Below are 72,089 nucleotides of genomic sequence, written 5' to 3'. Positions count from 1 at the left end.
GCATTCTGGGTTGGAAGAACCTGTTTGTGGAATATGTTTTACTTGAACAAACATATAATCAAACGTCTTCTGGCAAAAGGATTGAGAGGAAGAAAAACAGTAAAAAAATTCTTACGGGTTTCCTTTCTAGCAGGAAGGACAAAGCCACAAACTCCCTCGCTGCTCTTTTCTGGCTGAGGTGTGAGGTCAATGTTAGCCAAGTTGTCAAGATATTCTTCTTTGGGGGAAAGAAGATGTGGTTTCCCATTGCTTACGGTCCCACCCATCCACTCATCTTGCCAATGGATGAGCCCAGAATCAGTGGTGGTATTCAACAGGTTCAGACCAGTTCGGGGAAATCGGTAGTGGTGATCACGGGTGGGCCTGCCCGTCCACCCGCCCAAGCGCTATGCCATCCTATTTATCCACCTTTTGGAGGCCCTGGGCATGAGCGGAAGGCACGCAAGCGAGCAAAGCACATACGTGGAAGGCCGGGCGCATGTGCACAAGGCGTGCATACACAAAGTGAGTGTGCGCAGAGAACCGGTGGTAACAATATGTGAAACCCACCTCTGTTCGACACTGTAGACCCCGGATAATTTTTGATTGGAGCAATCTCCAAGTGATGGGTAGGGTCAGGTGGTGCTACAGGCCTACTATGGTGGTCTACCTGGAAAGCAGAAAGTGGAGCATCTAACCTAGCAGTCACCAACCAGTGGTCCATGGACTGGTCTCTGGTGGTCCATGAGAAAATTTTGGTGGTCTACAGAAAAATGATTTGCCTTTTTTAATATTGAACTAAAGCAGGGGTCCTCAAACAGATATGTGCAATGAACGTTTGTGTTGCTGCAGAGAGTCTCCCCCTTCGGGGTCTTTTTGTGTGGGTCTGAGGGGGGCAGAAATTCCAACTTGGGGTCTGCTTCCGCCTCCTGGTCCAGGGCTTTGGGCGAAGGCTGGAGGGAAGTGCCGCTGGTGGCGAAGAGTGGGACTGCATCATGGCCTGGAACTGGCTGACCATCTCAGCCCACTGAGCCTCCAGGTGCTGGTACCTGGCCTTGCCCTCCTGCAGGTCTTCCCTCTGCTTGGAAAGCCTATGCACATGGTCCTCAGTGAGGTGCTTCTACTGAGCCTCCTTCTTGGTCAGATCCAATTTGAACAGAGCTGTTTTGCCAATTCTTTCTTGTGGTAGCTGCTTAGCTCCAAGAACTGCTTCCTGTTGGGACCCTAAGGAGCCTGGGCAGGGAGGTGAGGAATGGCCAGGAGGGAAGGGGCGAGTAGTGAGTGACATCGAGTTGGCCACACCCACCCAGTCACATGACCACCTAGCCACACCCACCCAGCTGGTTATTAAGCAGATCATATTAGTGGTCCGTGGGATTTAAAATTATGAATTTAGTGGTCCCTGAGGTCCGAAAGGTTGGTGACCCCTGGTCTAACCCATTGATTGTGCAGCATTGTGCCCAGAGGATCTGGCTGGAATCCAAAGGCATCCAGAAGCCTCCTCCTGAATCCTGAAGGAGCGTCTTTTTAATCCATTTTCTTTCCAGTTAGCAACACGGTGGCAACCTTGATATCACCAGAAAGGAGGAAACACACCACAGTGCCTTCTCATTATCAAGGAGGGCAAAGAACCACATAGGTTTGCGTAGCTTGCATAAATTTCTAGCAAAGTGAGATGGGGGATTGGAAGAGAGAGAGAGAGAGAGATGCTGTAATTTTTAAAAATATGTTTGTTTTTTTAATTGGGGAAGATTGTGGCCAGTAATTTATGTTCAGTATGCTGGGTAATTTTCTGCTTTCCATAGATGAGTCTTTTCAAGCTCATTTCATTTCTCTCCACTGCCCGTGCACAAATTTTTGTGGGGGAAGTTATGGTGGTTCAGGGTAGTTTGGGTACATCAGAAACCTCAGGGATAGTCTACAGCTTACAGATGTTCAAAACAATTGTAAGAAGAAGAAAAAAACTCAAAGGAAGATCCATAAAATGTCCAGTAAGGGCTGAACATGCTCAATCGTCGCAAAAAAACTCCACTGAGTTTATTATGGAGAAGGGGTGAAAACCTGATTACAAGGAAATGAATTGGATTTTGTAAAATATTGTTGCAAGTCCCGTGTCTTAATATAACCCTAGCTTTGCTGAGAATCTCAAGGTGAAAAAAGACAGGCTACCTTCTAACCAGTAGTGGAATTCAATTTTTTTTACTACCGGTTCTGTGCGTGGCTTGGTGGGCATGGCAGGGGAAGGATACTGCAAAATCCCCATTCCCACTCTACTCTGGGGCCAGCCAGAGGTGGTGTTTGCCGGTTCTCCGAACTTCTCCAAATTTCTGCTACCGGTTCTTCAGAACCTGTCAGAACCTGCTGAATTTCACCCCTGCTTCTAACTGTTCTACAAGTGATTACTTAGGTGCCATCAAGTTGTTTTTGACTCTTAGCAACTGCATAGATATTCTCCATGGCAATCTGTCCATAACCTGATCTTTCTATTTTTCCCCCATTGCTACTATAACTGAGTCCATCTTGCTCCTGGTTGTCCTCTTCTTCTCTTTATTGCATCTTTCCCAGCCTTAGAGTTTTCTCCAAAGGGTTAGGTCTTGACAAACAGTAATGTGTCTGAAAATAGAATAATTTGAACCTGATCCAAGCACCACTAAAGAAACCATGAAAAAGGGTACCACTAAAGAAACCATGGGTCACTGGGACCCTGCTACACAGATCCAAAATTAAAATACCAACATGGTTGAATGTTTAGCTTTATGCTAAAAAGACCAATTTCTTTTTCTTCTTCCTTGAACTTGGGAACATTTCCAATGACTATCTTTGAGTAGACCTGATGGAAAAAGAAAGGAGATTGTAGAACCACCAAAGTATAAAAGAATGATTGATGAGTTTGAGTTCTAATGGCAGAATTGCTGAATTTTCAGATGGGTGTCTTTTTTTTTGTTGTTGTTGAAATACAATAATCCTCCCTCTACATCTCTGGCAAATAGATTGGCTTTCTTCTACCCAACTGTGTGGGATCTATGGACTTTGAGGCATTTAATGTTCTATATGACTGCAAAAATTCTTTGTGACTGTCTAAACCCACATCCCTGGCTGGAATACCATCTTGTGCCAAAAATTAAAAAAAAACCAAACCCTTTGACTTCTGAGAAACCAAGGCAGTCTCAGCAGGCAAAGTTGCTTCTGAAACTCGATGAGCATGAGTGACTTTGCAGTTCCTTAAAATAGTGGTGCTGTAAAATAGACTGCCTGGGGAACAACAAAAGGAGATCCAAGAGACAACAGCCACACCTGAACACACTTCATCTCAAGGGGCGTCAGGCAGGATTTGAAACAAAGGCTAGGTCGTCTCTGCCAGCTAACTGAGAACTGAAAGTCATGGTAAGTTTAGTAGCTTGTAAGGGTGAGTCTTCCAATTGTTTACAAGCCTCCCTGCTCCTCCACCTTTAACCGTAGAAGTTTTCTCTACATCAGGATAAGAAACCTGGTGACCTTCTAGATGTTGCTAAACTACAGTACCCAACACTCCTCACCATGGGTTATTCTGTCCAGAACTGCTAATTACCAGTATATTTATCAGCATCTGGGTGATTCACCTCTGTTTTCAACTTGTGTAACAGAATCTGAAAAAAAACAAAAAAACCAGAGAAAAATAGGTCTTCCGAAACTGGTTGTAGATGAATAACCAGTTTCAGAAGGCCTATTTTTCTCTGAGTTTTTTTTTTAAAGATTCTGTGAGTTGAAGTCCACAAATCTTAAAGTTGCCAAGGTTGGTCAACCCTGATTTCTGGCATAATATTGTAGTATGCAAACCCAGACAATGAGTCAATTCATTGACCAAGTTAAGTGCTCTATTTAAACATAGCCATAATGTGAGCAGGATGACATGACACAATAACTGCTCATTCATATCTTGCCTAATTCAATAGAATAGAATAGAATAGAATAGAATAGAATAGAATAGAATAGAATAGAATAGAATAGAATAGAATAACAACTTTATTGCAAGGGTGAAATGCTCCTGGTTCGGACCGGATCGCGTGATCCGGTAGCGATGGCAGCAGGTTGTTTGGAGAACCGTAGCAAAAATCCCTGGGCCGCCATCCCCCCCATGCCCAGCTGAGCTGCACGATCATCAGAGGTGTTTTTTAAAAACTTTTAAAAGCATGTTTTCTACAACCTCTTCGGCTGACAAAATGCTTTTAAAAGTAAAAAAAAAAAGTTGGCCACGCCCACCCAGTCACATTATCCCCCCACCAAGCCACGCCCACAGAACCGGTAGTAATAAATTTTACATTTCACCACTGCTTTATTGTCACTTTGAATGTACACTAATCAGCATACATTAAAATGAAATTTCCTTGCATACAGCTCTCAAAGGGTCACCACCTCCAATATACATTACGTGAACAATATACACTACATGAATAGTTTAGAACGTAGGGCTCGAAGGGACCTCAGAGGTCTTGTAGTTCATTCTCCTGCACAATATCATCCCAGTCAAATGGTTGTCTACACTATTTTTGGAAACCTCCAGTGAAGTTTTCTTGAATAAACCGCAATTCCTTGGCTTGGCACAGCATGCTAAACTAAGCATTGTGGTTTCAAATTAAAGCATTTGAGTTCATATTATATAGTAAGACAAACATGTTCCACCAGAGCATAGTGCATATGTGAATTTAGATAGTTCTTTGAGGGTTAATGCTGGGAGGGAGCCTTTGGAAATATCCTAGAATAACCCAGTCAGTTCATAATCCAAGGGCATCTGCCAGAGGGGCAGTGGCAATGCAAAGGGTTTAAAACAAAAGTCACAATTGTAGCTGCAACCCTGAAATCAAAACTTGCTGTTTTTTGACATGTGTCACAATATAATCAGACGGTTGCGGCTACCTTCTTGACATTTTGAAGAACCCTTGCTGCAAAGGATACACAATATATTTAAGGTACTTATTGCATTTCCTTTGCAGCAGAATATATCGGACTGTAAAAGAATTTATGGCATAATTTCATTACTATATTCTAACTAATCTTCTCTTCCTGCCTCAGAATGTCCACATTTAAATGTAGTCAGTGGGAGTTGATGTTTCTGCATCAATAGCTGGTGTGTGTTTGTGTGTGTGTGTGTGTGTAACTTTGCGTGATGTCTTAAAGTCAAGAACGGACATACACAATGAGCAAGCCTGTAGGATTTATTTTTAGTTTTAATTTTTTAGCTTTAGAGAGCTTACTAAATATAAAATAAATAGCATTTTTAAAAAAATAAAAATTCCTGTTTGGAGAAATATTATAAACCAGATATTTTTGAAAGTACTGCTTTTATAAATTCTGTGGTAGGAAATAATTAGATTTGCCACCCAATCTTCTGAGAGCAAACTATCCCCAGATATTTTATTATTATTATATTTATATTGCATAGGGATCTGATCAGGAATGAAATTCAGCAGGTTCTGACAGATTCTGGAGAACTGGTAGCGGAAATTTTGAGTAGCTCGGAGAACCAGCAAATACCACCTCTGGCTGGCCTTCCCCTGCCACTCCCACCAAGCCAAACCATGCCCACCAAGCCACGCCCACAGAACCGGTAGTAAAAAAAATTTGAATTCCACCACTGGATCTGATGACAACAATTGCAACTCAGAAATGGGTGGAGTCTATGAGGGTCCCAAAAAGTCAGGATGGGTTCCAAAACTACAGCATTGACATTCTGCCCATTTATTGAACTGCAGATGAAGGGGGGGGGGGCTTTGATTGCGCGATTGTAACCATCACCCTGACTTTTCTAAGAACAACAGATCCCTTCCAACCCTGTTATTCTGTTAAACTACTACTAAGAAACCTATCGGATGTGCAGGCCTTCAGGAATCTTTGCTGGAAATGTGAATCACGTGAAGAGCCATGATAGCAGTGTTCCAATATCTCAGGGGCTGCCACAAAGAAGAGGGAGTCAAGCTATTCTCCAAAGCAACTGAGGGTAGAACAAGAAGCAATGGGTGGAAACTAATCAAGGAGAGAAGCAACTTAGAACTAAGGAGAAATTTCCTGACAGTTAGAACAATTAATAAGTGGAACGACTTGCCTGAAGAAGTTGTGAATGCTCCAACATTGGAAATTTTTAAGAAAATGTTGGATAACCATCTGACTGAGATGGTGTAGGGTTTCCTGCCTGGGCAGGGGGTTGGACTAGAAGGCCTCCAAGGTCCCTTCCAACTCTGTTGTTATATTATATTATATATTAATCAGTGGAACAACTTGCCTGCAGAAGTTGTGAATGCTCCAACACTGGAAAAATTTTAAGAAGATGTTGGATAACCATTTGTCTGAAATGGTGTAGGGTTTCCTGCTTGGGCAGGGGGTTGGACTAGAAGACCTCCAAGGTCCCTTCTATTATTATTATTATTATTATTATTATTATTATTATTATTATTATTATTATTATTATTATTATTATTATTATTATTATTATTATCATCATCATCATGTTTGGCAGGCATGTAAAACAGCTGAAAAAAAATTTGGATTCATCAATTCAGAAAACTTTAAAGGACAATCAGAACATGGACATTTTTCTTTGGGGATTGATGGAGAAACAGTTGGAAAAAAATACACGGAACTTTGTTTTTGTACATGGTAACTATTGCAGCAAAATTGTTGTTTTCAAAATGATGGGAAAATTCAGCACTATAATGGAGAAATGGTTGGGAAGATAATAGAACTTGCACAGATGGCTAAATTAACATCTTTGATTAAAAAAAAAAAGACAATATGGGTAGTCCTCAACTTATGACCACAATTGAGCCCAAGATTTCTGTTGCTAAATGAGACATTTGTTAAATGAATTTTGCCTCATTTTATGACCTTTCTTGCCACAGTTGTTAAGTGAATCACTGCTGTTGATATGTAGTCCCAGGGTTGTTAAGTGTCTGAATTTTGATCACATGACCATTGGGATGTCACAATGGTTTTAAGAGTGGAAAATGGTCATAAGTCACTTTTTTGAGTGCCATTGTAACTTCAAATCGTCAATAAATGAAGTGTTGTATGTCGAGGACTACCTGTATCTATATTTTAAGGCTGACTGGAAAACCCCTTATGGACATATTTCATGAAATGGAAAAAATGCATGTGAGATTTGTGATTTTGATTATTATTTTTAAAAAATGGATAATAGAAGAAAGTGAGCTTTTTTGTACTGTAATCATAAAGTTAGAGATAACTTTGTAATTGTTATGTATTAACAGTTGTACCTTTAAATATTTGAGCGGGAAATCAGCACGTTGCTGATTGGACGAAGCCTCCAGCAGAACTGTATAAAAGGAGAGGTTTTTCCCCCAGCCTGTTGCTGGGTTCACCCTATATTAAAGAGCTGTTGTCACTACCCTGGTCTCCAGCCTCGTTACTTCCAGAACTTAACATTGGCGACGAAGGTGGGATCTCGAGGCTGAGGAGAACCAGAACCGAGCTGAAGCACGATAGACCCGAACCCAGCAAATCCAGGGCAGAAAAGGCGAGATGGCCAGTTACACTCCACCCGCACTGCTTGACCCGGCTAAGGAGAAATGGGGAACGATATGACCCGTTTGAAAGTTTCCTAGAAGCCAACGAACTGCACGGAGTTCCAGACAACCGAAAAGGGCTTATTTCTTAAGCCACTGCGGTCCGGAGGTCATTGACATCGCGAAGCCCTGGCAGAGCCAACACCGTTGCAGTCGGTGTCGTGGCCAACCTTACAGACTTTGCTAAGGAACCACGCCCCAACACCGTACAAATATGTGCGGCGGTTTGAATTCGGGAGCGAAGACAGATGGAGGGCGAGTCTATCGGTGATTACATGGCCGCCCTGAGAAGAGCGCCCAAGGACTGCGGATACCGTGACTTGACGAGGTGCTCTCGAGCAACTCATCCGAGGGGTCAAGACATCCGCACGGCGACGCTGCTAGCAAAGAGCAACCTGACACTAGCCACGCTCTGGGCGAGCCAGAGCACATGAAATCATCTACAAGCGGCAGAGACCTGCAAAAGCCTCTTCCACAAAGGCGGCGAAGGCAACTCCAGTACACCAGGAGGAGTTCAGACCGAATCCGAAGGTGAAGACGAGGATGAGGAAGGGTCTGCCGGACCGAAAGCGACTGAGGACCGTGGCGAGTGCGGAAGCTGCGGAGGGCAACACCAGCGCCAACGCTGCAAATTTAAAGATGCGCATGTCGGTGTGGAAAGAAAGGGCACCTAGCTCAAGTTTGTCGAGCGGCCCAACCTTCCGCCCGAAAATTCAAATCGGCCAATCAGGCCGGAATCGGCAAGGCGACCCGCGATTGGCTCAAACAAAAAAGGCGCATTCAACCAAACAACTGTGGTCATAGGCGCGCCTCGACCAAAGTGGAGAAGAAGATCTTCACCAGCCAAAAATAGAGGAGTCGGTGCCGGCTTGAAGTAGACACGGGATCAGCGATCACCATCATGTCCTGGGACACTTTGGCGAAGTCGCTGCCGTCCGTCGCGCCACCTGCAAGCACAGCGACTACGAGTCCACGACTACCAGGAATCGCATCCCTGTTCGAGGACCACCTCCGTCCGAGTCGAGTCGGCCCTCACAAGAAGACCCTGCCCATCACGATCGTCGAAGGAACTCTGCCCAGTCTGTTGGGACTAGACTGGTTTCGTGCCCTGGGCATGGGGTGACTGGCATCTACAGAAGTGACTGCAACCTGAAAGACATTCTCTTTAACGAGTTCAAGATGTCTTCAAGGACTGCCTGGGCAAGTACAAGGGACCCCTATTTCCTTCAACTTAGACCCCAGGTAGCCCCATTAGGCTTAAGGCGAGGAGAGTCCTTTTGCCCTAAAACCAAAAATCGATAAGGAGCTGGACAAGCTCATAAATCAGGGATTTTGGTGCCAGTCGATCACGCAAAGTGGGACGCCAATCGTCACCCCCATCAAACCGGACGGGTCAATTAGAATTTGCGCTGACTACAAGGCGGCTTAACAAAGCCTTACAGAAAAGCGCTTACCCGGTTCCGTGGTGCAACACTTATTGCACTCTTTGGGGCAAGGCAAGTCTTTGCAAAGTTAGACTTGGCCCAAGCCTACCAACAACTGCCAGTAGCGCCCGCACAGCCGAAGCCCAAACGATTGGCAGACGCTGGGGGCCTTCAAGTGCACCGATTGCAATTTGGGGTTAGTGTGGCACCAGGGCTGTTCCAAAATCTGATGGAACGACTACTGCAAGGGCTCCCAGGGGTAGTTCCCTACTTCGATGATGTCCTAATTTCAGGGGAAAACATGGAGGAATTGGGGGAGCGGTTAAGAAAGGTCTTGAGCATTTTCCGGACAGCCGGGTTAAAAGTCAAGACAAATAAATGCCAGATAGGGGTCGAATCGGTCGATTTCTTGGGCTACCGGATAGACAAGAAAGGAATTCACCCTACTGAGAGCAAGGTTAAGGCAATTAGGAAGGCTCCAGCGCCCAAAAACAAAGCAGAGCTGCAGGCATTCCTGGGATTGGTTAATTTTACGGTCTTTTAAAGAACAAAGCAACCGTTGCGGAACCGCTGCATAGGCTCTTAGGGAAAAATACTGTTTGGTCTTGGGGAAAGTCAGAAAATAGGGCTTTTGAAGCAGTAAAGAACCTGCTCTCAAGTGATAGCCTGCTAATCCAATATCACGACTCACTACCACTAGTGCTGGTTTGCGATGCATCCCCTTATGGGGTGGGGGCTGTACTCAGCCATAGACTTCCAAACGGCACAGAAGCCCCTATAGCGTTCTACTCTAGAACGATGTCCTCCCCAGAGAGGAACTACAGCCAATTAGACAAAGAAGCACTAGCCATTGTATCAGGGTCAAAAAATTCCATGAGTATGTCTTTGGGCGGAATTTTGAAATCGTGACTGACCCCAGACCGCTACTAGGATTACTGGCTGGCGACCGCCCAACGCCTGTGGCACTTTCGCCACGCTTGACCCGATGGACTATATTTTTAGCCGCTTATTCGCAGCTGCAGCATCGACCGGAAAGGAAGTGGGGCATGCAGACGCTGAGCCGATGCCCACTGCCAGGGGCGACCGAAGACCCCTCGGGACACCCATCCTCCTTATTGACTCGTTGGACTCTGGCCCAGTCACATCAAGGAAGTGGCTCGGGCATCATACCGACATTGTGCTAAGGACTGTACTCGGTTGGGTACAGAGAGGGTGGCCCTGCGCGGGCACGGTTCAAAGAATTTGTTAAGAAACGAGATGAGCTCTCGGCTCAAGGGGGGTGCCTGTTATGGGGTGATCGTGTAATAATTCCTGTTAAGTTAAGGGGCAAGGTATTGGACCTCCTACACGAGGGTCACCCAGGCATCGTAAGGATGAAGGGGTTAGCTAGAAGCTATGTATGGTGGCCACACATGGACGCAGAGATTGCTGAGAGGGTAGGGAAATGCCAAGCTTGCCAAGAGTCCAGACCGCTACCCCCAACAGCCCCTGTCAGAGAATGGGAAAAGCCCCAAGGGCCTTGGTCAAGAATCCACATTGACTTTGCTGGCCTTTCACGCCAAACGTTCTTAGTGGTGGTGGACGCATTTTCCAAATGGTTGGAGATCATACTCATGAAGTCCACCACGGCCGAAGCAGTAATCGCAACCCTGCGCCACCTATTCGCAACTCACGGGTTGCCGGACACTCTGGTGTCCGACAATGGGCCCCAATTCACGGCAGCCCAGTTTGAAGAGTACCTGGCAGAGGAAGGCATCCGACATGCCCTCTCTGCGCCTTTCCACCCTGCGTCGAATGGCCTTGCAGAGCGTTCCGTCCGGAGCGCTAAGGAGGCATTGTCCAGGCTCAAGCCAGGTGACTGGCAAACAAAAATAGACTTTTTCCTAGCCGTCCAGCACAGAACCCCAAGCACAGCCACTGGGAAAAGCCCAGCCGAATTGCTAATGGGACGGAAACTCCGGTGCCCACTTGACGTTTGAACCCCATTACACACCAAGGTTACAAGGGGGAACTAGAAAAGACAAGGGAAATGAGCATAGGCGACCGGGTGTGGGCCCGAAACTATGGGGACGGCCCGAGTTGGGTCGCAGGACAAGTAACAAAGATAACAGGCCCAAAATCGTACGTGGTAGAGCTACCAGACAACCGAGTGGGGCGCCACATAGATCAGTTAAGGAAACGAATAACTGACCAAACCAAACCAATAGAGACAGGTAATGACCAATACCACTTTGAATCCACAGCTGACAATGACCCGGGGGAGGCGCAAGACTTAGCTGAGGTCCCAGAGTTCCAGCGACGCCATCAGGTCCCCGAGGAAGCAGCAGGAAAATTTCAAAATTAATCCAAGGCCGGATGGCCAAGAAAAGAGTCGGCCAATAATCCGGAGCCCGATGGCCCAGAGAAAGAGCTGGGAGGAGAAACAGCCCTCCGACCAGCTCAAAACACTCACCCAGAACTGAACCGCGCAGGTCAGAAAGAACTAGGAGACGCCCAGGTTATTTGCGTGACTACGTCGAAAAATAACATGTAAATAAATATGTAAATAGAGACAAAGTGTTTTCTGGGAGGGGAGGAGTGTTATGTATTAACAGTTGTACCTTTAAATATTTGAGCGGGAAATCAGCACGTTGCTGATTGGACGAAGCCTCCAGCAGAACTGTATAAAAGGAGAGGTTTTTCCCCCAGCCTGTTGCTGGGTTCACCCTATATTAAAGAGCTGTTGTCACTACCCTGGTCTCCAGCCTCGTTACTTCCAGAACTTAACAGTAATTATGCGTGTATTTGCTGCAAAGGAAATTGGAAGCTTTTTTTCTTTCTTCACTTTTGGGTTTTTTTTTTCCTTTCTCTCTCTCTCTTTGTTCTGCATTAATTTCTTTTTGTTGTTATGTTCTCTATATTTGAGCCATTCTCCAAGCCTCCAACTCCAGCAGCCAAACTATGACATAATTAGACTTTTTGTGCTAATTTATTTGGACAAGGCCTTTGACTGGCATATTGGGATACCCTTCAAATTCTGGGTAAGGTTAGGACAAAAACCAAAATAATAAAATGAAGTGTACCTAATATTAATATTTTCTGGCACTGCTCCCAAGGCTGTTTGTAGGAAATATACTATCTCAAGTCATGTAACATGAACAGTGTAGTTAATTTTACCTTCAGCGGAAGTATCGTAGATTTGTGTGTGTTGGGTGACTGCAACTTGTTTGGATCATTTAGGATCCAATGTATTGTGCAAGTCCAGGAAATGAATCTTTAAGCCTATAATGCAGTGGTAGTCAACCTGGTCCCTACCGCCCACTAGTGGGCGTTCCAGCTTTCATGGTGGGCGGTAGGGGTTTTGTCCGATACTGAAGCACTTTCCTTTTTTTTTAATTTAATTGACTTTTTTAAAAAAATTCATAGCATTATTTAAAAACATTTTCATTAGGTTTTCATAAAATTCCCCGTAACAATTTAAATTTCTGAAAATATACTATTGGTATCGCCCGCGCATAAGTTTAGTTCACATTACGTAAGTGAAACTAAATGGTGCTATAGTGCGACCGCAAAAAAAAGAGCCTCGTCCCAGAATAGCTCGCGCATCTCTCCCCACACCACCCAGCTGTAACAGACAAGCAGAGTTGGTAGCCGGCGCTCCCCCAAACCCAATCCACGATGCGCGAGAGGCAGTGATGGGATTCAGCCAGTTCGCACCACTTCGGGAGAACCGGTTGCTAATTTTGTGAACAATTTGGCAAACTGGTTGTTGGAAGAAATCTTTAGGGCAGAGAACCAGTTGTTAAATTACTTGAATCTTACCACTGGTGAGAGGCATGCGCAGACGACAATACATGGCGCATTACTGTGGAACTGGTGGGCGGTTAGAAAATTTTACTACTAACGGAGATACAAAAGTGGGCAGTAAGTATAAAAAGGTTGACTACCCCTGCTATAATGGAAGCCTTGCCACTAAATCACAAGCTGGTCAATTGTGTTTTAGCCTCATAGGTTGTATGAATCCAGAAAATTGATTTTTGGTAGGGCTCCATAGCTTGCATATAAGACATCTCTGTGTGTGTGCATGCGTGTGTGTGTCTGTGTGTATGTATGTATGTTGTGTAGGGATGCATTGCAAACTGGAAGCATCAAGCTGTGCATCCCTAGCATAGAAATGTTCATCCTTGTGAGCTCATGGTGAAAACCTTTTACTCTCCCCAAAACTAATGGGAAGGTGGATGTCCTCTGGTTACCTAGCAACCACCATGTGCATTTCTCTTCCCATTTTTCTTCCAGCCTGCAAGAAGGAACGGCAGAACTGGAAAGTGGGAAAGACGCCGGAGCAGTAGTAAAATGCTAGCTGTTTGCACCAGATTGGGAGAACCGGTAATGATAAAAACTACCAGTTCGAGCAAACAGGTAGTAAAAATAAGCTACCAGTTTCTCTGAACCGGTATTTCTGACAATCAGCTGTGCCACGTGATTTAAAATCGCTAGATTTAATCCTGCTTTCTATGAATCTAAATCATGTGGCACGGCTGATTCCCCCCCACACCCCACTGTTCTACTTACCTTCCCAAGCCTGTTTTTGGCACGTACTGTGCATGCACGTTTTGTTCACAGCATGCATGCATGGCCAGCGAACCAGTGACAAACTGATTCAGATTTTACCACTGCACTGGAGCAAGAGAAAGTGTAGAGCTGTAGAAAGAAAGGAGAGGCGGATGGGAGAAAACTGGCGAAATTCCTGGCTCTGTCAAAATAAGTGGATTGAGGAAATGAGAACAGGAGGGACAAAGAGATTCAAATATTCAGAAGTGCACTGGGCCAGGCATCTTGTAGGAGATGACCAGGCTGAGCCCAAGGGAGGGGTCAAACGTGTCATCGGCCTTGAGTCCCCTCATGCCCACAAGAGATCTAAGTCCAGCCCACTTTGAATTCCATTGATTCTTATCTACTGCCAATTGGCTTTCATTGTTAGTAGTTCAGATTCTTGTAGAGAGCTTAAGCTTGCAGCAAACCTTTATATTCATTTGACCTGCCTGGATTTCCTGATTTCGCATGCTTGACACATCTCAATATTTGACATATGAAAAGGGCTCCTATTATGTATTATATATATGTATATATAATTTTACGCGGGAGAAAACCCGAATAACCAAAGATCTACATACAAACACCCGCGAAAACCTCAGAAAACATATATATATATATATATATATATATATATATATATATATATATATATATATATATATATATATATATATATATATATATATATATATATATTTATTTATTTTAGGCTTCAACAGTTCTGAGCAATCTGTGATTGCAGCTGTTTCTTCCTTTAACTGCTATCTGAAGAAACAGCTGCAATCACACATTCTAGAAGCTAAGCTGAAGCCTAAAGATGACGAATGAGACTTCTAAACGTCACCAAGACACTTCCAATTTTACGCGAGAAAACCGAATAACCAAAGACCTACATACAAACACCCGCGAAACCTCAGAAAATATATATATATATATATATATATATATATATATATATATATATATATATATATATATATATATATATATATACCGTATATACCGAATATAAGCGATCCGAGTATAGCCGAGGTCCCCAATTTTACCCCAAAAACTGGGGTAAACTGGGGACCTGAGTATAAGCCGAGGTGGAAATGAGGCACCTACGGTTGGGGAAACCCTCCTCCTCAGCTGAGAAGGCTGGCTCCCCGCCCGCCCTCTCACTGCACCGGCAGGGCTTCCGTCTAAAATGTGAAAAAGAAAGAAAAAACTCAGTATAAGCCGTATATACTCGAGTATAAGCGAGGGCTTTAAAAAAAAAAAAAAAACTTGAGTATAAGCCGTATAGACCCGAGTATAAGCCGAGGGGAAGTTTTTCAGCACAAAAAACGTGCTGAAAAACTCGGCTTATACTCGAGTATATACCGTATATATATATATATATATATATATATATATATATATATATATATATATATATATATATATATATATATATATATATATATATATATATATATATATATATATATATATATATATATAAATATATTAAGTTAGTGATGGGTTTCAAAATTGTTTACTACAAGTTCTGTCGGTGTGGCTTGGTGGGCGTGGCAAGGGAAGGATACTGTAAAATCTCCATTCCCACCCCACTCCAGGGAAGGATACTGTAAAATCTCCATTCCCTCCCCACTCCAGGGGAAGAATGCTGCAAAATCCCCATTTCCTCCTGATCAGCTGGGACTCAGGAGGCAGAGAATAGATGGGGGTGGGGCCAGTCAGAGGTGGTATTTACCGGTTCTCTGAACTACTCAAAATTTCTGCTTCCGGTTCTCCAGAGCTGGTCAGAACCTGCTGAAACCCACCTCTGAATTAAGCCCTGCTAAAGTGAAACTAACCTTTAGATGACCCTAACTGTTAACTCCAACTGTTTTGGAGGGAAACTTAGAACATTTATATTTGGCGGGTTTTTTAAGTATTATGATTGGTTAAGACTTGTGGACCCAGAATATAAATTACAGGCATTTGCCTGCTGTCCCTCAGTTCCAGTTTTGAGTCAATAAACGTCATAGCTATGCTGACCTGCTTCTTGCCTACTGAAGCCCACTACACAATAGCTCCCCATCCCAGCAACACTATTTGTGGTATCCAGGCCCGTTTCTGTGTTTCCCCAGAGAAGGACCCATATCCTCAACCTCCTCCCTTATTTATTCTGCCATCAGCATTTTGTGAGCTTTTCATTAAATGCTAGGAATTAATCTTTTTAATCTTCTCTAATCAGATCTTTGGAGGGAGCATCGGCAGTGAAACAGGGCCACTGTGGAAGTGAAATTTCTGCAGAAGACAATATTCTGAGAAGCTTCCTATTCCCTGAGTGGCCATGGACTCCCTGCCTTCTGCTCGAGAACCAAAAGGCTCTTGGTAGAATTTTTACTTTGACACACACCAGTCGTTTTTGCTCCTATCTGCCTGTTTGTATATTCACAGAGTTACTGACAATGGCCATTAAAAGAAAGAAAGAAAGCCCCGCTATTTGTGGTGCAAACTCCAGAAAATCTTGAAAAAGACTATAAATTAGGTGCAGAGTTTGTAGGATTTGGCCAATCAAGCAAAATCAAGATGCTTTAATTTATTTTGCAGTAATTAGGTAAAGGTAAAGGTTCCCCCTCGCACATATGAGCTAGTCGTTCCTGACTCTAGGGGGTGGTGCTCATCTCCATTTCAAAGCCGAAGAGCCAGCGCTGTCCGAAGACGTCTCTGTGGTCTTGTGACCGGCATGACTCAATGCCAAAGGCGCACGGAACACTGTTACCTTCCCCCAAAAAATAATGGTCCCTATTTTTCTACTTGCATTTTTTACATGCTTTCGAACTGCTAGGTTGGCAGAAGCTGGGACAAGTAATGGGAGCTCACCCTGTTACATGGCACTAGGGATTCGAACCGCTGAACTGATGACCTTTTGATCGACAAGCTCAGCGTCTTAGCCACTGAGCCACCACGTCCCCTTTTGTAGTATTTCCTGCTAGGTAATATGCAAAATGTATTAATCGGTTTTCTAGGCAAACATACGTCCTTTTTGGATACTTGTTTGGGTGGGCACTCTAAAACATTTCTGTACAAGTACTGTTATTCAATGTGGATTATTAATGATTAATTTCACATGTATATATTCTCTGAGAGAAACTAGGGGACGGGAGGATTCCAGAGAATTTGAGAATTCTAAAACATGATAATTCAACCTGCTCAGAGGCCCAGGATTGTTTAGGAACGGTTTTGAGTGAAAGTAGAAAATGAGAAGACAGAGTTGGAGTGGAATATGCTTGAAAAGGGCACAAGCACTGCGCCCAGCAAATTTGAGGTTGGGGAGAAAGGTGTGTTCCAACAAGCATTTACTACGGCTGATCTAGATTTTTATTGAATTTATGCTGAAATCTTTTTTTTTTCCAGCAGTTACAAGATCTGTTGTAAAATGAAATCTTCTGAAGATTGTATGCATTGGACATTTTTCAAATTAAAGAAGCACTTATGAGTTCATGAACAGCCACTGTTCCAAAAACAGGGTAAGCGCTCTTGTAAAGTTACAAATGCATTTCCAGCAGATAGAGCTTTGCTGGCTGAGGGACTCTGGGAATTGAAGTCCACAAGTCTTAAAGGGACCAAAGTTGGAGACCTCTGAGATAGAGAATAGAGATAGAGCCACACTTTTGAAGACAGCAAAATCCCCATTTTGGACAGAGAGGACCGCTGGTTTGAAAGAGGGGTCAAAGAGGCCATCTATGTTAAAATTGAACAGCCTTCTCCCAACAGAGGGGGAGGGATGCAACATCCTCTATCTACTGTCTACAACACAGTCATTTCAGCAGTTCCAAGAAGGCTCCGCACTCATTGCGCTACTCAGTGACTCTGAGGATACAGGAAAAACTTCCAGGTAGCCTCAAAGACTCTCTAAAAGAATGCAAATGACCAGCTGTTTGCAAGGAATATAAATCCTTCCATTCCCCACCATCCAATCAGAGTTGAAGAAGCTTCTTGGATGAGAGGTCTTCAAAGAAAAACAGCCTCTTGAAAAAGCACCTTTGGGACAACCATGACCTGGATGATTGAGAATCTCCACAGGCAGGTAGAAGAGGATCTTCCATAGTTGAGATAGGGGTGAGGGTGGATGGTGGGAGTGAGACATTACAGAAATACAAGAACACCTTGGTTTTCTTCCAAGGTTATGTTAAAACTTTCCAGGGTTTGTACCACGGGTAAAATCTACTTACCTTCCTTACCGATTCGGAAGTGCATGCACCGCACACGGACGTCACATGCACACATGCACCCTCTGTGCATGCGCAAAACCTTTCTGCGCATGCACAGAGGGTACAAAACACATTACCTCCTGGTTAAAACCAGGAAGTAACGACAGCTAGACCGGTGGGCGGAGCCTCGCACCGCGATCGCTCCCGGTTCTCTGAACCACCAGCCAAGATCGCTACCGGATCGTGTGATCCGGTCCAAACCGGGAGCATTTCACCCCTGGTTTGTACTCGGTGAGGAGAGAAAGTTTGGAATTGAGAGTTCTTCTTTGAACCTGGAAACTGGAACAACCGGGAAGAGAATAGCAAGAGACAATCTGGAACATTCCGAGGTGCTCACGGGGGGGATGAATCGCCCTCGTCTCTTTTAATGGGCCCCCTCCTGCTCGGCTCGTCCCTATTTCGGACAGGCTGTAAATCCAGCCTGAAAACAACCACCAGCTCGGCTTCAGACCTTGTGAAATATTTATGCCTCCCTCCCTCTGCGCCTGCCCCAACCACCATTTCCTGCTAAGAGATGATGAAGCAGGAACTAATCGATGCTATTGATCCAGGCAAATCGAGCATCAAAGCTGATGTAGGGGGAATCTGCTGAATCCCAAGAGGGACAGGCTTTGTTCCCCTTCAGGCTACCCCCACCCCCACCCCTACCATCATGTCAATGCTGTCTTGCAGTTTGGCTGCTGTTCTCTCTCTCTCTCTCTCTCTTTTTCTGGAGTTAAATCCCATTCTGGGGCTTTTTGGTTTTATTACAAAGCAGATCGCTGGCTCCTTCGGCACTTTCCCATTTCTGGAAGATGCTTCTCCCACAGGCTTGTTAGCTGGTTAACTGGATCAGTTGCTTTCTGGATCAGGCAAAGCTCTGATCAAGGAAGGGTGACGGGAGGAGAGGACCAAAAAAAAAAAAGTTAAGGTATCAGCCACATTGTGCAAACTCTGCCCCCTTTTATATGCAAAGCCAGGTTTTGATTGGATGGCCTTGGCAACTACCTTCCATTTAGAACGAGTACATTCCTGTGGGTTTTTTTTTTTTAGGGCAGAGACTTTCTGATTTTCCTTCTCACAGCATTCGAGTGATCCAGTAAGAGGGCAGATTTTTTGTGTGTGTGATAAGGGAGATGCCTGCATCTGGCTCTTTACACAGCCATCTCCTGAAAATCTGTCAGTCTGAGAACCTACTATTACAGTCAGACAGGAGTTCTATTGCAAGGTAATGGAGCCCCTCTTCTTCCATCAAGCTCCAATTATAGAATCTCACCAAGACTGTATGTTGCAATAACCTTCACCATCTGCAATTTTCCAGAGCTCCCTTTTCCAATTTAGAAGTTGCTTCTTGGACTACGTGATCCACAGTCAACTAGAACTCTGGGTTAGGAATTGGAGCTGATAGGAGCTGTAGTTTCCTCTATCTCCCTCTGGGTCTCTGTCTGTCTGTCTGTCTGTCTGTCTCTCTCTCTCTCTCTCTCTGTGTGTCTCACTCTCTGTCTCTGTCTTGCTCTCTGTCTGTCTCTCTCTCTCTCTCTCTCTCATCTCTCTCTCTCTGTGTCTCTCTCTCTCTCTGTCTCTCTCTCTCTCTCTCTGTGTCTGTCTCTCTCTGTCTCTTTCTCTCTCTCTCTCTCTCTCTCTCTCTCTCTGTCTCTCTCTCTTTGTCTGTCTCTCTTGTCTATTTCTCTGTCTCTCTTTCTCTCTCTCTCTCTCTCTCTCTGTCTCTCTTTCTCTCTCTGTCTGTCTGTCTCTCTCTCTCATACACACACACACTAATGCATCTGGAGAAAACCATGCTTGGATTGGTTGTCCCAGGACAAGCTGCATTTAACTCATGATTGTATTAGTTGAAAGAACATCAGGAAGATATCCTAAAAAGAAAGGAATCCATCCATTCCATCTTTCTTAGAGATTGTCTTTCTCACTTTTGGCAACTTCAAGTAAAGTTTGGAATTCCATAATTCTGGGAGTTGAAGTCCACACGCCTTAAAGTTGCTCAGTTTGAAAAACACTCTTATAAGTGAAGCATATTTGAGAAGTTGGAAGATTTCCAATTTTACACATGGGTAGGATGCCATATTTCCAAAGGTGCTTTTTCAGGAGGCAACTGGACTTTCTTGGAGGCAAAGTCCAGTTGCCTCCTGAAAAAGCACCTTTGGGACAACCATGACCTGGATGACTGAGAAACTCTACAGACTTTTGATGCCATATTTCCTATCCTCCGATGATCAGTCCGTTTTGCTGACAGAAAGAGAGTGATAAATATTCATGTGGTGTCCAATCACAATAAAATCACAGTGCTTCATATGCAAAACAAAGGATTTTGATAGGACCAAAAGTGTCATATTCTATACCTTCTCCATAATAAAAGGCCAATAATAAAGATGTATTAAATAAAAGTGTATTTTGGCTGCTTTTCCTACATTATCTCTGTTGACTTTTTGCATCTTTCATCATTCTGGAGGAGGCAAGCCCAAAACTAATATTCGTCCAATGAGGAATGGCTAAGGGAACTATAGTACGTTAGCCTAACAAAGAGAAAACTTGGGGGAGACTTGATAATCTTCCAATACTTGAAGGGTTACCACAAGGAAGAGAAGGTTGATTTGTTCTCCAGAGAACCTGAGGCCAGGACAAGAAGCAATGGGTAGAAACTCATCAGAAGGAGATTCTACCTGGAAATAAGGGGGAATTTCCAGACAGTGAGAAAGATACTATTACTTCTGTGTCAGAAGCATCAGAGTGCTTCTATGGAGAAAGGATTTGCCGGTGGCATCACTGTTGCCCAGGTGGGGGATCCTTTCGCATCTCTGTGAAGTTGCCCCTGAAATGGTACCCATTTATCTACTTGCAGTCACTGTCAGTGTTCCAGAAAAAAAACAAAACCCAACTCCAAGTAAAAACTCTGAAGCAAGCATCTTTCAAAGTTCTATTTACTCGGATAGGTAAACTGGCACATCTGGGAAAACCCGAATCTGAAAGGTCCGGGTTTTCCCTCAGTAAATCAAAAACCCCAAAACCATCCTCTCACTCCTCAGTCGATCACATGCTCCAATCGCCAACCGTCCCATCTCAAGACAGCACTCCAACCACTCCTTCTCCAGATGCAGGATCAGCCTGACCTTGACCGACAGGAAGAATGCTATTATGTCTAAAGACAACCCCTCTACTAAATTCCCCCCCTCCTATTTTTCCCACACATAAGAAAGTGGCAGCACGGAAGCTTCCGGCCTAATATGGCTTCCAAAGCTGACAGTCACTTGCTTTCAAACTGCTGAGTCAGCGGGAGCTGGAGCATGTGATGGGAGCTCACTCGCCCCGCAGCAGCAATGGATCTCAAACACGAGGCCTCAAACGGATTCATCAGCCCAGTGTTGTAACTTTATGACCACTATACTCCTTTATTGAGAATGATTAAATGGATAAAGGTCCTATCAGAAGCTTACCACCCTAGCTTTTCCGTAATATTCTGAGAATAAGTCAGAATAATACAGGAAGTCTCTGACTATTTGAAGTTACAACAGCATTGAACAAAGACACTTACAACTGACCTTCACATTTAAGACTGTCAGAGCATTCCCCATAGACACATGATCAAAATCTGGACACTTGGAAACTGGCATGTATTTAGGACGGTTGCAGCTTTGCAGGGTCAATTGTTTACAACTTTCCCAGCCAGCTTTCAACAAGCAAAGTCAATGGGAAAAAGCTGGATTCACTTAACAGCCGCATGAATTACTTAACTGCAGCAATTTGCCTAACCATGTCAGAAAGGTAGTACATTGAGTGCAACTCCCTTAGCAAATGCTTTGCTTAGCAATGAAAATTATACAGGTAGTCCTCGATTTACAACAGTTCATTTAGTGGCCATTCAAAGTGACGGCATTAAAAAAAGTTTTTCACACCTACAACCATTGCAGCATCCCCATGGTTACACGATCAAAATTCAGATGCTTGCCAACTGGTTCATATTTATGACGATGGCAGTGTCCTGGGGTCAGGTGCTCACGTTTTATGACCTTGTGACAAGCAAAGTCAACGAGGGAGCCAGATTCACTTAGCAACCATGTTACTAAACTTAACAAAGGCAATGATTCACTTAACCACTGTGGTAAAAGAAAAGTCGTAAAATGGGGCAAAATCACTTAACAAATGTTTCACTTAGCAACATAAATCTTGGGCTCAATTGTGATCGTAACGTGAGGACTACCTGTAGCCGCAGTTTGGGGTCGTAAGTCGAGGACTTTCTGTATGTTCTCACTCCCAGCATCTGTGAAATGCACTGTCTTGCTTAGCAACATAAATGTTGGGCTCAATTGTGGTTATAAGTCAAGGACTACCTGTACGTTCTACTTCTGCTCTACCAGAGAAAGGGCTGCAATCTGGATGTAACATGGATCAGATTTCAGTCTCCTCTAGTTCTGAAATTACCTGAACAACCATAAAAATGAACAATGCCCTAATGTCGTGTCCCACTCCTCCGCTGACGGCCGGGTCAGGGAAATCCGAATCAGGCGTGCCTCTGCAGCTCTGCCAAAGTCCTAGCAAAGTTCTCAAGGCAGGCAGGAGACCAGAAAATGATTTCAGCAAGATAAGGTAGACTTTGCCTGACTCAGAGAATGTCAGAAAGCAGATCCTTTATATAGGCCATGGGGTGTGGCTCCATGACTCAGCACTTATCCAGGCCTGCCCCTCCCTTCCTTCTGTTGCCGCCGCCTATCAATTCTCCTGAAGCGAGGGTCACTCCAGTCTGCAGCTGTTGGTAATTGACCTTCCTCAGGCTCACATGCTGTGGGGGAGGGGGAGGGGTCTAGTTGCTCCGTTTGCCTGGGCATGAAGCCAGGGCTGGGGGCTGGAGGCGCTTCTTCTTCCTCAGCCTGTCTGGGCATGGAGCCAGGGTTGGGGCCGGGAGGCATACTAGGACATTCCTCAGCGTTCGGAAGCAGATAAGAAGGCCCCAGCTGCGGGGAAAGCGGACGAGGCACAACACCTAATCCCGTGATGGCAACCTATGGCATGCAGTACCCTCTCTGCGGGCACACAAGCCATCGCCCCAGTTCAGGTCTGCTGCACATACGTGCTCACCTCCCACTGGCCAGCTGGTCTTCAGGTCTCTGCCACGCATGCGCAGGTAGCGGAGTGCATGCCCAGGGGTGCATGTTCATGCGCAGGGGCATGCGGGGGGTCACGCATGCATGCACAGGGAGTGGACCGCATTCACGGGGGTGCATGTGCATTGCATTTTGGGGGTTCAGGCGGATGTGCACGCATTCGCATGTGCGCTTTGGGCACTCGGTCCAGAAAAGGTTAGCCATCACTGCCCTAATCATTAAAGTCCTGCCTGTGTGGCGGCAAATACATAATGCTGAATCACACCACTTTTTCAAGGGCCTTTATTTATTCAAAACAAAAACTGGTAAGAAAAAAAAATGACAATATGGAATACGAACACTGTATTATATAAAAGCACCTTTTAACATCCCCTTTCTGCGAAATGACATATACAGTATTACACGATTGGATGTTGAAACTTTTTTTTTTTAACTAAACACCTGCATTGAAACACTCTATATAATATTTGCCTCCTTTGCCTCCTTTCTACCACCCACCTTGTAAATCAGACTGCAGATCTGTCTTCCTTAAAAGTAGTCAAATTCTATTCAGCAATGACTTTGTTTAGGTCACTGAAAAGTAATTTAAGGCCTATGTACAATGGAAACATCGTTTATACGCAAACTGGCGCCTCGGTGGAATTGAATGACTCAGCCCTCTACCCACATTTAATTGTGAACCAGCCTCAGTACCCCAAAGGAAGTTCCTTTTGAAGAAAGAAAAAAACAATGAGAATGGTTCCAAGAGAAGAGAATGCAGCTCAGGATTGAACTGTGTGGTCCTCGGAGCCCTCTGAACGTGGTTGCTTGCTTGCAGGCGTTTCATTACTTAACTGTAAACAGGAAGTTTACAGGTGGTCCCTGACTTATGACTGTGATAGAAGTTGAACTTACAGTTTTTAATTCGTGCCTGTCATTAAGTGGGCCAAATTAAGTAAACATGGCAATCGTAAAGTGAATGCTGCCATCATTCAGCATACTCATCTGCAATAGGTGTTTTGGGTTGGAAATTGTTGGAATTTTTTTGTTTCCAACAAAAAAAAAAAAAGGAAATTGTGGTCAAGTGATCACAGGACACTGCAAATAGCCATAAATGTGGGCCAGTTGCTGAGTGCCCACAATGCAGTCATGTGATCACAGTCTTCCCCCACCCCCAGCATCAGAATTTTGAATCCGGGTCGTAAAGATCTCTCTCTCTCTTTTTTTTATCCATTGTAACTTTGAACAATTACTAAATGACCAGTCTTAAGTGGAGGACTAACTGTAACTTGCCCGGCCTGTTTTGCTGGGAGTGTTTTTTTTTTCTCCTTGGTAGTCTCTCAATTGAAGTATTGTTTTCTTCTTGATTGTTTGCCTTAATAGGAGTGATAGGTCTGACTTCATGTTTTTGTACAAAACGAGCTCAAAATCTTTTTTCAGCAGATCTAAGTCATGTAGCTGACAACTGTTTAGATCGGGGCCTCCAACCTTGGCAGCTTTAAGACTTGTGGACTTCAACTCCCAGAGTTCCTCAGCCAGTTTTGCTGGGAGTTGAAGTCCACAAGTCTTAAAGTTGCCAAGGTTGGAGACCCTTGGTTTAGATAATGAGATGGTTTGGGGCAAACCCCATACTCTGATATGACGTTGCTGCCTGGTTGGGGTAATGAAAAGTCTACAGGCAAACTACAAAGCTCAGAGAGCACCAAGGACTTCACGATGAGAACTGTATGGTTTGAGGGCTACTAAATCTGGTTTGCAAACAGTTGGATGACCACTAGATAGCAGCAAAAGAATAAGAGTTCCCTGTATTCCTTTGAGGCCCTCTAGTGGTCATCTGGCATTTTTGCAACCTAGATTGAATAGCTCCCCTGGACCAACAAACCCGGCCGCCAGAAACGCATGCCAGAAACCAGGCCACACAAACAAGCGAAGCCCCATCCATGGGATATAGGCAGCACATGAAACCACGCCTCCTCCGGTCCACAGAAAAACTTCTTTCCATGGAAGTGATGCCCAAAAGGTTGGGGACAGCTACTCTAGGGCACTTCAAGTTATCATTTTGCCTCCTGTGTTTCCCATAAGCTCTGTGTTGGCTATGCCCATGCCGGTTGGGAATTTGGAGAGATAAAGTCTAGTATAAGTGAAAGATACCAGATTTGGAGAAAGTTGCTTCAGTATTTACTGTTATAAAGATAAACAATCACCCTCTTTCTAAATAAAAGGAATAGGTCAGTAATAAATAAAAAGTAGCATCTCTATCACGTTGAGTTGGACTATTACTAACCAGACACATCATATCATTTTCTTGACAACCACACTAATGTGGCTTACAATTGCTTTCTTTGGGAATTGTTTTCCTTAAGGCTATTTTACAGTTCTGAAATGTCCAAATGGTTTTCTATGGAAACACTAACTTGGTTTAAGTTATAGCCATGTTGGCGCAGTGGTTAGAATGCAGTATCGCAGGCTAATTCAGCTCATTGCCAGCAGTTCGATCCTGACCGGCTCAAGGTTGACTCAGCCTTCCATCCTTCCGAGGTCAGTAAACTGAGGACCCAGATTGTTGGGGGGGAAATGGTGACTCAGTAAACCACTTAGATAGTGTTGTAAAGCACTATGAAGCAGTATATAAGTGCTATTGCTATTACCCATCCTTATTTTTTTCAAGCTTACTTAAAGGCAACTCGGTGTCGCCAGCTGTCATGATGATAATTATCATGACAAATATATTTGTTCAGCTAGTCCTCCTCATCCTGACAAAAATCCTACCCATAACCTCTGTTTTGAAGGCAATCTTCCTTTGGGACCATTGTAGTGAATTGTTTCAACTGTTAGAAAGGGGAGTTAGAAAAATCTAAGTGCAACACAAAATGCACTGAATCTCCAGATTCCCTAAATTCCAATTACCATCAGGCCTGCCTGGGTGGCTAAGAGTGAGGGATGCTGGGAGTTGTAGTTTAACAATACATGAAGGTGCAGGTAGTTCTCAACTTATAACAGTTCGTTTAGTGACCATTTGAAGTTACAATGGCACTGAAAAAAGTGATTTATGACCATTTTTTCACCTTTACAACCATAGCAACCTCCCTGTGGTCACGTGATCAAAATTGGGACATTCAGCAACCAGCTGACCATTGCAGTGTCCCAGGGTCATGTGATCCCCTTTTGCGACCTTCTGACAAGCAAAGTCAATGGGGAAGTCAGATTCACTTAACAACCACGTTATTAACAATAGTAGTGATTCACTTAATAACAGTGGCAAGAAAGGTCGTAAAAAGGGGCAAAGCCCATTTAACAAATGTCTCACTTAGCAACAGAAATTTTGGGCTCAATTGTGGTCAAGGACTACCTGTACATATGTTTACATATTCTCCAGTCCTGATAAAACCTTAACTTTTATCAGGTTCGCCTGATCCGCCAATTGCGTCCCTTCCTGGACCGGGATGCCCTATGCATGGTCACTCATGCTCTCGTTACTTCTCGCCTGGACTATTGCAATGCTCTCTACATGGGGCTCCCCTTGAAGAGCACCCGGAGACTCCAGCTAGTCCAGAATGCGGCTGCGCGGGTTATTGAGGGAGCCGTTCGGAGCTCCCATGTAACACCTATCCTGCGCAGACTGCACTGGCTACCTGTTGTTTTCCGGGTGCGCTTCAAGGTGTTGATTATATTCAAAATAAGTATCAGATTAAAAAATATCAATTAGTTTTTGAGTGAAGTTAGGAATTATTATGTATTAGTTTAAGAAAGAAGGGAATTGATAGTGTGATGGTGTGAAATGGAATATGTTTTATGTTATATTTTAGATTATGTTTGTTAGTTACAATACCCTGTATTCTGTTCTGGGAAGTCTCGGGGAAGGAGGCGGGGAAGGGGAAGACTATAAATTGATTGGTTGCCATTGTACAGGAATAATGGTAGAATTAAACAAGTTGGAATGGTGTAATGTCGGGACTGCTCGGCAAACACTCCCGAAGGGAAAGGGTAAGGAAAGAGGAGTAAAGAAGGAAGAAAGTAGGTAGGTAGGTGGGTAGGGAGGAAAGAAGGAGGAGAAGAAAGGATAGGAGGAGGAGAAGAAGGAGAAGATAGAGGGTTAGAAAGGATGGTAGTGAGAAGTGGGAAAGAGGAGGGGAAGTAGGAAAGCGAGGAGAAGGTGGTGGGGGAAGTTTAAGAAGGATGAGAAGGGAAGAAAGGACTAAAGGGGGGAGTGGCAGTCGAGCAGCCCTGACTGAGTATAATTTGAGTATAGGACTGATTGTTGGATAAGTGATTGTATTGTACACTGGTCAAATTGTGGGAATTATTATGGAAAAATAAAAAAATTTTGCAAAAAAAAAAAAAAAAGGTGTTGGTTACCATCTTTAAAGCGCTCCATGGCTTAAGACTGGGCTACTTACGGGACCGTCTACTGCCGGCCTCTATCTCCCAGCGTCCGGTGCGTTCCCACAGAGAGGGACTCCTCAGGGTGCCGTCAGCCAAACAATGTCGACTGGCGGCCCCCAGGGGGAGGGCCTTCTCTGTGGGGGCTCCTACCCTGTGGAATGAGCTTCCCCTCTGGCTTCGACAACTACCTGATCTTGGGACCTTTCGCCGCGAACTTAAAACCTATTTATTCCGTTTGGCTGGACTGGCCTGATTTTAAATTCTAAATTTTAAATTTTAATTGTGGGTTTTAAATTTCTGTAATTTTTATGGGGTGTAATGTTATTTTAAATTTTCTGGCAAATTTGAATCAGTTTTTTAAGGGTTGTTTTAATTATGGTGTATGTTTCTATTTGTATTTTATTTGCCTGTTCACCGCCCTGAGTCCTTCGGGAGAAGGGCGGTATACAAATTAAAACATTATTATTATTATTATTATTATTATTATTTTTGGGGGGATGGGGTGTTAAGATTTCATATATTCAAAGGTACAGGGGATTAAACCTGCAGGTACTTATTTATCAGTACACGTATAATTGCCTAAATTATTGTTTTAGTATAAATAGAAGAATACCTAAGTAACAAGTAGCCAAGTAACTTTGTCTCCACTAGCTCAGTGGTTTATTCAGAACTATTCAGGTTTCTCCCTTCTTATTTCTTCCTCCTGAAACCCAGTTAGGCTGGAGAACCCTTAAAATAAGGTAAAGGTAAAGGTTCCCCTCGCACATATGACTCCAGGGGGTGGTGCTCATCTCCGTTTCTAAGCCAAAGAGCCAGCGCTGTCCGAAGACATCTCCGTGGTCATGTGGCCGGCATGACTCAACGCCAAAGGCATACGGAACGCTGTTACCTTCCCACCAAATGTGGTCCCTATTTTGCTACTTGCATTTTTTACAATGCTTTCAAATTGCTAAATTGGCAGAAGCTGAGAAAAGTAATGGGAGCTCACCCCGTTTTGCGGCACTAGGGATTTGAAACACTGAACTGCCGATCTTTCGATTGACAAGCTCAGCGTCTTAGCCATTGAACCACCATGTCCCTTTTAACCTTAAAATGCAAGATGCTAAAAGGCAAATTCTATTCACCTTGGCTTAGCAACGTTTGGTAAGCCAGAAATTCCCTACCCTTGCAACGATTTTAGAGGGGAACTTTCACCCCAAAACTACATTCTTTCCACCTTTTATACGAATTGTTGAGTTGTTATCATTTTTTTGAAAAAAAGAAGAAAATAATACAAAGAAAACAACCTTAACCTGCCTTATTTCTGCTGATTGCACCGCTGGGCCGAAAAAGTCTATGCACTAGAATATTCCCTTGCAATCTGAGTTAGATCTTGAAGCAATGCCTATTTTGATTGATTGATTGGATTATGCAGCCTTAAGGTCTGTCTGATTACGCAGCATCAGACAGACCTTAACCAGGATGATCTGTCTCGGGCCTAGCCCTTTGGGCAGTGGTGAAATCTGAACCGGTTTACTACCAGTTCGGTGGCTGCGCATGCGCTCTGCACACAAAACGCGTGCTGCACAAGGTGCGCATGTGCACAAGTGCAATGCACACCAAAAGGAGGCATGGGAAGGAAGGTAAGTAGAACAGCACGCGTGGGGTGTGTGTGAACAGCTGTGGCGCGGGATCGTCGGAGCCTTTTTTTTTTACTTTTTTTAAAGCATTTTTTTACTACCTATTCGGGCAAATAGGTAGTAAAAATATGCTTTTAAAAAGTTTTTAAAAAAAGGTTCCGACGATCCCGCGCCACAGCTGTAATCGTCAGAGCCTTTTTTTTTTTTTAAACTTTTAAAAGCATTTTTATACAACCTATTCCTACCATTCGGGTGAGAAAAGCGAGCAAACCGGAAAGAAGCAGTAAGTGGGTGACCGGGCAACTTGGGGGGGTGGTATGGGGGGGGCAGGGATTTTTCTACCAGTTCTCCGAATCACCCGCTGCCATCAGTACCGGATCGACTAATCCGGTCTGAACCGGGAGCATTTCACTCCTGCCTTCAGGTCTCCCAATGATGCATCCATCCATAGCTGTAATCAAGTCCATCCGCCTTGTAGCTGGTTGTCCTCTTTGTCTTTTTCCTCCCCACCTTTCCCACCATTATGACTTCTCAAGGGAGCTGGGTCTTTGCATAATGGCATACGAATTTCATTAGACAGCTGGTGACAAAGGGGAGGGTGCCCTGGAGAGCCTTTTGTTTGTAAGGCATCACATTTTTATCTGGAGCCGAAACACAGCTCAGTAGCAACATGAGAAAGGCTCAAACTATAACTTTTTGCTCTCTTCCAACGTGAGTATAAAGCACACGCTCACTGTGACTCTGATTTTGATTTCTGGGTATATTGGGCTGCAGCCGTGCACTGTGTCTAAAAGTTTTTTAAAAAACTGTTTAACATTTTGGTACACATTTGATCCTTCATTCCTGCAAATCCAAAATGTCTTTTTAAAAATAATCTATTATGGCCACTTTTTCCTCCTCCACCTGGAAAGATAGGTGTTGAATATTTTGCTGTTCTACATGTCTGGTTTCACTCTTCCAGCTTCACCCAGTATCCCGTTCCAGGTATTCTGAGGCTATGCTGTTTTCCCAGCTCCAGCTACCAGTTTACTCTGACCCTTCCATCTATCCATGGAGCACAAACCATCCTTACTAAAAAAAAGTTAAACTTTGCACACCTGAAACTTATTTTTGTCCAGAAGAATGAAGAAGACACATTTGTCCTGAGGAGCCACCATAAAAACCAGTACATGCCAAAAGAAGAAACTCTACATTCAGGAAAAAAAACAAAAACCAATATCAAAATGACAAGACTAGAAAATACATCATATGCTGGGATAAAAGATTTCTGGAGATCTGTCCTGGATCTGTCCAAAGTGTCTTATGGGGGGACTTGCTCTGAAAAATACACCATTTCTGGTTCATAAACTAACTGTACACTGAGATGGTCATGCTTCAGATTTAACTTGAAAATGATGCTTGCAGGAATGAGAGCATAGCACTTGTCTGTGACCTTTTTAAAGCAGCTATATCTTTTTCCAAGGTCACATGGTAGGCACAAGGGGTAGCACAAGAGCTCCCAGGAAAAGATATGGGTGCTTTAAAGAGCTGCAGCAGGCAAATGCTACTATCTGTACTCCTGTATCCTCTGAAGCAACTTTTTGGAATTGAATTTGAAGCGCTGCGGAGCCCAGGTAGAGAGACGTATTTGCTGGCGATCACACGGACAAATTCACTGAGAAGACAACATTCTGCAGGAAGATTTTGGACATGCACCAGGGAAGTTCAGTTTCTTACAATTGGTGAGGACTCGGAAGCCTACGAATTTCATCTGGAAAACAAAACAAAATACAGCTCTAAGCAGCTTTGGTTGTGATATATCTACTGTAATACTAGAACAACTTAAGAAACTTTTTAAAAATATGGCTGCATTACTCATCCCATTAAGCCGTAAGCAGTTCTGACTTAGGAGGTTACATCTGTGGGTGTGCAAAGCGGATGCACTCCACCTCATGTTTGGGTTTTGCACCACAAAGATAACACACTCTGGGAAAAGTCAAGGTAAGCCCTTGATTGTGATGGTCTTTCTGCCTTAAAGAAAATGAGTTCATGAAGCACAGAAGCTTTGTTAGGTGAACTTTATCGTCACATCAGTAGCTCAGCTGGAAGGAGGGCACCCCGGCGTTGCACAGAGATGCTTTCAGGAGGGATGTGGGGAGGGGTGGGCTGCTGGGGGTTCACAGGGATTCGGGAGAACCTCTAGATAAGATTCTGTGCAGTTCGGAGAACCCCCAAATCCCATCCCTGGCTGACCCCGCCCAGCCCTCCTCTCCCCTCCCCGGAGTCCCCACATAGCCTGTTTTGTACACAGGTAAGTATGCAGAACTTATATTACATTCTGTATGCAGAAGCTCGGGGAAGGCATTTGGTAATTCAGGGACTACCGAAACTTCAGGAAGGCCAGAAATGGGCTCATTTCCGGCCTTCAGAGCCTGGGGAGGCCGTTTTTGCCATCCTGGAGGCTCGAGAAAAGCCTCCAGGTCTGGGGAGGGCAAAAGCAAACGCCCCGCCATGGTGCAGGAAGCTGACTAGGCCACGCCCACCATGGCCACACCCACCCAGCAACCGGGCAGAGAACCCCTTGCTAAAAATTTTGAAGCCCACCTCTGGATGTGGGCTTTAAGATTCATCCATGCAAAGCACCCCATGAAGTTTTGACTCCTCTTCGGTTTTAAAAGGAGGAGACTGATAGTGCCTTTGGCTGACTCCCCATATTACACTATGACAGGGGTCTCCAACCTTGGCAACTTTAAGCCTGGCGGACTTCAACTCCCAGAATTCCCCAGCCAGCAAAGCAAAGCAAAGCTGACTGGGGAATTCTGGGAGTTGAAGTCCTCCAGGCTTAAAGTTGCCAAGGTTGGAGACCCCTGCACTATGGCATAATGTTCTTTGCTTATGTCAATGGGCTGGGAAGTGGCTCACCAGGCTAATGCAGCCTGTTATTAACACACAGCTGCCTGCAATTACAATTACTGCAGGCTCGAGTCCCACCAGGCCCAAGGTTGACTCAGCCTTCCATCCTTTATAAGGTAGGTAAAATGAGGACCCAGATTGCTGGGGGGGCAATAAGTTGACTTTGTATATAAATATATAAATAGAATGAGACTATTGCCTTACACAATGTAAGCCGCCCTGAGTCTTCGGAGAAGGGCGGGATATAAATTCAAATTTTAAAAAAAATGTGATGCACCAGCCTCCACAGGAAAAGGAGAGGTAAAAATCGGGAAGAAGATGGGCAACATAAGCAGCCTCCAGATTTTGATCCCCTTGCAGACCCTTCCAGTCAAATTTAAACCTACTCATTATAGCTCAACAATAGGTCTGCACTTCTCACAATGGTTTATTCAACAAATTGTGGCTCAAAAGTTTGTTTTGGCTTGGGAATACTGTCTGAATCCAGCCACCCTGGTTAACAAAACTGTCGTTTCAGGTTTTGTATGATATGTGAAGCCAATCCGTTGAAGCTTAGAGAACAAAGCATGGCTTAATTTATTACGGGAACCCAGCCATGGACTCTGGTGGCTAACAATGTAAGGAAAGGATTGGAAATTCTCCATACTACGGTTGCATCTGCAGTAACTCAGTCATGGGTCATCTGAGCATTGTAATCATTTACTCTGTACATGGAAATATCATTGCTAATTATCATGGTTCCAGTTACCAAATGCCAAGAACAGGGCATGCTTCTTAAATTTGATGTTCTTCAAAATTATTTAGTGATTTATTAATTTTTTTTTAGATTGCCCATCTCCCCTATAAGGTGACTCTGGGTGGCATAAAAGATATTTGATGATTACTTCCAGAATCCCCCATCAAGCCTTATTTGGGATTATGAAAGTGGTAGTCCACCAAATGTTTAGGATTGCAGATTTGGGAAGATTATCCTACACAAACACAAGTAACCAGTATGAAGAAGAGGTGCTTTGCAGGTCAAACCAAAGGGTCCATTGAGTGATTGGCTGCATCCTTTTTTGGAAGCCCAATGTAAAATACAAAAACAATAATTTTTGCCCAAAATGGCCCCTAGCAATTAGTACTTGGAGACAGACACTTCTGAACAAACAAACAAAAATCCGTTTAGAGATCATGACTAAGAGAGACAGATTAAATTAATCTCCCCCATGAATGGCTCTAATCAACTTCAGAATATTTTATTCACCAGTTCTTTGACTTCACCAAGAATTCCCCATCAGTATATACAGATAGTCCTCGATTTACAACAGTTCATATAATTACCGTCTGTAGTTACAACAGCATTGAAAAAAGTGACATATGCAATGGTGGGCTGTTGCCAGTTCAGACCCGTTCTAACGAATTGGTAGTTCTGACCATTAGCTGACCCCGCCACCCGCTCCTGCCCTATCCTGTCCTATATTTCCATCTTTCTGGCTCAGCTAATTTCTACGCCTCTGCTGTTCTACTTACTGGGGCTGCCTTGGAAGGTAAGCAGCTGAGCTTCAAATTGCTGTATTTTGAACACTGAGTACAAGCGTGTTAGGCGTACACGCACAGCGCACACTCACAGAACCTGTTGTTAAACCGGTTGAAGCCCACCACTGGACGTATGACTGTTTTTCACACTTATGACCTTTGATTTACTTAACGACTGTGGCAAGAAAGGTCGTAAAATGGGGCAAAAGTCACTTAACAATGGTCCTGCTTAGCAACAGAAATTTTGGGCTCAATGGGAGTCATAATTTGAGACAACCTGTGTTCTCTTTTGTACTTGCTGCATGATAGAATGGCTTGAAACAAATCTTAAACAGTTAAAAAGGAAAACAGCCACTTTCTGTGCGGTTCATAAACCAACTTCCCATCCCTACCTTCAGCACAGCATCACAGCAGATGGCAGAGGGCACCAGCGTCTTCCGAGTGATCGCAGTTGTGCACATTCCAGCGGATATGAGAGCAACGCAGGAGAGACGCTTCGTCTCCTTTGCACTTGAGGTTGTCCAGGAAAATGTATCCTTTGCCCTGGCCGTACTGGGCTTCTCCGAAGGCTGCTAAGGCACCTCCACAGCCAAGCTGCCGACATACCACTTTCACATCCTTGAGATCCCACGCATCGTCACATACTGTCCCCCACTGAGACAGGTAAAACATTTCCACCCGGCCTTCACAGCGATGGCTGCCATTGACCAGTCGCAGAAAACCTAAACATTGGAATAGGAATAGGAGTCCTCTTTTTATTAAACTAGACATGCCGAGTTCCTGCAACCGTTCTTCATATGTTTTAGCCTCCAGTCCCCTAATCATCTTTGTTGCTCTTCTCTGCACTCTTTCTAGAGTCTCAGCATCTTTTTTACATCGCGGCGACCAAAACTGAATGCAATATTCCAAGTGTGGCCTTACCAAGGCATTATAAAGTGGCACTAACACTTTACATGATCTTGATTCTATCCCTCTGTTTATGCAGCCCAGAACTGTGTTGGCTTTTTTAGCAGCTGCTGCACACTGCTGGCTCATATCTAAATGGTTGTCCACTAGGACTCCGAGATCCCTCTCACGAGTACTACTGGATTACTGGAGATAATCCAATGCAGCTCCACATATGGCCATCAGAACCTAGCAACCCATATCCACATGGTGTGTTTGGATAAGTTACAACTTTGTAACAGTGATGGCGAACCTTTTTGGCACTGAGTACCCAAGCAGGAACATGCACGTGCCAGAGCCCTGGGCACTCAAAGACCACACAGAGGTGGCATACAGAGCCCTCTCTGTGGGAACGTGCACGCACATGGGCGCCAGCCAGCTGGTCTGCTGGAGCACCGGAAACCCAAAGACCAGGTGGCCGGCAGGCATGTACACACTGGAGACCAGAAGAGTAGCTGGCGATGATGCGCATGCCCACAGAGAGGGCTCTGCGTACCACCTCTGGCACATGTGCCATAGGTTCGCCATCAAGAGCTTAGCATGTTGTATGAGCATAACCCATTAGATCAGTTTGTGATTGTAGGAGATGACCAGGCTGAGCCCGAAGGAGGGGTCATTACACTCACACAAGAGACCTAAGTCCACCCCCCACCCACCCGTGAACTCTGTTGATTCTTACTTAGGACCAATTTGCCTTGACATTTAGTACTTCAGATTCTTATGTATTTTATTTTATTTATTTATTTTTATACTTTTATACCGCACCATCTCCCGTAGGACTCAGGGCGGTTCACAGGCATATTAAAATACAACAATAATAAATAAGCAATTTAAAACCCAATTAAAACAAAATATTTCAATCGCCAAATAACTAAAACGGTAAAAACCGGTTAAAACCCATTAAAATTAACTAAAATATTTTATTCTTAGGCTAGTCCAGCTCGTTGAAATAATAAAGTCTTCAGTTCACGTCTGAAGGTCTGGAGGTCTGGGAGTTGCCGTAATCCTGGAGGAAGCTCGTTCCACAGGGCCGGTGCTGCCACAGAGAAGGCCCTCCCCCTGGGGGTCGCCAACCTGCATTGCTTGGTCGACGGCACCTGGAGGAGGCCCGCTCTGTGGGAGCGCACCGGTCGTTGGGAGGCTATCGGCGGCAGGAGGCGGTCTCGTAGGTACCCCGTATAGGTAGCATGAAACAAACTAATAGTACTTTTAAACTCCATCCTAGTTTCTTGTGCCTAATAGTGGTCCAGCATATTAGAAGAACTCCCCAAATAGCTTAATTCACCAACCAAATTATACCTATTGCGTATACCTTTTCACTGGCAGAGGCACCGCAGGCCCGTCCTTTGCTGTTTGCAGGGCGGCCCTGCGGGCCAGATCTAAGCATCAGGGAGGCCGAGTCTGGCCCGCGGGCAGTGGTGAAATTCAATTTTTTTTTACTACCGGTTCTGTGGGGTTGGCTTGGTGGGTGTGGCAGGGGAAGGATACTGCAAAATCCCCATTCCCTCCCCATTCCTGGGGGAAGGATATTGCAAAATCTTCATTTCCCACTCTGGGGCCAGCCAGAGGTGGTATTTGCTGGTTCTCCAAATTACTCAAAATTTCCGCTACCGGTTCTCCAGAACCTGCTGAATTTCACCCCTGCCCGTGGGCCTTGAGTTTGACATCCCTGCTCAAAGGCAAGAACAACATCAGATGCTAAGAGCAGCCGGGGGTTTACGTACCATCTTTGGGACGAGTGGTGGTTGAAGTTGTGGTAGCAAAAGTATCTTCTTGCAAGGAAGCCCCTAATTCTTCTGCACCTGCAATCCAGGGGGGAAAAAAGGTACAGACTAGCAAAGAGGAACACAACAGATGCACGATCAATTAGTCAATCTTTTTTTTTTTTTTTTTTTATTCAAAAAGTTTTACAAAATTTTTTCCCCTTTCCCCCTCCTCCCCCTCCTCGCAACCCCTCCCCGACTTCCCGGAGCGAGCACAAGGTATAGTTAAAATAAAACAAACATATGCTAAAAAGTTTTCGTCCCAACTTAATTATACTCCTACAATCATCAATTCCTAACTTCCCCCAAAAGCAATCAAAAATAATACATCATAATCATTCAAAAACAGTCTGATAACTCTTAGTCTGATATCTACGTTGAATATAGTCAATCCATTTTTTCCATTCCTTTAAGTATCTTTCTTGCGTATTGTCTTTCAAAAGGCTGATATCTTCGCCATCTCAGCCAAATTGGCAACTTTCAATATCCATTCTTCTATTGTAGGTACTTCTTTTTTCTTCCAGTATTGTCCTATTAGTAATCTTGCTGCAGTTATTAGATTTAAAATCAATTTAGTCTCAATTACTGTACAATCCGTAATAATTCCCAACAAAAAAAATTGCGGCAGGAACTTTATCTTCTTTTTCAAAACATTTTGTAAGATCCACCAAATTTTTATCCAAAAGGCCTTTATATCCTTACAAGTCCACCAAATGTGAAAATATGTAGCGTCATCACAATTACATCTCCAACATTTTGCTTGCATATCTGGATACATACACGATAATTTTTTAGGATCTAAATGCCATCTATAAAACATTTTATAAAAATTTTCCCTCAAATTCTGTGCCTGCGTGAATTTAACATTTCTAACCCAAATTTTTTCCCAAGTTTCCAATAATATTGGCTCCTGAATTCTGTTTATCACTTTTGAGAGCAAGAATGAGTGCTTTTTATGGAAGAGGCAGAGATGCCTACTAAAAAACAAACAAACCAAGAAGACCTGAGGGGGGAAAAAAACCTATTATTGAGGCGAAACTATTATGCAATGTTTCAATTTTCTCCACTGCCATGGTTGACTTTTTCTAATAAGAAAAAGAAACCAAACCAAAAAAAAAAGGCCAGTAGCAGTGAATTGATCATCTGAACTCTCTCATCCTGTGGTATAAAATTCCACGAACAAGGCAGAAAATTGCAATGGCTATTGAGTGCCTGTAGTAAAAAGTTATTACAGCTATCAGATACCACTGATTAGTCAATCTTGAGATACAGTTCTTTGTTTTTAAGAGCATGTTTTAGCCTAGTCTTAATTAGGACTGGTGTCCAATGCATCTGTAGATATCTCTTCTGGGTCCTCTCACACTCCCACCTTGCCTTCCATTGAGGACCTGTATACTGCATGAATCAAAAAGAGGGCTGTGAAAACACTTACAGATCCCTCGTATCCTGGACATAAACTGTTTCAACTCCTACCCTCAAAACGACGCTACAGAGCACTGCACACCAAAACAACTAGACACAAGAACAGTTTTTTCCTGAACGCCATCACTCTGCTAAACAAATAATTCCTTCAACACTGTCAAACTAGTTACTAAATCTGCACTACTATTAATCTTCTCATCGTTCCCATCACCCATCTCCTTCCACTTATGACTGTAACTTTGTTGTGTGTATCCTTACAATATATCCTGTAATTGATTGTTTCCTGATTGTTGAATTGCAGCCTATGACTATCATTAAGTGTTGTACCTTGATGAAGGTATCTTTTATGTACACCGAGAGCATATGCACCAAGACAAATTCCTTGTGTGTCCAATCACACTTGGCTAATAAAGAATTCTATTCTATTCTATTCTATTTCTTTTTTTAGAGAGAGAGAAAAAATCTTTTTAATTCAAAAGTAACAATATTGGAAGCAGGTCAAGCAAATCTATAAACTCCAGCACCACGCTGGTTTGCAAATTTACCTCTGGTCTCTGCCCAAGCACCCTAATCTTTCCCTAGGGAACAGGGAACGGCTGCAGCTGAGTGCTTTCTTCTATAGCCCACCGGCCCAGAAAAAAATAATCAAAGGTAAAAATGAAGCAACAGGAAATACTCTCAAGAAGAGGAACTGCTTGGAGCAACTTAGCAGTTTTGCTTTGGTAAGTGACTGTTTTTGTAACTGGCCATAGCGCTCAAGAAAATGCTTTGGGAATCAGCCAAATGGAGTACTCATAATATGATCTGAATATTTCACATACGTTAGAAGAGGTTGTCTACCTGTGAACTGAGCATTTACATTTTTCTGAACAGCAAATTAAAGGCAGAACATGCCTTATTTCTTCAGTGAGAAAGCTGAAATGGGGTTTGTGATCCACTTCATACATACACACACACTCACAAACACACCCATTTTGTTGGGAGTTGTAAAGGTAAAGGTTCCCCTTGCATGTATGTGCTAGTTGTTCCTGACTCTAGGAGGCAGTGCTCATCTCCGTTTCAAAGCCGAAGAGCCAGCGCTGTCCGAAGACGTCTCCGTGGTCATGTGGCCGGCATGACTAAACGCCAAAGGTGCACGGAATGCTGCTCTCTTCCCACCAAAGGTGGTCCTTATTTTTCTACTTGCATTTTTTACCTGCTTTCGAACTGCTAGGTTGGCAGAAGCTGGGACAAGGTGTGGGAGCTCATCCCATTATGTGACACTAGGGATTCGAACCTCTGAACTGCTGACCTTTTCGATCGACAAGCTCAGCGTCTTAGCCACTGAGCCACGTGTCCCTGTATACACGCTGCAATTTCACTCCTGAAGCAGCGAATAGGAGGGGGTCAATCATGATGAACCTTGACACTACCATCTCTCACCTCTGCAGAGGACGCCAGCATCTTCGTGATGCCCACAGTTATGTTGTCCCCATCCCAGGTTAAAACAGTTGGTCAGCTCAGTCTCTGTGCCAATGCAATCCACGTTGTCCAGAAGGATGGGCCCACTGCCGTAGCCGAAGTAGCCCAGCACGGTAGCCCCAATGGCTGCACCGCAGCCCAGTTGGCGGCATACTACCTGTGCATTGGGGTAATCCCAGTCGTCGTCACAAACCGTCCCCCAGAGGTCCCCATAAAGGACTTCCACTCGACCTTGACAGCTGTTGTTCCCGTTCGCCAGGCGTATGCCGCCACCTGCTGGTCAGAGTGGGAGAAAAAAAGAGACTGAACTGAACTGACATCCATAATGACAAATCTTCAGTGAGGCAATTAATTTGGAAGGAAGGGAGGGAGGGAGGGAGGAAAGAAGGAAGGAAGGAAGGAAACATTCTGAATTCACTCAGGCTGAAGCTATCTTTAGAGAGTTTTTTCGCTCACTTGAGGCTGCAGAAATATTTTGGTGGACACAAATTTTAATTTTGTGTAGATCTCCATGTGGAAGAGCAGACTCCCTTGGACAAAATTGCAGGCATCTGAGCTACCTTCTCTCCCCCCACCCCTCCCCAGTAGTGGCCAAAATTGTGGAAACCTTTTGGGAACAGTGTATTTTTGAGTTTGTTGGCTAATAACACCACCTTTTGGGAGAGTTTCAAGATAATCATATTCCATTGCTGGAATGGCCTGGGAATAGCCCTGACCTTCACCCAATTGAAAATCTATGGAGTCGACTAAAGAAACTTGTTAGTCAGAAGCGACCCAGCAATAAAACCCAGTTAATAGAAGCAATCGTTCAATCTTGGTTTCACATTATAACAGCTGCAGAATTAAAAGACTTGGTTCAATCCATGGGAAGACGTTGTTAGGCCGTAATTGATGCTAAAGGTTACCCAACTAAGTATTAACTGACCTGATCATTTTTGTATATCTCATTTTTTCTATGTGTTTCACTTTTCTTCTTTATACTGTAACTGCTATTCTAATAGCAAATTCTTCATAAAGGTTATTGCAGTACATTCTTGATAAAATTATCTTTCCATTGATATATAATTTTATGGTACTACTCCCCCCAAAAAAGTGGTGTTATTAGCTAGTTTTAGAAAATACACTTTTCCCAAAAGGTTTCTACAATTTTGACCACTACTGTATTTGAGTCTTTCCCCCAGCATCAGCAGAGTTAAATAAACAAAGCTGTAACCTTGACACAGCTGGGAGCAGAGACAGAGTTTTGAAGCTCTATAGACCAGGTGTCTCCAACCTTGACAACTTTAAGACTTGTGGACTTTAACTCCCAGAATCCCTCAGTCAGCAAAGATCTTGGAGGTCTTTAAGTCCAACCCTCTGCCCAAAGGAGGAGTCCTTGTATTATAGCAATAGTACTTAAACTTATATGCCACTTCCCAGTGCTTTACAGCCCTCTCTAAGCGGTTTACAAAGTCAGCATATTGCCCCCAGCAATTTGGGTCCTCATTTTACCAACCTCATAGGGATGGAAAGCTGAGTCAACTTTGAGCCGGTGAGAATCTAAACTGCTAAACTGAGTCAGCTGGCAGTCAGCAGAATTAGCCTACAGTACTGCATTCTAATGACTGCGCCACCACAGCTATCTTGGACAAATCATTATCCAATCTTTTCTTGAAAACCTCCAGTGATGGACCATCCACAATTCTATGAGATGTTCCACTGATTAAAAGTTCTCATTGTCAGGAATTCCCTCCTTATTTCCAAGTTGGATCTCCCTCTGACAAGCTTCCACTCATTACTTCTGTCTTACCCTATCTTGTCTCCTGTTCTTGTTCTACCTGTCTTGATTTTGTTAACCGTTCTTTCCCCATAGATACCCCAGCTGGGTTCCCTTGCTTTAATTCAGTCATCATGAGTAAATTCTTCCCCGTGGCTTGAAAAAAATAAAAATAGTATTGGAGAACTTTTACTTTTCCAGGATGAATCACACATACCCTTTTTTTTGTTTTTGTCCAGAAATGTGAAAATTAAAAGGGCCGCTTATGTCTGATCAATACTCAATTTCTTCTTGGTACAAAGAATATAAAACCTTACTTTTTTCCAACAGAAGAAGGGCTGAAGTCATCACCATCTCAGTTTCAGAGGTAGGCTGGATTTTATCCTCAGTGACTGTAAAGACATGCAATTGTGAGAGAATTCCCATCCTGATATCTATATAAAATGAATGTTAGAAAGATGGACTATTCTCTGTTGTTTAAACCCAGTTGACGGAATCACAGAATTGGAAGAAAAAGACTTCTTCTCCTCTCATGAAGAAAATCCACAACTACAGTAGCCTTTTAGCCTCTGTTTAAAAACTTACACTGAAGAGGTTAAGCAAGGCAACTGGATCCATGATCAAATACAAGGATATTATTAAAATCCCAATTTCCTTGAGTTTAATCCCTTTCTTTGAGTTTAAATTGTTGGGCTCCTGCCTACTGACATCATATACATTATATGATTATTGAGTCCATTGAGTATTACCTAAACCAGGGGTATCCAAAGTTGGCAACTTTAAGACTTGTGGACTTCAACTCCCAGAATTCCTCAGCCAGCAAAGCAAAGCTGGCTGAGGAATTCTGGGAGTTGAAATCCACAAGTCTTAAAGTTGCCAAGTTTGGACATCCCTGACCTAAACAGATGAATACAATAAAATACGTATCTCCTCTTAATGGTTGCTTCTCCAGACCCAGCATTGCCCAATTCCTTCAGTCTTGCCCCCTTTGAAACTTGAGTTTCAAATCTCCTACCAGTTCAAGCCATCCAGTCTAAGCCCTTTCCACTTTTCAATATTCTTCTGAAATTATGATGCCCAGAACTGATAATGATCTTCAAAGATTAAATCACTAGGTTCTGAATAGGCCGCTGGGGTTTTGTCTCAATCTTTAGGGAAGAGCATCTGAGTTTTGCCACTCCTTGATCAAGCTCTTCATAAGCCCTCCCTGAAGTAGTAATAATAATCCTGATGTGGGCATATCTCCAACGCAAAAGAGACGACAAAAACAACAAACCCTCTAACCCCGGGCACTGAAGCCAGAGAGCTCCTACACTCACCCAGAACTTGGGGGAGGGCCCACAGTTCCTTCCAAAGTGCCACCAAATTGTAATTATTAATCCTTCCAAGGGCTAAAAATAAAATTAATTTAAACAATGAAGATAAAATTTAGATTTGCTCTGCATTCTACCTAATTCTTTAACTATCAAGGCACCTGTAAGGATGTTGGAGGGATGATGGATAAAAAAAATAAATATTAAGATCTATTTTCAAAGCTACCAACTTTTTAAAACCATCTCTACGGAAACCTCCGGTTCCTTTTCCTTCTTGGAATGTAACCCTTGGCAGTCTGCTCAGAGATCAAATGGGGCCCTGGGTCCAAGAGTTAGCCTTCCTGTATCAATCAGCTTGTTCCCTTTTGTCAATACATCACTGGTAGCATTTGGCCTACTTTTGGTAGCCTTCCTCAGTCGGGTGCCCAGGTATATTGCTCGAGTTTCTTCTTCTCCCACCATGGGAAGACACAAGAGCCAGTTGGAAAAGTTTGATTTGGCTCACATTCCCTCCCCTCAAATTTTGTGATATATGGAGAATGAAATTATAGACATGGCCCCTCTTACCTGTGGCTGCATCGGTGAATGATTCTTTGTAGTCCTCTACCACTAATGTAGTGATTGGCATAATGGTGGTCGTTGTCCCTAGCCCTGTTGAGACACAATAATAAAAAAAGGGTTGGCCATGCCAAGTCAATGTGCCAGCAACAGATTTCCAACTTGTTGTTCTGCTAAGGCAAGGGTCTGCAAACTTGGCTCTTTTAAGACTTGTGGACTTCAACTCCCAGAGTTCCTCAGCCAGCTTTGCTGGCTGAGGAACTCAGGGAGTTGAAGTCCACAAGTCTTAAAAGAGCCAAGTTTGCAGACCCCTGTGCTAAAGAGTTAACTCCATCAATCCATTTCCGGTCAACTATATTTTGCTCATTAAAATATTAAATGAAAAGCAATTGATGGGTTACTTCAATTATTTCTAAGAATTCTGTGAGATGTAAGACCCAAATATTTTAATCCTTCACTATTCATAAACCAGTCTGGTTCACAAAATCAAAGGTTCATTGGAGATAAAATGAAGAAAAATAAAAAGCAGTTGCAAGCGCGGCCTCTTAGACCAGTGATGGGTTTCAAATTTTTTTACTACCAGTTCTGTGGGTGTGGCATGGCTTGGTGGGCATGGCAGGGGAAGGATACTGTAAAATCTCCATTCCCTCCCCAATCCAGGGGAAGGTTACTGCAAAATCTCCATTTCCTCCTGATCAGCTAGGACTTGGGAGGCAGAGAATAGATGGGGGTGGGGCCAGTCAGAATTTTTACTACCGGTTCTCCGAACTACTCAAAATTTCCGCTACCGGTTCTCCAAAACTGGTCAGAACCTGCTGAAACCCACCTGTGTCTTAGACCCTTCCCAAATAGATTGAGTTCAAAGAGCACAAGAAGCAGTTTTCAAGCTACACATTTTATACTCCTACACAATGCACACCATGCCTAAGAAACTCCCCCCTAACCCTCTTATTCTATTAAGTCATTTCTTTAAGTCATTTCATCTTCTAAAGGGTCATCATGACAATTTCTCTGGAGGAACAGATATCTTATCTTGTTTACTAGTAGCTTCGTCCTGGGTGGATGTTCCTAGCTAACTGAATTGTGATCTTGCCTTGGACGTATGTTCCTGTCTTCCAAGAAAGATTTTTAGCAAGTCATCAGTACTGTTTCACTAAATACAATCTGTGGTCATTTTACGACAGTAAGAACAACATAGCTTTTTAATACATTACACTTTATAAAAGAGTAACTTATTATTCATTTCCGTCAACTCTAAAAATAAGGGAAAAGGCAAAGGTTGGTTTCCTTCAACCTAGCCTCTGGAAATCTTATAATAGATCTCTCTGCATGCCGAACAAAATTACACAAATTAATTAACTACATCTTATCCAGCAAGTTGGGTGAATCCAGTTGTGTGATCAATGCCTGGCTCAATATGGCATGTGACTCCAGAAAACTGGGTTAATTACCTTTGCTAATTATAGAAAACACTGCGGTGAGAACATATATTAACATATGATGTTAAACTATTTAACACTACCAACAATACGGTCACCCTTCAAAAATACCTTGACTATGTATCGGAATGGTCAAAAATTTGGCAACTCCAAATCTCAACCAGCAAATGCTCTGTCTTACACATTGGTAAAAAGAATCAGAACACTAAATACAAACTCGATGGACATTACCTTGTAGATGACCCTTACCCGTTAAAGACCTTGGAGCTTTCATATCAAACAATCTAAGTACCAAAGCCCACTGCAACTACATCACCAAAACGGCTTTAAGAGTTGTAAACTTAATCTTGCGTAGCTTCTTCTCCAGAAAGATTACACTACTAACCAAAGCATACAAAACATTTGCTAGACCAATTCTTGAATACAGCTCGCCTGTCTGGAACCCATACCTCATTTTGGACATTAATGCAATTGAGTGCGTCCAGAAATATTTTACAAGAAGAGTTCTCCACTCCTCTGATCACAACAAAATACCTTATGCCACCAGACTTGAAATCCTGGGTTTAGAAAATTTAGAACTCCGCCACCTTCGGCACTACCTGAGTTTAACTCATAGAATCATCTGCTACAATGTCCTTCCTATTGAAAACTATTTCAGCTTCAACCGCAACAATACACGAGCACACAATAGATTTAAATTTAAAGTGAACCGCTCCAATCTTGATTGCAGAAAATATGACTTCAGTAACAGAGTTGTTAATGCCTGGAATGCACTACCTGACTCTGTGGTCTCTTCTCAAAATCCCCCAAGTTTTAACCAAAAACTATCTACTATTGACCTCACCCCATTCCTAAGAGGTCTGTAAGGGGCATGCATAAGAGCACCAGCATGCCTACCGTCCCTGTCCTAGTGTTCCCTTTGACTATATCAAATTCGTATAGTTATTTCATGCTTATGCTTATATATACTGTTGTGACAAATAAATAAATAAAATAAAATAAAATAAAATATCCAGAGTCATTTCTATGCCTAGTTCAAGACGCACAGTTTTTTGACTCACAAACCTCTGCTTTGACATGACTTGAGATCTTGACAGTTCAAGGGCTGCAATTGTCTATGAATGACTGCCATGGAAGACTTACTTTCTTACCAGTAAAAGAAGGTAGGAACCAAACACGAGTTCATTTCTACCATTGTATTCCATCTTGAGAATCTTCTTTCTTCATGGATACCCTGTTCTAGGCAAGTTCTGTGTTTTCATTTTGATCATATGTTAAAACCTTTCCATTTTGACAGAGAAGTATTCTGCAAATAGGTACCCTCCAAATGAATTGGGATTGTCATTCCCAGAATTCCCAAACTGGCAAAGCCAAATTTAGTTTTTGTTTAGATATTTATTTATTTCAACTCATTCTCTGGATCGATCCGGAACTCTGTTATTGACAGCAGAGGCCTTCAGGAAAGCCTGGCCGGCTGCAGAAGAAGTTCCTGAAGGCCTCTGACAGCAAAAAGGAGGCCGGGGGCAACATGCCAGAGGTGGGTTTCAGCAGGTTCTGACCAGTTCTGGAGAACCGGTAGCGGAAATTTTGAGCAGTTCAGAGAACCGGTAGTAAAAATTCTGACTGGCCCCGCCCCCATCTATTCTCTGCCTCCCAATTCCCAGCTGATTGGGAGGAAATAGGGATTTTGCAGTATCCTTCCCTTGGAGTGGGGAGGGAATGGAGATTTTACAGTATCCTTCCCATGCCACACCCACCAAGCCATGCCACGCCCACCAAGCAATACCCCCAGAACCGGTAGTACAAATTTTTGAAATCCACCACTGCAACACGCGCAAGTGAGGTGAGTCAGTGGATGACACCCTCACCCCCAAAAATAAGCCCTAATGTGTCTTTCGGAGCCCCCAAAAATATAAGACAGGGTCTTATTTTCAGGGAAACATGGGTAGTTCAAAATCCCTCTGGGAGCTGCCTGCCTTGTCTAGGTGGTTGAGGTGTCTTTTCCAATTTGCTCACCAGAGCAGACGACCCCAGCATCTTCATGGTGACCACAGTTATGGATGCCCCAACCAAGGCTGAAACAGGCTGAGAGTTGTGGCTCGTTTCCATCGCAATTCACATTATCTAGGAGGATGCGCCCAGTGCCGTAGCCAAAGTAGGCGTTGGTCCTGTAGGCCACCGCACGACCACAGTCCATCTGCTTGCACACCACATTGGCATCATGTAGCTCCCATTCATCATCGCACACAGTGCCCCAGTTTCCTTTGTAGAATATCTCCACTCGGCCTTGGCAGGGGTTCGCCCCGTTCACCAACCGGATTCTCCCATCACCTGAAAGAGACCAGAGGATCACCCAACCATCTGCCTTGCTCTGTTTATCACTTTTTTTTTTTATTCAAAAAGTTTTACAAAAATTTTTCCCTTCCCCCTCTCCCCTCCTTCACAACCCCCGACTTCCCGGAACGAACACAAGGTATAGTTAAAATAAAACAAACATATGCTAAAAATTTTCATCCCAACTTAATTATACCCTACAATCATCAATTCCTAACTTCCCCAAAACAATCAAAATAATACATCATAATCATTCAAAACAGTCTGATAACTCTTAGTCTGATATCTACGTTGAATATAGTCAATCCATTTTTCCATTCCTTTAAGTATCTTTCTTGTATTGTCTTTCAAAAGGCTGATATCTTCGCCATCTCAGCCAAATTGGCAACCTTCAATATCCATTCTTCTATTGTAGGTACTTCTTTTTTCTTCCAATATTGTCCTATTAGTAATCTTGCTGCTGTTATTAGATTTAAAATCAATTTAGTCTCAATTACTGTACAATCCGTAATAATTCCCAACAAAAAAAATTGCGGCAGGAACTTTATCTTCTTTTTCAAAACATTTTGTAAGATCCACCAAATTTTTATCCAAAAGGCCTTTATATCCTTACAAGTCCACCAAATGTGAAAATATGTAGCGTCATCACAATTACATCTCCAACATTTTGCTTGCATATCTGGATACATACACGATAATTTTTTAGGATCTAAATGCCATCTATAAAACATTTTATAAAAATTTTCCCTCAAATTCTGTGCCTGCGTGAATTTAACATTTCTAACCCAAATTTTTTCCCAAGTTTCCAATAATATTGGCTCCTGAATTCTGTTTATCACTTTTGAGAGCAAGAATGAGTGCTTTTTATGGAAGAGGCAGAGATGCCTACTAAAAAACAAACAAACCAAGAAGACCTGAGGGGGGGAAAAAACCTATTATTGAGGCGAAACTATTATGCAATGTTTCAATTTTCTCCACTGCCATGGTTGACTTTTTCTAATAAGAAAAAGAAACCAAACCAAAAAAAAAAGGCCAGTAGCAGTGAATTGATCATCTGAACTCTCTCATCCTGTGGTATAAAATTCCACGAACAAGGCAGAAAATTGCAATGGCTATTGAGTGCCTGTAGTAAAAAGTTATTACAGCTATCAGATACCACTCTATCCAAGCCTAAGTAAATACATCTGAAATAAATGAGTACTTTTCCCTAGCTTCTACCGGTATTTTTCTCCTTTTCGGATGTCGGCTGGCGGCCCCCAGAGGGAGGGCCTTCTCTGTGGGGGCTCCTACCCTGTGGAATGAGCTTCCCCCTGGACTCCGACAATTGTCTGACCTTAGGACCTTTTGCCGCGAACTTAAAACCTATTTGTTCCGTCTCGCTGGACTGGCTTGATTTTTTAAAAATTTTTTAATTTGATTAATTGGGGTTTTAAATTTTTAATAATTTATAGGGTGTAATTGTGTTTTAGTTTTGGCCAATTGAATGAGTTTTTTAAGGGTTGTTTTTTAATATTGTCTGTTTTCCTGTATTTTAACTGGCTGTTCACCGCCCTGAGTCCCTCGGGAGAAGGGCGGTCTATAAATTAAAATATTATTATTATTATTATTATTATTATTATTATTATTATTATTATTATTATTATTATTATTATTATTATTATTATTATTATTATTATTATGCTGTCCACCATATGCTACTTGTTAGATTATAAGGCCCCAGAGACAAATATCCTTTCCTTCCTTTTCCAGACATACACTTGCAAAAATAAATAAGCAAGCCAGTTAAAGATGATTTCTTAAGTAAATCTAGAAAGCGCTTACTTTTCTTATCTTTTAATGGAGCTGTGGTTGTTTTGCTGGCAGGATCTTTTGCCGATTGTGTGGGGAGCAGTTCTACAAAGACAGAAAAAACAGATGCATGAAGATCAAGAAAACTATAGAATAATTATACCAACACCATGGCTGTGTTGCCACGCCCCCATCTCTTCTGTACATGCAAAGCCCTATAACTTCTATTCTATTTGCTAGCACTGATGGTGATACCTGGCTTGGTAATGAAATGTCTGCAAGAAAACCACCAAACACAGAGAGCACCATAACGATCCTACAACTTCTATTTTAAATTACAGTTGGTTTTTGTTTTTTTTTTGTTTACATTTATACCCCGCCCTTCTCCGAAGACTCAGGGCGGCTTACAATGTATAAGGCAATAGTCTCATTCTATTTGTATATTTTTTACAAAGTCAACTTGACGTGATGGATTTACTCAACCTTCCCAAACTTGTGCCCTTCAAATATATTTCAAGAACCTCAAGTTTTACTCCATCTGAAAGACACCAATTGGAGAAGATTGATGTAAAAAAAAAAAAAACTAAAAAAAGAAGAAGCTCAGCTCTATGCTCCCCTTAGAAATAGTATTCAATCCATAGGCCATGTTACTATTATTATTTATTCTGGTGACATCTAGGCTTTTAACTGACATATCTGGTATTTCAGGGGTAGATAATGTGACATATCACATATGCCTAGAAATACATCTCAAGGTGCCACAATGAAAGCGAGTTTGACACCCCTGCTCTAGACTGATGCCTTCAACCACTACACCAAACTGGCGCTCCTTAGCATCAAAACCAACCTTACCGTTACGTTTCATTCACACATGCACCAGCCTCAAGAATATTTTCTGACAAAAGTTATACTCACAACGTCAGTCTCTATATGCAGTCAGCCCAACACATTGGGCCCCGTGCCCTCAAAAGTTGCCTGCCCCATCCTGTGCCAGCTGTCCTGCTCATTTTAGTTCGTTCTGATCTCCTTTTGCACTACAACTGTTCCTGATCTACTCAAAGCAGCTGTTTAAAAATGCTCTGAACGTAGAATTCTCCTTTGCTTCTAAAGCTACTATTACTCAGCCGCTCTTTTAATGAAGGCTTCATCCTTTTTATCTATCAATTGATGAAAGCCCAGACTGAACCAGCTGCACTTTCTTTAATGAGAACATTGTAGCAGAAGAGGGGAGGGAAAAAAAAGGAGACGGATAGCATCTTTTTCTGACTAACACATTTTATTAAAAGGCATAAACTTTCCTGAGCTGCACCATATAGCTCTGAATGATATTTTATACTTGGAAAATATGCTACCAAACTCTTCCTGATTCCTTAATGAGAATGGAAGTCCTAGTTCGAGCGTTCTCTTTTAAGAGATGCTTAGGAAAATACAGCATTTGGAACTGGTAGAGGGTCAAACGTTTCTTGACTGAAACTGCAAAATTGGTGAAATCACCAACACTTCAGTGGCAAAAGAGCCCAACGCTGATAGCAGATGCTCTGAACTCTCTGCCACTTCCAGCCTTGAAATGAACAGAGGATTATCCGTTGAAGATCTGGTTTAAAGAGAAAGACCAGATTCATCTAATGCACTAAGCCAAAATGAAACCCACATTATGGCATAGTGCAGGGGTCTGGTTCTTTTAAGACTTGTGGACTTCAACTCCCAGAGTTCCTCAGTCAGCAAAGCTTAGAAATAATTGAAGTAACCCACCGATTGCTTTTCATTTAATATTTTAATGAGCAAAATATAGTTGACCGGAAATGGATTGATGGAGTTAACTCCTTAGCACAGGGGGTCTGCAAACTGGCTGAGGAACTCTGGGAGTTGAAGTCCACAAGTCTTAAAAGAGCCAAGTTTGCAGACCCCTGGCATAGTGCATTGTATGATGTTTCTGGTAGTGACTGGGGCACAGGCTGTCCTCAATTTACAACCATTGTTTAGCGACTCTTTGAAGTAACTATGGCATTGAAAAAAGTGACTTATGACTAACAGATTAACAGAATTGGAAGGGACCTTGTAGGTCATCTAGTCCAGGGGTCTCCAACCTTGGCAACTTTAAGACTTCTGGGAGTTGAAGTCCACAAATCTTAAAGTTACCAAGGTTGAAGACCCCTGGTCTAGTCTAAACCCCTGCCCAAGCAGGAGACCCTACACCGTTTCTGACAGATGGCAATCCAGTCTCTTCTTGAAAGCCTCCAGTGATGAAGCTCCCACAACTTCTGAAGGCAACTTCTGTTCCATTGGTTGATTGCTCTCACTGTCAGAAAATTTCTCATTATTCAGTTCTTGAATGTACAACTGTTGCAGCCTTCCCAGTCACGTGATCAAAATTTGGGTGCTTGGCAATTGGCATGTATTTCAAAGGTTGCAGTGTCCTGGGGACATGTGATTGCCATTTGCAACCTTCCCAGCCTGCTTCCGCTAAACAAAGTCAATGGAAGAAGCTGGATTTGCTTAACTGTGTGATACTTTTTTTTATTTGCATTTATATCCCGCCCTTCTCCGAAGACTCAGGGTGGCTTACACTATGTCAAGCAATAGTCTTCATCCATTTGTATATTATATACAAAGTCAAATTATTGCCCCCAACAATCTGGGTCCTCATTTTACCTACCTTATAAAGGATGGAAGGCTGAGTCAACCTTGGGCCTGGTGGGGCTTGAACCTGCAGTAATTGCAAGCAGCTGTTTAAAATGCTCTGAACGTAGAATTCTCCTTTGCTTCTAAAGCTACTATTACTCAGCCACTCTTTTAATGAAGGCTTCATCCTTTTTATCTATTAATTGATGAAAGCCCAGACTGAACCAGCTGCACTTTCTTTAATGAGAACATTGTAGCAGAAGAGGGGAGGAAAAAAAAGGAGACGGATAGCATCTTTTTCTGACTAACACATTTTATTAAAAGGCATAAACTTTCCTGAGCTGCACCATATATAGCTCTGAATGACATTTTATACTTGGAAAATATGCTACCAAACTCTTCCTGATTCCTTAATGAGAATGGAAGTCCTAGTTCGAGCGTTCTCTTTTAAGAGATGCTTAGGAAAATACAGCATTTGGAACTGGTGGAGGGTCAAACGTTTCTTGACTGAAACTGCAAAATTGGTGAAATCACCAACACTTCACTGGCAAAAGAGCCCAACGCTGATAGCAGATGCTCTGAACTCTCTGCCGCTTCCAGCCTTGAAATGAACAGAGGATTATCCGTTGAAGATCTGGTTTAAAGAGAAAGACCAGATTCATCTAATACACTAAGCCAAAATGAAACCCACATTATGGCATAGTGCAGGGGTCTGGTTCTTTTAAGACTGGTGGACTTCAACTCCCAGAGTTCCTCAGTCAGCAAAGCTTAGAAATAATTGAAGTAACCCACCGATTGCTTTTCATTTAATATTTTAATGAGCAAAATATAGTTGACCGGAAATGGATTGATGGAGTTAACTCCTTAGCACAGGGGGTCTGCAAACTGGCTGAGGAACTCTGGGAGTTGAAGTCCACAAGTCTTAAAAGAGCCAAGTTTGCAGACCCCTGGCATAGTGCATTGTATGATGTTTCTGGTAGTGACTGGGGCACAGGCTGTCCTCAATTTATAACCATTGTTTAGCGACTCTTTGAAGTAACTATGGCATTGAAAAAAGTGACTTATGACTAACAGATTAACAGAATTGGAAGGGACCTTGTAGGTCATCTAGTCCAGGGGTCTCCAACCTTGGCAACTTTAAGACTTCTGGGAGTTGAAGTCCACAAATCTTAAAGTTACCAAGGTTGAAGACCCCTGGTCTAGTCCAAACCCCTGCCCAAGCAGGAGACCCTACACCGTTTCTGACAGATGGCAATCCAGTCTCTTCTTGAAAGCCTCCAGTGATGAAGCTCCCACAACTTCTGAAGGCAACTTCTGTTCCATTGGTTGATTGCTCTCACTGTCAGAAAATTTCTCATTATTCAGTTCTTGAATGTACAACTGTTGCAGCCTTCCCAGTCACGTGATCAAAATTTGGGTGCTTGGCAATTGGCATGTATTTCAAAGGTTGCAGTGTCCTGGGGACATGTGATTGCCATTTGCAACCTTCCCAGCCTGCTTCCGCTAAACAAAGTCAATGGAAGAAGCTGGATTTGCTTAACTGTGTGATACTTTTTTTTATTTGCATTTATATCCCGCCCTTCTCCGAAGACTCAGGGCGGCTCACACTATGTCAAGCAATAGTCTTCATCCATTTGTATATTATATACAAAGTCAACTTATTGCCCCCAACAATCTGGGTCCTCATTTTACCTACCTTATAAAGAATGGGCCTGGTGGGGCTTGAACCTGCAGTAATTGCAAGCAGCTGCTGTTAATAATAGACTGTCTTAGCAGTCTGCGCCACTCAAAGACCCCTAACCATTCACTTAACCACCGTGGCAACAAAGGTTGTAAAGTCAGGGTGACTCACTTAATAACCACCTTGCTCACTTACAGAAATTTTGGTTCCAATGTCGTAGGTCAAGGATCAGCTGTATTCCCTTTCAAGAGATATATTAAAACCTATACCTCAGTGGTAAAATGTAAAATTTGTTACTACCAGTTCTGTGGGCGTGGCTTGGTGGTGGTGGGTGTAATGTGACTGGGTGGGCGTGGCCAACTTTTTTTTTTTACTTTTAAAAGCATTTTTTTCAGCCAAAGAAAAAATGCTTTTAAAAGTTTTTTTTAAAAAACTGATGATTGCGCAGCTCAGCTGGGCATGGGGGGGAGGGCAGGGATTTTTGCTACCGGTTCTCCAAAATACCCGCCCCATCGCTACCGGATCAGGCGATCCGGTCTGAACCGGGAGCATTTCACCCCTGCTATACCTGTTCTGACTTTCAAATACGACTTCAATAATCTGTAATTTCTGGATTTATATTTTTTAAAAATTATTGATCTATTTCTAATAGATTACATCCAATGGGGAGGGGCTTTAGGACCACCAAACGAAAGTTGATGGGCTGCATGTGACCTCCAACTACACATGTTGCAACTCTTTTTGCAGAAGACACACACACACACACAAAAGAAGATTCAAATCTCATTCAGCTATAGAGTTTGCCTGGATAACTTTGGTCTAAGGATTATTCTGTGGGATTTTTTTAAAAGAAGGTGTGTGTGTGGGGGGGAAAGACTCTATACAGATAGTCCTCGACTTACGACCACAACGGAGCCCAACATTTCTTTTGCCAACCAAGACAGCTGTTAAGTGAATTTTGCCCCATTTTATGATCTTTCATGCCACAGTTGTTAAGTGAATCACTGCAATTGTTACATTAGTAGTAAAACAGTTGTTAAGTGAACCTGGCTTCCCCACTGACTTTGCTTGTAGGAAGGTCGCGATCATGTAACCCCTGCAACAGTTGTAAATATGAACCAGTTGCTAAGCATCTGAATTTTGATCACATGACCACGGGGGGGGGCTGCAATGGTCCTAAGGGTGAAAAAAAAGCCATAAGTCAGTTTTTTCCAGTGCCGTAGTAACTTTTAATAAATTTAATAAATGAACTGTTGCAAGTCAAGGACTACCTGCATTCAGCACCACAATCTCCTGAAGGAAAGACACTTGAAACCTACCACAAATGTTGAATCAATAAACAAATGAATCGGGTTGGAGGGTCCGCTTTGACACCAATCCCTTCCCCACCACCACTGCAATCCATCAGGCCCAAACCTTTGTACCATTACACATGACGGCCACATCTTCATAGTGGTAGCAGTTGTGGATGCCCCATCCATGGCTGCTGCACTCACTGAGGGCTGCCTCTCTTCCTTTGCAGTCCACATTGTCTAGAAAAATGGGTCCTTGCCCTCTGCCAAAAGAAAGGGCAGGTGGCATGCCGATGGCATGGCTACAACCGAGTTGGCGGCACACCACGTTGGCATCCACAATGTCCCAGTCGTCATCACACACTGTGCCCCAGGTATTGTTGTAGAAGATCTCCACCCGTCCCTGGCACCGGGTGCGTCCATTGACCAGCCGTACCTCTGGAAGGAAGAGGGCAGAGCTACTGTCATGAAGAACTCAAGAAGAAGGACTTTAGCCGGGGAGGAACAGTTGCATCATGGCTTGTGAGCAACTAAGGTAGGGTCAGGCAAATCATCCAGAGATAATTTTACATAGTGGAATCAGTGGTGGGTTTTTTTACTACCGGTTCTGTGGGTGTGGTTTGGTGGGCGTGGCATGGCATGGCTTGGTGGGCATGGCATGGCTTGGTGAGCGTGGCAGGGGAAGGTTACTGCAAAATCCCCATTTCCTCCCAATCAGCTAGGACTTGGGAGGCAGAGAATAGATGGGGGCGGGGCCAGTCAGAATTTTTACTACCGGTTCTCTGAACTACTCAAAACTTCCACTACCGGTTCTCCAAAACTGGTCAGAACCTGCTGAAACCCACCTCTGATTGGAGTTCAAAATCCAAACGGTGCACTGGATTGGCACCAAAAAGTTAAAGCAGGGCCACGACAAAAATTGTACTTAATTTAGATAAACAACAATAATAATTAAAGCACAGGAACAAAATTCTACCCTGGAACTTTCCAATCTCAAAATGGGCCACTCTGAGTCTTCTGAAAGTAGCTGGACACAAAAACAAATGTCAGGGTTGGAATATTCTGTGACAGGATATTTTGCATATCCTGTTTATGAAATGCAGTTGATATAATTATTCTCTGCATGCTGAAGATTTCTCCCTTCTGAGTCCATTCAACTAATAGTTCTACCAGGAGCAGCTTGTAGTTTTTGAAGCATCCATTCAAATCTTTCGGGGTGGTCATTCAAGAACATTAAGGGTTATATTGCACCCTGAGGCATTATTGGGCTAAGAGAAAGTAGATCTGCTAAAATGAAAAGTTATCTAGAACAGGGGTCTCCAACCTTGGCAACTTTAAGACTTGTGGACTTCAACTCCCAGAATTCTTCAGCCAGCAAAGCAAAGCTGGCTGAGGAATTTTGGGAATTGGAGTCCACAAGTCTTAAAGTTGCCAAGGTTGGAGACCTCTGATCTAGAATATAGATACAGCCCATTAAAAGTTCAAATTCTTCTTGGACTGAACCCACCAAGGGAAAGAATTATGGTGGCTGCTAGGTTTAGAGCCCCAAACTTTGTGGATCATATTTCTTCAGGCGAACTATCAGACTTCCACAGACAGAGCGTCTATGGAGATTCTCAATCATCCAGGTCATGGTTGCCCCAAAGGTGCTCTTTTCAAAAGCCAATGGATTTTTGTGTGGTTTTTTTTTTCTTGAAGACATTTTGCTACTCAATCCAAGAAGCTTCTTCAATTCTGGCTGAATGGTGGAGAATGGAATCCTTCCATTCTCCACCATTCAGTCAAAACTGGAAAAGCTTTTTGGATGAGAAGCAAAACGTCTTGAAGGGAAAAACACCCAAAAAGTTCAGTTGCCTTTGGAAAAAAGCACCTTTGGGACTACAGATGGAGTATTTCAATAAATGATGGTTTCTCTGGCTTGGTCTAACTGTCCAGACTGCACAACATCTGTTATCAATTACAACCTGCTGTGTTATAATTCTCAGGCATGCTTTCTGGCTCTCATCTTGCAACTCTGATTTCTTAGTCTCACATATAATGTCTAGTTTCAACTTGATGATTTTCTACATTCAACCTGTCTCTCGAAGCATTCTCTCAGCTGGCCTTGGGTCTGGGCCTCTACAATTGCCCAACCTCAAGGCATGGCAACCATCAATTGGGAGGAAAATACCCAGCATGTTCTGGTGCCCAACCACAGCTTAAAGTACACATTCTTGAAAGGGAATTTTTGGGATATGCAATTGAGCATCATTGGTTCCTGTTTTTATGTCCACCTGTTAGCAATAGCACTAAGACTTATATACAGCTTCATAGTGATTTACAGCTCTTTCTAAGTAGTTTACAGAGTCAGCACATTGCCCTCAACAATCTGGGTCCTCATTTTATTGACCTTCGGAGGATGGAAGGCTGAGTCAACCTTGAGCTGGTCAGAACTGAACTCCCGGCTGTGGGCAGAGTTAAGCAGGAATACTGCATTCTAACCACACTGTGCCATCACAACTGTTACAGCTGTTACTACTGGCACCGCTAAGATGCCTAGGGACAGCTGCTAACTTTATGCCCATTATGAATCAGTTGGGCTCACAGATGCAATGAACCATCACTTTCTTGCTAAGGGTCAATTCTCACTGAAGTAATCAAGTTGAATGTTACCGCAAATTGTTTTCCATTAGAAGAACTTTCTATTCTAAGGCCAGTTTCAAGATAACGAAGAAGGCTATTTTAACACCTGGTTATCAGGCTGAGCTTTAACCGTACAAGTCAAGCATTTACTTTGGTGAAATATATTTCACTTTGAATTACTGTAACTATTTCCTAATTGGCATCAGTATAGATAAACTAGCTTTTATTCATTTGATCAAACTTCCTGAGCTTCCAACGAAACCTGTACAGTACAATTGCCAGGTTAGAAATTTGACAAAATGTAATTGATTGATTATGCAACTTCAGGTTGTGCTGAATTTTAGCCATTACATTGGTAGATTGGCAGAAGGACTTAACATGGAATTTACTGATAAAAGTTGCCTGTGAAGAGGTAGAGGGGAAATAGCATTTCTTACAGTTCTAAGAAATAGCAAATGGCACATTCACAAACACACACCCAGCAAAACTAGGGAGTCCAAAGTTGCAAATATTAAAATAGAAAGTTTTCTGTTTTAGTTGCCCTTCAGAAAAGCAGGAAGAAAAATCATCTATTGAAAGAATGACATTGTAGGAAACAGAGCTGGAAGGGGATGGGTATTGATGCTCAATCAGCACAGAGGCCAGATATGGAAGAGACTTTAAAATTCTATATGCATCTCCATATAACAAAGTCTCACCTGGAATGGTCATCGGTGCAGCCCCAGTGCTGCCAGCTGCAACAACAAAATAATAATAATAATATAAGTTCATGCAAATTCAATTATATCCCAATTTCAGGGCATTGAACCTGGACATCCTTCTCTATCTGCTAACTTTCAGGTGTGCTGAGACTTGCAACAGGCTGTATAACCATTTGTCTAAAATTCTTCAGCAAATCCTCCACCAAACAGTCTTACAAGCTCGGAGTTCCCTTCCAACTCAAGGATTCTAATGAATCACATTCCAGAATCCCCATCCTGTAGGATGACAGGGAATTCAGGGACCTGTTAATCCCAACACAAGGGTAAGCAACAAGATTGGGTTGGACTTCTGGGTGCTGAAATCCACACATCTATGTATGTGTGTGTGTGTGTGTGTGTGTGTGTGTGTGTGTAGGTCTTTGGTTATTCGGGTTTTCTCCCGCGTAAAATTGGAAGTGTCTTTTTTTTTTCCATAAAAAAGTTTTATTTTTACAATCATGTCAAACAACTCATTCAATGTACAGTTATATACAATTAGTCGGGCCTGCCCAGTCACCACCACCCTTTTTAACACTCTTCCCTCTTCTACCTTCTTCTACTTTCCAGACCTTCCTCTCCTTCTCTTATCTACATCCTCTCCTCCCTCCACCCTACACTCCTTCTCCCTCTTCTACCCCTCTTCCTTCCTCTTCTCCTCTTTCCTACCTCCTACTCTCTCCTCTTTTCTCCCTCCCCACCGTTCTGGGATGGGTTTGGGTTTGAATCTGGTGAGGATGATTGGTGGTGGCGTTGTGTGTTATCCTGGGTCCGGTGTCAATTTTCGTGGCTGGGACTCGTTTGTTGACTAAGGCTAGTTTCCAGATGTCTGGTAGGTGGGAGGTGTCATCCCGTTTGTTCATGTTGTGGGGGTGTTTCTCTATTTTGATGGTTTCCATAATTATTCTCTTGTTATAGTGTTCAGTTTTGGAGATTAATTAAGCAAAGGATGGAAACTAATTAAGGAAAGATCCAACCTAGAACTAAGGAGGAAATTCCTGGAAGTTAGAACAATTAATCATTGGAATAGCTTGCCTTCAGAAGTTGTGAATGCTCCAGCAATGGAAGTTTTTAAGAAGAGATTGGACAACCGTTTGCCTGAAATGGTATAGGGTTTCCTGGTGAGCATGGGGTTGAGCTAGAATCCATCCAAGGTCCCCTCCAACTCTGTTATTCTGTTATTCCTAGAAAAGTCAGGATGGTGGTTGCCATCATAAAATTGAAACCCCTTCCTTTTATCTGCAGATTCAATAAATGAGCAGAGTTTCGATGAGGTGGTTGTGAAGCCCATCTTGACTTTTTGACCCCCATAGACTCTTCCCCCCCCCCCACATTTCTAAGATGCAATTGTTGTCATCAGGTCTAGAAGGCCTAGAAGGTCTAGAAGTAGGGTTTCCTGCTTGAGCAGTTGAACTAGAAGGCCTCCAAGGTCAAGCACTGGGCTTATTGTTGGGGGAGGGGCAGTGGTGGTATTAAAACATTTTTTACTATCGGTTCTGTGGGCATGGCTTGGTGGGCGTAGCAGGGGAAGGATACTGCAAAATCCCTATTCCCTCCCCAATCCAGGGGAAGGTTACTGCAAAATCCCCATTCTTCCTGATCAGCTGGGACTTGGGAGGCAGAGACTAGATGGGGGGGGCGGGGCCAGTCAGACTTTTTACTACCGGTTCTCCGAACTACTCAAAATTTCTGCTACCGGTTCTCCAGAATTGGTTAGAACCTTCTGAATACCACCTCTGGCAGTGGGGGGGAGGCATAAAAGCCAGAAAATGTGTGAGGCTATGTTTTTCAAAGATATACTAGGGTATTTTTTTCCATTTCTAACTGTGATATTTTTACTTTGGGGCTTATACTATCTTTTTCATGTTTCTGATCTCAGTGTGGTAGGAAATTATGCTGTCATTGATTGCAATGATGGTTAGAGGAGGCTCTGTGGGCTGCAAAAAGGGGATTTAGGCAAATATTGATCGCCTCTGGCCTCATGCCAAGACTGAGCAAAATATTTTCCAACAATGCATTTATTTTATTAATTTTTTTAATCCTGCCTTTTATTGCTTTTTTAAGTATCTCAAGACAACAAACACGATGATATTCTTTTGCCCACAACAACACCTCTGTGAGCTGAGTTGGGCTCAGACAGAATCACTGGACCAAAGTCACCCAATCAGCTTTCATGACTGAGGCAAGACTAGAACTCACAGTCTTTTGGTTGTGCTAAGCCCAAGAAAAACTGCACGCCACTGAATATGGTTGGAGAACAGCAGATGCGGTCTAATTCAAGGCCGCATACACACTTACTTTCTCAGTTTCTAAAACTTCTTGCTATTACCGTGTTTCCCTGAAAATAAGACCTCCCTGGATAATAAGCCCTCCCTCAAAAATAAGTCCTCCCCGAAAATAAGCGCTCCCTGAAAAGATGTAAACGCATGCGCAGCTGGTCCCCGCCAGTTCCTCTGCTTAGGGTTAGGGAGACAGAGATGGAAATCAGGTAAGACGTGCCCCAAAATAATAAGACCTCCCCAAAAATAAGGCCCAGCGCTTATTTCGGGGTTCAAAAAATATAAGACAAGGTCTTATTTTGGGGAAAACTTGGTATTTATTTATTTATTTATTTATTTATTTATCATATTTTTATACTGCCCTTCTCCGAAGACTCAGGGCGGTGTACAGCAAATAAAACATAGATATCAAAAAATTTTAAAATACAATATTCAATTAAAAATCTAATTCAATATGCTGAATATTAAAATTACTGAATAAAAGTTACTAAATAAATTAAAACCCTTAAAAACCCCACTAAAAGCCCTCAAATTAAAAATTTATCATTAGGCCAGCCCTGCTTGGTGAAAGAAGAAGGTTTTGAGCTCGCGCTTAAAGGTCCGAAGATCAGGGAGAAGACGTAGTCCCACAGGTAGATCATTCCACAGGGCCGGAGCCCCTACAGAGAACGCTCTTTCCCTGGGGGCCGCCAGCCAACATTGGTTGGCCGACGGCACCCTAAGGAGGCACTCCCTGTGAGAGCGCACTGGTCGATGGGAGGTAACTGGCGGCAGCCAATTACATAGGATGAGAGCAGCATTTTCTCCTTTATTTTAACCAGGAAAGACTGCTCTCCCCCAATCTTCCAAACAGCTTTTTGGTGGGTGGGAAGCAATAACATCTACACGGAGAAGAACCAGATACTGGCATACAGTTGCATTTGATTCCCCTTTGACTGGAATTTGGGGAACCAAAGTCTATCATAGCTACAAAGCAGTAGGAAGAAAAGGCTCCTGCACATCATCTGACATTCATCCTCTTTCTAAATCCTCATGCCCAGTTCCACCTTCAAGCCCAAAACATTTCAGTTCTACTTTCTCTGCGGGAGAGAATCAGTTTTTACGATTCTGTGCCTATTCAAGATCATGAAACACAGATTAGATGCTTGAGATTTGCATACACATTTTGCATGGTAGCTAACTTGCCCCAGTTCTAAATTTAGACGTTGCATTTGGGAATTTCATATAAAAGTGGAAATGGAAATCTGTTTTCTAATCTTGAACGCAACAAGAAAAGCAAAGGGACGAGAGGGCAACCAACAATTTGAATTTGATTTCTTTTGGATGATCAGGTAGAACAAAGGCACTGCTGTTGTTTACAAAAATTGTTTAGAAGGGGGGCTTAAATGAAGGAAGACAATCTAAGGCTTCAAAAAGATCGTCCCAAAGGTGCTGGACTTCCTTGGACTTCCACTCAGACCAATTGTCAGCAGCATCAACTCGGTCACCTACAACATTGCAAAACATCTAACCACCTTATTGGCTCCTCTGATTGGCAATACCACCCACGATCCATCACATCAACAATTCATAGGATTTCACCAGCAAGGTTTGGAAAAGCTGGACCCGGATGAGACTATGTGACTTCACTTCCCTCTTCACATGCATTCCAGCAACTGAAGCTGTCATGGTAGTGAAGAAACAATTGCTACAAGATACCACCTTAGGTGACAGGACCAATCTCAGCCCAGACCAGTGATGAAATGTAAAATTTGCTACTAACGGTTCTGTGGGCGTGGCTTGGTGGTGGGGGGTAATGTGACTGGGTGGGTGTGGCCAACTTTTTTTTTTTACTTTTAAAAGCATTTTTTCTACAACCTCTTCGGCTGAAGAGGTTGTAGAAAAAATGATTTTAAAGGGTTCTGACTATCCCAGCTGAGCCGCGCGATCATCAGAGGCTTTTTTTTTACTTTTAAAAGCATTTTTTTGGCCGAAGAAAAAATGCTTTTAAAAGTTTTAAAAAAAAACTTTGGATGATTGCGCAGCTCAGCTGGGCAGGGGGGGGGCAGGGATTTTTGCTACCAGTTCTCCGAACCACCCACCACCATCGCTAGTGGATCAGGTGATCTGGTCTGAACCGGGAGCTTTTCACCCCTGGCCCAGACCACATATGTGCCATGCTAGACCTCTGCCTGACTACTACCTATTTTAAATACAATGAATGTTACAAGAAGGTCCAGTTGCCTCTTGAAAACAGCACCTTTGGGATAACCATGACTGGATGACTGAGAATCTCAAAAGACATTTGCTTCAAAAAGATTATTATCATGTGGGACAGAGGAGAAAAAAGGATATGGATTAAAGGACATGGAGGCAAGGAAGGACTTTTGCATCTGCATTGCTAGGAGTGTTCACCTAACTGTACTGATTTGCTTACCATGACAAAAATCAGGCACAATTCATTTAACAACTACCTTGCTTAGCAATGAACAGAATAACAGAGTTGGAAGGGACCTTGGAGGTCTTCTAGTCAAACCCCCTGCTTAGACAGGAAACCCGATTACCATTTCAGACAAATGGTTGCCCAATCTCTTCTTAAAAACCTCCAGTGTTGGAGTATCCACAACCTCTGGAGGCAAGTGTATCACTGATTAATTATTCTGACTTTCAGGAAATTTCTCCTTAGTTCTAGGTTGCTTCTCTCCTTGATTAGTTTCCATCCATTGCTTCTTGTCTTGTTTTCAGGTGCTTTGGAGAATAGGTTGACCCCTTCTCCTTTATGACAGCCCCTGAGATATTGGAACACTGCTATCACGTCAGCCCTAGTCCTTCTTTTCATTAAACTAGACATATCCAATTCCTGCAACTGTTCTTTATATATTTTAGCCTCCACTCCCCTAATCATCTTTGTTCCTCTTCTCTATATTCCTTCTAGAGTCTCAACATCATTTTTATATAGTGGCAACCAAAAATGGGTGCAATGTTCTGGAAATTCTGGTCCCAATCATGGTAATAAATCAAGGACTGCTTGCATTTGTCTATTTATCATCATTTGTATGCTGTCTAATTTCATAACTATGGATGGCATAATAAGAAGCAGCGAAGAAGGACAAGGAGGGGATTACTCACCTGTTAGTAAAAGGAAGAAGAATGGAGCCAGTGTTGGCACGGTCAGTAAGGCAGGTGGTACCCAGAGTCCTGGCTTTTGAACTTTCTTCCTGTAATCTGGCCAAGGTCCAAAGTTCATTTCTGCTTCTTGCAGGATTAAGTGGAAGATTTTCGATTTTCTCCCAAGGGACGTCTGCCAAGCCAGACCAGGAAGAGGGAAAAACAGTGCCGGGGCACCCTTCTCTCATCATGTAAAAGACATGAAACTTGGCATGGTAGAGAAATGTATGAAGGTTGTATTTTAATGCAAATTAGCCCAGATTAATTTCCTTATACCCAGCCTTCCCCAACCTGGAATTCCCCCCCTCCCCCGGTCTTTTGTCAGTTTTTGAGAATCGCAGGTGGTATGGCGGTGATGGGATGTGACATCACTGCATGTGGGACTCAATGCGCCAATTTTACTCAATAAAAATAACCTCTCTCTGCAATTCCACAGTTCAAAAAACTTATGGAGCAGTCTCTGGGATCATTAAAAAACTGCTGGGAAGGTTGTCCCAAAGATGCTTTTTCAGGAAGCAACTGGACTTGTTTTTTTCTTTGAAGACATTCTATTTCTCATCCAAGAAGCTTCTTCAGCTCTGACAGGATAGTGGGGAATGGCAGGATTTATATTCCTTCAAGACAGCTGGCCATTTCCATCTTTTTAGAGGGTCTTTGAAGCTTTTGCAGGTTTATCTGTGTCCTCAGGGTCACCTGAGTAGTGCCCCTAGATAAAGGATAAACCTCCAAGTGCTTCAACGACCCTCTAAAACAGGGCTGTCAAACCCCCAGCCTGCAGGCCGGATGTGTCACACGCTGGCCACACCGAAGCCCTGTTGAGTGAAGGGAGAAAAAGTCCTGATACATCACATGACACTGTCGTGACGAGTTTGACACACCTGCTCTAAAAGAATGCAAATGACCAGCTGTTTGAAAGGAATATAAATCGTGCTATTCCCCACTATCCTGTCAGAGCTGAAGAAGCCTCTTGGATGATAAGCGAAACATCTTCAAAGAAAAAAAACAAGAAAGTCCTTGCCTCCTGAAAAAGCACCTTTGGGACAACCATGACCTGGATAATTGAGAATCTCTACAGGTGTTTACACACTGCCATAGTTGCTGTTTCACAACAATTTTCAAGGGTAATTCCATACACATCACTTCAAAACCCTGCCTTAAGATTCAGTCCACATATCTATGTTTTCACTAAAATTACTAAAATGTAGGAAGCTTCCAGTTGATAAAACACGGGGAGAGAACATTGGGCTAAACAGGTATTTCATTGGCTGTAGAATCTCTACAGATTTTTGCTGGGAAGGTAGCTCTCACCCAGTGTTTCTCCATCTTGGCTACTTTTAAGCTTTAAACTTTTAAGATGCATGAAGTTCAGCTCCCAGAATCCCTTTGTCAGCATGCTGGGTGAGGAATTCTGGAGTCAAAATCCATACATCTTTAAATGGCTAAGGTTGGGAAAAAACTGCTCTAATCCTAAAGCTGCCCACCTCCTCTTACTCTCTTAACCTCCATTAATCCAGCCTCACAGGTACTATCTGAGATAGTGTGAAAGCAAGAAATCTCCCCCCCCCCCGGCCCACCTACACATTCTCTCTCACACACACTTTCTCCATTCTTGAATTCTGCATACTGGCAGACAAATGGCATCTGAGAATGAAAAATAATCTACCTAATCAGTGTGTGTGTGTTTGAATGCTCTATTCATCCCTCACGCGGGCGGACTCTCCTTTGCAAATAATGTCGACTTTTGTCCTGCGGGGCCCTTACCTGCCTTTCCCTCTCCTGCTGGCCACTGAGAAAGACTGAGCGATGGCAGATGAGTTGGCCTCAAGCCAGCGGCGTGAACCTATCCTGGCTTAAGGAAAGTGTGTGGCTTGGCCTCAGGTTTTCCTTCACCCGCCTCCCTTGCAGAGAATTGCAACAGGAGAAGATGCATCTCCACCTTGCCAATTGCAAGGGAATGGACTGCATGCATATTTTAACAGTTTTCAAAGGGAGCGATTTTGGAATTGTTCAATGTGTACGTACTGTATATAGGCATCTCTTTTAAGGTACAGGTAATCCTTGCCCTAACAACTTAATAAAAGTTTACTCTTGTTGGAACTTATAATGGCACTAAAAAAATGTGACTTTCGACTGGGCCTCACATTAATGACTGTCGCCGCATTACATGATCAACATTCAGGTGCTTGGCAACCAGCATGTATTTATGATAATGGCAGTGTCCCAGGGTCACATGATAGCCGTTTGCGACCTTCCCAGCTGGCTTCTGATGGACAAAGTCAATAAGGGAAGCCAGGTTTATTTAACAACTGCATAATTCACTTACAGACTTCAGCGATTTGCTTAAGCATGGCGAAAAGGTCTAAAATTGGGTGTGATTATTTTAACAATCGCCTTGCTTAGCATTCTTATCCCAATTGTGGTTATAAGTCAAGGACTATCTATGTACATTCTGCATTTTACTTTCATACATTTCTTGCAATGGTGTATTGATGATTGCCATGTTTAAAGAACATATTAACTCTAGGCTTTCTGCAAGTTTTGGCAGATATTATTTTGCTAAATGTTCCAGTATGGGAGAAGTTCCCTGAGGATGGGCTCCAGCACGTGTGTGAAAGCTCAGAAGACTAAACCTCTGATCCCGGTGACCAACCCAGATTGGATGCTACTACAATAGTTGCAAATATTTTATAGACTAACAAAATTATAGAATTGGAAAAGGACCCTACAGATCATGGAGACCAAGACTCTGCAGCAAGCTGAAACACCACAACAATGACAACAGCAGCATGGTGGCAGGATAACAGAAGCTCCACCTCTTTGTGGCATCTCTGTGTGTGACATCAAATGCACATACAAAAGGGGCAAAATTTTGCATCACAATGACACAACACTGCTTTCACAGATCTGATTCCGCTTGTTCCCTTGGGGACACCAGTGATAATCAATTAAATCATATTTGAGAGATAGCTGTCATTCTAAAGCAGAGGTCTCCAACCTTGGCAATTTTAAGCCTGGTGGACTTCCAACTCCTAGAATTCCCCAGACAGCAAAGTTTTGCTGGCTGGGGAATTCTGGGAGTTGAAGTCCGCCAGGCTTAAAGTTGCCAAGGTTGAAGACCCCTGCTCTAAAGGTTCCTAAAATATAACTAAAACAACCAGAGATTGAGAAACCACCATTTTTGTAGCTTAGTGTTTCTCAACCCTAGCAACTCTAAGAATGTTTGGACTTCAACAGAATTAGCCAAATTCTCAGGTAAATTAAGCAGAAGCAGCATCTGCCAAAAATATACAGACCTGAATTATATTTCAGGCATCTGATGCCTTCTCTTTTCCCCTTTCTGCCTTTCTGTTTTATGCTACAGCATGAAGGATAAAAAAATCTAAAAATCTGAACAAGGCTTCAAACTGCATTACTATATAGCTACCTCGGGGAAGATAAGAATAAAATCTTTAGAAGGCCTGAAGTTTCTGTCCTCTGTGACTGAGATTTAAGACTCAGATTTTCTTTATTCACCCTTTAATATTTTCTGGTCTGTGACATGTCCTTTAGCTGGTAAGCCTAACATCTGATCTTTAATAGGCCACTCCAAAGGTCTTTTTTTCAAGTGAAAGATTGGGTGATAAAAATGCTATTGATTCATACATCAATGGGGACCTGAATATCTAAGAACATGTTTCACATCTATGGAGATTCTCAGTCATCCAGGTCATAGTTGTCCCAAAGGTGCTTTTCCAAAAGGCAAGTCGACTTTGTTATTGTTTTTTATTTTTATTTTAACACAAAGTCCACTTGCCTTTTGAAAAAACACCCTTGAGATAAGAACATGTTTCTGTGAAGAAACTCTCTTTTCTTCGTTGGACTGAATCTTTTGCAATGAATTTGTTATTTAATCTGTAGACCCACATTTTGGTGAATCACGCAATAACAGTTTTTGGTTATTTACAGACAGCTTAGCAAAACTAGTTTTAGCTATGCCACTTGATAGAGGTTATCTTTGGACCCTGTGCTTCTGAATAATTACAGATCCATGTGTATTTTATTTCATACAAATTGGCTACATAATTAACAGGTAAATGGCATAGCTCTAGAATTTCTGGATGTACGTGACTCTTCTGATTTTTAATTCCTTGGTTTCAGACTACATGTTAACTTGTTGTGTCTCTTTGGTTCATAGCAGATGCTAAAGTGGTGATAGCACATCATGTGATTTCTTTGTTTTTGCCTCAGTGTGTTGTGTGAACTTTGCTAAGGTGCTTTGTAATCTGCTAATAAATAATTTAGTTTGTTGTGTGAAAACCCAGTCAACTATGTCTTATTAAGTCAATCTAGGTTTAAGTGACAGGGTGTGATTCTCTGGGGAATGGTCCGTTGGCTGAGTTTTGACCCTTCTGCAATTTTTAAAACCCTCTAAATCATGGGACTCTTCTAAACAGCTTTATGGGGTTTAGGTGAATTACTAATCCAATCTTGAGTAGATAATTTGAAAGGAACATGTGTCTGTATATGTATATGTTTACATACATGTATAGGTACACACAAATACACATACAGCATACACCCACATATAAAGATTACAAAACCCATCTAGCAGAATTTCTACCCCAATCATTTCTGTTTGCAGGTAATGCGGATGGTAAGAATGCTAGCTGTAATGTAATTAAGCATTTAAGCCTAATTCACAATTAAGCATTCAATCTTTCTGTTCCACTTCAAAATGCAGTCAGAGGGTTAAATGCTAAATAAATAAATGCTAAATCAGGAAAGGAAGGAATATTAGCTATTTAAACAAATAGATTTAGTCTACCTTACAACTAATCAAATACAAGTGTACATAAACATCTAGAGATGATCTCACCTTCAAGGTTCATACAGGTAGATCCAGCCCTTCAGTTTTGCCTCATAAGGTTTGTTTCCAGATTTCTCACTATTTTTGTTACTTTTCTACAGTTAGTCAGCTGGCGGTTAAGCCCTCAACGGCTTTAAATGTATGAAAATTCAACACCTACCCATTTAAAATTCTTGGAAATTGAATTGAGAACCTGGTTACAAGAATTCCAATAAACATCACCAAAATATACTGTATATTCAACTATGGTAACTATTGGAAAGCGAGAATTGCTTTGTTGGGCAAAGTGCAGTACAGGACAAATTTCCATCATGGCATACACCTTGTTAAGATTGACCTGTTAAGTGTCATCCCCAGTGACAAATTATTTCAAAAGTGAACAATATTTTCTTACAATGAAATATCACTAGTGTATTTTCAGTACTTGTTTATTCGCAATCATTATCTTTAAAATAGTTTTAGAAAAATAAAATATAGTCCAAAAGTATGGAAAATTAATACCAATGCTAAATATTGCACATTGGTTCTATTCCTTTTAATATCCAACTCTAGCAATAGAGATACCTTGAACTTAGGACATGCAGAGTGGCTACTTTTTCTTAACTGATATAAGGTGGTATTTCCACAAATGTTGCAAATATTGAAAGAAAAAGGAGTTGTAAAGATCACCTACCTGTTTGCTATTCTGTTTTCCACTGTCGAAACAAAATCAGGGTTACATCCCAAAATCTATGAAGATTGAAGGGAAAGGGAGAAAAAGCAACTCATAAAAATATATTCTTTAAAAATTGAAGGGCAATCTGTATGCCAAGGAAATCAACCCCTTTTTCTTTGTCCTTTTTCTTTCCTTGCAAATTCTGAAGAAGCATGGAGGAAAAAGTCTCATCTATTAATCATTTGGTTCCAGTCTGTCATTGCAGTAACCTTGTGTTATGCGTATATATATTTTTGGAACTGGTAAAGCAGGTAATTAAGGCTTAAAATTAAATTGTATGGCAATCGTTCTCTTTATGCAGGAAGACATCTTCATTTAGTTTTTCAAAAAAAGACCATAACCATAAGCAAAGAGGCAGTGATTGGGAAATATTTCAGCGGAGACATTTCTGAAGGTACATAATTCTCTGATGAATGGGTCAAATTTCCAGAGAGGGCAAAAGAAATGCAAGAGGTGTTTTCTCAAAGCTATTGATAAAAAGTGAATACCAGATTAGAAATTCTTTGGAGAAAAATATATTGCTGATGGTGCTGCTGCTGTTTCGGGCAGAGGCATCTTTTTTAAACAGGAAGAAAATCTAAATTGGGAGGAAGTTATTAATGATCATTTGGCTACAACCAACTTGGCTGGAATTTCTTGCATACCAATCTCATGCCAGTAAAAAAAAAAGGAGAGAGAGAGAGAAAGAGAGCGAGAGAGAGTGAGAGAGAGCTTCCATTTTCATTTTGGAGGGGGGTTATTTTGTTTCACTTAGTCTGCTTGCCTCTATGATGGGTAAAATAGAAACAGACTATGAAATTTGGAGCTGACAAGGATTTAAACATTGCAATAGTGGCGAATAGGATTTAAATATTTTCCGTAACCTTTTTCTTTACTATGTAACTGTTGATCAAATAGCATAATATATACTCCAACCTTGATTTACAATTACATTTGAGACCAGAATTTCTGTTGCTACCAATTTCTGTTTGGTTATTAAGTGGGTTCCACCCAATTTTATGACCATTTTTGCTATAGTTGTTAACTGAATCATACAGTTGTTAAGGAAATCTGGCTTCCCTCACTGACTTTGATTGTCGGAAACTGGCTGGGAAAGCACTAAATCACATGGGACATTAAATTGCACCTGAAAACCAATTGGGAACCAGTGCAGGGCCTACAGTTCAGGTATAATATGATCATGCTATCCTGTGGAAATTAACAGGCAGTTTGCTATAATTTGCACCAATTGCACTAAAATCAGCTGGGAGACCATGCTTAGAACTCTTTAAAGCAGTGGTCGGCAATCCATGGGTCACATCTGGTCTGCCATCTGAAATCATCCGGTCTATAATCCCCAAAAGAAATATATTCATCCTGTTTGCTGCCTCCTCAGTGGTTATTCTGGATTCACCAACTACCTCAGTGTGGGCAGAATAAGTCCTCTGCCTAGCACTAAGCCATGAAGCGGAGAAGGACACAATGGCAGCAGTATTATGGCCTCCATTTCCTATGCAGAAAAAGGTTTCCAATTCAACTGGTACTTTAGAAGATCTTCCGCTCAGTGCAGTTCTGGGTCACATGACCTTCGCACTGTTGGCACCTCAATTGAAGGCAGGAGAAACCTACCTAGTGGAGGCGAAAAAAATCGAGGAACACCACCACCACCCCAATATCTCCCTATAAAAGAGCCAGGCAGCAGCCAATACCTCCCGTCTAAAGATGCTTCATTTATACAATAGATCTTTTATTAAGGGGTCAGAAATTTTCTAGAAGCCACGTACTCCATGCTTTCTTTGTTATTGTAAAATAATTATCTCTAGCAGCGGCTGTCACAATGTCATCTGTGAACTGGATTAGATTAGCATAGAATTAAGCTATTCTAGCCATTCAACTTTATGGTCTGTCCCAGTTTTACAGCCAGATGAAAAAAGTTAAGAGAGACATCCTAAATAAAAGCGGTTATTTCTCAAGAAATACTTCCTGTGGCTCCTGGGTAGGCCAAGTGGCTTTTCTTAACTGGAGTGAATGTCAGGAGGAGATGATAAATTCCTGTTTAAATTTTACTTTCTTTTTTCCTGCTTGTGAAATCCTGAATATTTCCACTGGTTTTGGAATAGCTGCCAGTTACGTGACATTGCAGAAAGCCAAAATACACATCTAGTTTGTTAATAAGGTCAACCTTTCTCACTGTCCCCCCCAACCCCCACCCCTGGTCCTTGTGGCATTTTTCCCTGCCAAGTGTAGTCTACGTGCAGTTTGTGGTGCTCCTGTAAGCCCTATTAAAAAATGTAAAAGGATATGTGAAGGAGTTTCAGGAAGAAGAGAAATTGCCTCGCATCGAAGGAAATTGTTGGTCCATCAAGCAGGCACCGCCTGCCCTGACTGCCTACTGCAAGTGGTGGTCCACAAATGGAAGAAAGCAAAGGCAAATAGTGAAGGGTATTTTCCTCTGGTATGTGCTTCATGATGCTGCATGCATGGATAAAAGGGGTGGAGCTTTTTTGCAATGGCACAATGTGAATTTTATTTTTTTTAATAAAAATGGTGGATCCCGCAGACATCTGTGATTACTGTTACCCAGATATTAAATGGTTTTCCTGTCCTAATCTGAAAACTGAACCTGGGTCTTGTGGTGTTCTGCACATCAAGCATATTCTCCATCACTTCACATGTTATCTTTATTATTGAAATTTATACCTACTCTGTCTATTCCAACACTGACTACAACAGAGAATATACAACGAAATTAACCTTAAGTTGTGAACCAACTAGGTTCACCTTATCTCCCTTCTCCCCACTCTTTAGAACTGCCACAGGTTGCTGTTACTGTAGTTTAAACCAGTATCAGCTTTCAATATAAGAGAATATATATAGCTCATGGTTGAATTTACATATGCCATTGTCAACACTGCCAGGGCAAGCTATTGTATATCATCAGAGAGCAAATTCAGCACCTACTAACACTGATTGTAGTATATAGAATTAGAATAGAATAGAATAGAATAGAATAGAATAGAATAGAATAGAATAGAATAGAATAGAATAGAATAGAATAGAATAGAATAGAATGGAATAGAATAGAATAGAATAGAATTCTTTATTGGCCAAGTGTGATTGGACAGGGAATTTGTCTTGGTGCATACGTTCTTGAAGTACATAAAAGAAAAGATACATTCATCAAGAATCATAAGGTACAACACTTAATGATAGGGAAACAGTCAATATAAATCTTAAGGATACCAGCAACAAGTCTGCAGTCATACAGTCATAAGTGGGAGGAGATGGGTTATAGGAACGATGAGATGATTAATAGTAATGCAGACTTAGTAACTAGTGATAGTTTTGAGGGAATTATTTGTTTAGCAGAGTGATGGCGTTCGGGGAAAAACTATTCCTGTGTCTACTTGTTCTGATGTGCAGTGCTCTATAGCGTCGTTTTGAGGGTAGGCGTTGAAACAGTTTATGTCCAGGATGTGAGAGGTCTGTAAATATTTTCACAGCCCTCTTTTTGACTCGTGCAGTATACAGGTCCTCAATGGAAGGCAGGTTGGTAGCAATTGTTTTTTCTGCAGTTCTAATTATCCTCTGAGGTCTGCGTCTGTCTTGTTGGGTTACAGAACCAAACCAAATAGTTATAGAGGTACAGATGACAGGCTCAATAATTCCTCTGTAGAACTGTATCAGCAGCTCCTTGGGCAGTTTGAGCTTTCTGAGTTGGTGCAGAAAGAATATTCTTTGTTGTGCTTATTTGATGACGTTTTTGATGTTGGGTGTCCATTTTAGGTCGTGCGATATGGTAGAACCTAGAAATTTGAAGGTCTCTACTGTTGATGCTGTGTTTTTCTAGTATTGTAAAAGTTGGTAGTATGGGAGGGTTTCTCCTAAAGTCCACCACTATTTCTACAATTTTGAGTGTGTTCAGTTCCAGATTGTTCTGGTCACACCACAAGGCTAGTTGTTCAATCTCCCGTCTGTATGCGGATTCATTATTGTCTCGAATGAGACTGATCACTGTTGTGTCAGTGTAATCTAGTCAGGTAATGAATATCTGCAAGCTTAAGGTAAAGGTAAAGGTTCCCCTCGCACATACATGTGCTAGTTGTTCCCGACTCTAGGATGGTG

The 72,089-nt window shown here is 42.6% G+C and overlaps 1 protein-coding gene across 1 annotated transcript; it reads right to left on the bottom strand.

The window, feature by feature from the left end:
- Positions 1 to 33,670: 33,670 nt before the first annotated feature.
- On the bottom strand, positions 33,671 to 62,503 carry SSC4D (scavenger receptor cysteine rich family member with 4 domains). Its single transcript, XM_058164422.1, has 9 exons — positions 62,382 to 62,503; positions 53,772 to 54,100; positions 48,078 to 48,149; positions 45,939 to 46,253; positions 42,493 to 42,576; positions 40,930 to 41,004; positions 38,818 to 39,132; positions 35,935 to 36,012; positions 33,671 to 33,987 (listed from the first exon to the last, which is right to left on the bottom strand). Exons 1-9 carry the CDS (start codon positions 62,501 to 62,503, stop codon positions 33,671 to 33,673), a joined length of 1,707 nt encoding a protein of 568 aa, XP_058020405.1.
- Between the last annotated feature and the right edge of the window lie 9,586 nt (positions 62,504 to 72,089).

Source organism: Ahaetulla prasina, chromosome 1 (genome assembly GCF_028640845.1).
Source record: "Ahaetulla prasina isolate Xishuangbanna chromosome 1, ASM2864084v1, whole genome shotgun sequence".
Lineage (NCBI taxonomy): Eukaryota > Metazoa > Chordata > Lepidosauria > Squamata > Colubridae > Ahaetulla > Ahaetulla prasina.
This window is presented reverse-complemented; position numbering and strand designations above follow the sequence as displayed.

Coding starts and splice junctions, on each gene's coding strand:
- SSC4D (XM_058164422.1), bottom strand. CDS start 62,503: ATGAACTTTGGACCTTGGCCAGATTACAGGAAGAAAGTTCAAAAGCCA. Junction 42,577..45,938: donor TGCTGGGGTCGTCTGCTCTG/GTGAGCAAATTG, acceptor GTGTCTCAACAG/GGCTAGGGACAACGACCACC. Junction 36,013..38,817: donor TGCTGGCGTCCTCTGCAGAG/GTGAGAGATGGT, acceptor CCTGGATTGCAG/GTGCAGAAGAATTAGGGGCT.